This window comes from Dipodomys spectabilis, unplaced genomic scaffold (genome assembly GCF_019054845.1).
Source record: "Dipodomys spectabilis isolate Male_0828 unplaced genomic scaffold, ASM1905484v1 ptg000054l, whole genome shotgun sequence".
Classification (NCBI taxonomy): Eukaryota; Metazoa; Chordata; class Mammalia; order Rodentia; family Heteromyidae; genus Dipodomys; species Dipodomys spectabilis.
Window position 1 is genome coordinate 7,375,034 of NW_024870731.1, and position 72,089 is coordinate 7,447,122.

Genomic DNA, 72,089 nt, shown 5'->3' on the forward strand with positions numbered 1-72,089 from the left:
TCACCCCTTCTCCTTTCTTCCCCGCCCCCCCTCTTCTCCCACTCGTCATGTTTGCATTCTCTTGCCCTTGATTACTTTTAATGAAGATAAAGCATGGTCTCTTGTGGGGCTCCCCACTACCACCCCCCCCCCCCACTAACCAGAAATGCCCCATCCATCTTCCCTAAAGGAAATTAAGGCCCCTTTAGGAAGACATCATCCTGTGCTTTCTAGCTGTTAGACACCTTTGCAATGTTTTTTTTAAAGATCCATCGCTTTTTTTTTTTAATTGTGTGTTCTTGAGCGTCTCCTCAGATATTTTTAAAAGTGCAGAAAGAAATCCAAGGGTTCACCCTCTCACCATCTCAGTGTTCCCCCAGATTTTAAGCGCTTCTGAGTTTTTAATCCCTGAGTATTTGAACAGTACAGGTCTGAAGACGTGATCATGGGTCTGGATACTGGGAATCTTAAGTATTTGTCCTTATTCAGAACAATTTGGATGCTCCTTGTGCTTTGGGGTTTCATGTGTCCACAGATGAGGAAGATGGAGTGTTTTCATATATAACAACCTTGTTCTGTCTCCCCTAGGATGCAGTATATTTTCCCCAAAATCAGGTGTTGTGTTAAAGGTTTCCTGTATAAATATCCTTAAGTTAACTGCTGGGTATTACTAGGTGTTGTGCATATAATATAAATCATGTTATTTTACATTTTAGAAAAGTTTGGAAATGGGAATAGGAAGACTTGCAAGACATAGGTGACAGAATTAAATGTTTTCTTTCAGTAAAAGTGCATATAAACGGTTGTTTTGTGGTTTCTAAGCTGCAAGACATGATTATAAAGCTTACTTTTATATAGTGTGGGCTTATGGAGGGAATATCGTTGTTTTTGTGTTGTTGACAGTATTTGTAGCCAGACCACTTCGTCTGTATGGAAGGTGTGCCTTTCATTCATATATGTAGCTAATTTCTAAGGACTGTAGTTTCAACAGAGAAGTAATCAAGCTTAGGCAATTTATGAGTTGAAGATGTAAGTTTACAATATGTAAACTCTTTAAAATATAACGTACATTATGAAAATCTACTGCTTAATGTTTCAGTGAGTATGAGTTAAAAATTTTATCGATCTATTTACCTTATCTTTGAAACTGCCATAGGAGAGTAATTATAATCCTGGAGTTTGTCTTCCTTCTAGATTTCATAATTGGATCAGACAAGCTTTTTGGGAATCAATTTTAAAATACTAATTCAGAAAATGATAAAAAATTTTAATGTAGGAGGTTTTACTTTAAAGAATTTGTAATTTAAAGAAACAAGGTACCACATTTAAAAGTGGAATGTTTTTCATTAAAAAATTGAAATATATTTGGACTTTTGAAGCCAGACATGAAGCATACTGATATAAATGTCAGTATTCTATTAAGTGACTTTAGTGCTCATAAAAGATGTCATAGCTGTGGAGACTGATGGTCTCCATTTACAGAATAGGTAGAGACAGTAGTCAAATTTTCTATCACTGTGTTTCAGAGCAGTTTGTGCAGACTTATTTTTCTTTGGCATGATGGAAGAAAGCTCTCGGTTGAGAGTGGTAATCTGTGGTGCCTAAAGGCATTCAGTATTTTCTTCTGGTGATTCTATGACATACTAATACATCAAAGATTATTGTACCATATTTACAAAGCAGCATTTTGAATTTATCATTTTTGAAAAAGACAAGTACCAATCACTCAATGGCCAAGTTTTATTTTAAAAAGAATGCAGCCAGAAGCCAGTGGCTCATGCCTGTAATCCTACTCAGGAGACTATGATTTTAGGATTGCAACCTGAAGCTAGTCAGAACAAGAAACTCTATAAGACTCTTATCTTCAATTAACCAGCAAAATGCTAGAAGTGGAGCTGTCTCAAGTGGTAGAGTACTAATCTCAAGCAAAAAAAAGCAGAGAAATAGTACCCAGGCCCTGAGTTCAAGTGCTAAAAAATATATACATATGTGTGTGTATAAGTACAAAATAAGTGCATTAAAAAATGCTCTTAAAAGAGCATTACAAATGTAGGAGAGAATGTAGAAATGACCAATACTGGTCATACAAATACTGATTATTCTAGAAATGAAATTTACAATAAAAAGGACATGGTCTTTAGATGGATGATTGTCAAAAATAAGTGTAACAACACATCTGGTAAGGATAAGCCCTCGAGAAACATGTAGAAAAGTTGGGTAATACCTACCAATATTGCAAGTGAATCTCCCATGTGATCTAAGCATTGAACTTGTAGAGGTACTCAAGGTAGTATACACCAAGAAAGCATCTTGTTATCTGTGTTTTTGTTGGCCCACACATTCCCACATGCAATAGGAGAAATAGTAAGTGATTAGGAAGCTATAGCTTTCAATATGTGGAAGTTGTAAGGAACTCATTAACTATGTTGAGATACAAAGAGATCAAAACAAAATGCAGAATAACTATGGTTGGACAGTAGACTGTGAAACTGTCACACCAGCATAGTGAGAAGTAAAGTAGGTGCTGAGGATAGTGCTCCTCCACCACTCAGACACCAGCAAGTAGCAGACAGAAAAGCAGGACAGCAGGCATCTCCTGAAGACAGTTTGACACAATACAAAATCATCTTGCCAAGAACATGAAACCTGGATGTGGTTATGTGTTTGAACGAAACCGAGGGACATCAAATCCCAGACTATGGGAAAGTACAGAAGGGATGGCATGATTCCCATAGAAAGAGCTAGAAAATAACTGAGAGAAGGCACGTAATTTCAAAGATGCTTAAATGATATACCAACCAATTTCAAATATTGGGCCTTAAATAGATCCTGAATTTAGCAAACTGTACAGTACTTGTTAATAAACAGAGGAAAGTAAAATTGGATTGTTATAACAGGAAATCATATTTTAATTCTGATTGCAGTAAATACAGCATTGTTATATAGGGGTCTTTGTTGTGTTGTGTGTGTGTGTGTGTGTGTGTGTGTGTGTGTGTGTGTGTGTGTGTGTTGTGTCAGTTGTGGGGCCTGAACTCTGGGCCTGGGCGCTGTCCCTCAGCTCTTCAGCTCAAGGCTAGTGCTCTACCACTTGGGCCACAGCACCACTTCCACCCTTTTTTGCTTATCTGGTGCAGAGGAATTGAACCCAGGGCCTCATGCATGCAAGGCAAGCACTCTACTACTGAGCCACCTTCCCAGCTCTCTGTAGGTTTTTTATTTGCTTTCTTTTTGCAGTGCTGGAGCTTCATATGTGCTATATAAGTGCTCTACCACTAAGTTCAGTTCTAAAGTGTTTTTAAAAGTCTTTGTCATTTCTTGGAATACATTTCAAAGGAACTTTTTCATTTCAAGTGAACTCCAAGATATGGAAACAAGAGTTTTTATTTTGTTGTTTTCTGTTTGTTTTTTAATGTATTGTGTGAAGTTCTTTATTCACTTTTTTTTCCTTTGATTTATCCTCTGTCTCTGAGCCTCTTTGTGCTCTACTCCTTACGCCACAGTGCCACTTTCAGTTTTTGAGTGGTTAATTGGAGATAACAGTCTCACAGGGAGATTTCTGCCTGACCTGACTTTGAACCATGATCCTCAGATCTCAGCCTCCTGAGTAGCTTCACTGAGGTTTTTGATGTTGTTGTTTGTTTCTTGTTTTTTTTGTGCTAGTACTAGGGCTTCTAGACACTGTCCTTTACCTTTTATACTCAAAGCTGGAGCTCTAGCACTTAAGTCACAGTTCCACTTCCAACTTTTTGGTAGTTAATTGGAAATAAGAGTCTCACAGACTTTCCTTCCAAAGTTAGCATCAAACTGCAATCCTCAGATTTCAGCCTCCTTAGTAACTAGGATTACAGGGATGAGCCACTGATGCTTGCCTCTCAACGTTCTTGTATCCAGCCATTAGCAAAGTGGATCGCACCAATCCAAGGCTTCAAGTACTTGTCTCTTGAGTTGCTAAATAAACTGAAAGATACTTACAGCTGATATCAAAACAGCATGTATCGGCACAGCATGGTATTTACAATAGCAGCAGGAAACCTGGATTCATAAGTAGGGAGTGTTTATGATTATTAGAGTTCCAGGACAAAACATGGAATTCAACACCAACTTTATACTACCAAGCAGAGTCAACATGTAATAGATTGCCTTCTAGCAATAGAGTAATGGCTATATTGAACTTAGTGTCTCTTCCTGCCAGGCAAGTGTTCTACCAATTGACCGATGGACTAGTAGACCTTTTTATCATCGTTTGTTTTTCAAATGAAGTCAAACATTTTTCCCAGGTAGTCTCAAACTGTGATGATCTTGTCTCTGCCTCTAAAGTAGTTGGGATTGCTGGTATAAGCACCATATCCATGTCCCTAAAAGATGTCTTGAATGCAGATTAATACCCTAAGGGTTCCCTAACTAAGAAGTAACTGATTTTGCTCAGAAAGCCAATGCTGGAACTTGAGTGAGTGAGGGCATCTGTCCAAGTACTCAAGACATGCCCACATGTAAGGGATATTTGACTGCCAGTATCTTTCTGCCATGGCTTTGTTTTCTAGTATTCTGTGATAGATTAGTGACATAGAGCACAGCAGGTTCAAAGCAAAGAAAGAATGAGTACAAGGGCATCTTAGATGATACTCTTAGAATTATTTATGTGATCCTGTTAATTGCTTTTAACCAGAACCCTGTGACCCTGTCAGGGAATGCCTACAGACGCCCATACTCCAAGACTTTTCACTGGAAATGTGGAATTGTCACCAACTTACTTTGGCTTTTCAACCTTAAATGCCACTTTAGAAATCATCTGTCTGAGGCACCCCAGTGGGTGAGACAATGAATCACCGTGCACACAGTCCCAGTTCTCATCCCTTTCCTGGAATCCAGGGGGCACTCTGTATACTCAACTTTACTCATCATCCCCCTTCCTTAAACATGGAAAAGTTCACATTCTGTTAAAGAAATAAATCTGAGAGGAAAATTGAAAGAATTTTTCATGACTTCCTCGAGCTCCTTTATTTTGTTAATGATATTTTCTACCCAAGAAGGTGTTGTTCTCTTGGGTCTTAAGGAATGCATGCTGTCTAATACCACGAAGGAGGAAGAAGACACCAGTGTTAAATTGGCCCACTTGAGAAACTTCGTCATCAACATAGACAAGTCTCGTTAGGCTAACTCAGTGTTTTTTCATCACAATCCTGTTCTTTTGGACCCACAGTCAAACCTCTTTTCTCAGACCTTGAAATCCTCCAGGGCCTCTCTGCAGGAGAGAAGTCAGAGGTTCTCTGAGAAAGATGCAAGAGAAACAAACGCCGTGACTCTAAAGTGAAGACTCTGTTTCCATGCCCTGCCCCAGTGTAGACCGGAGGCATGACAGACTGAGTGACAGAACAGATCGCAGGAATGCATTCCATTATCTTTGGAATCACAGACCCGTAAAACATCTGGCTTCCGGGTGCATCACCAACATGTGGGCCAGCAACTCAAATCTGCTTCGTTCTGACGGAAAAGACAGTATGCTTTTATGTGTAAGTTAGAGGGAGGGGAATTTCAAGGAGTTTCTCTTATTTTCTAACGTGTCCTTTCTACGTTCTTATCATTCAGTTTCTTTCATTTACCAAATGAGATGCTTTCTTGTACAAAATGAGATTCGTTATTTATTTATTTATCTAATGATTTGTTTAGGTGCTGGCATGAAAAAAATAACTTTTAAATGTCTTTTGTTAATTGGTATTTAATATTATTGTTATGGATTGATTGATTTGCCATTGAGCTAGCTCATGTCTGTGATTCTGTAATTCTAGTCAACTTGTGAGGAGAAGATAGGAAGACGACAGTTCAAAACCAGTCTCAACAAACATGCTGGGCATGCTAATTGAGCCACATAGTCCTACATAATTTAAGTGGTGGAACTAGAAAGATTGAAATTCAAGGCTGGTCTAAGATAAAAGCATGAGACCTGATCTAACATACAAACTAAAGTATAAAAGACTTGAGGTGTGGCTCAAAGGATAAGAGTGCTTGCCTAGACAGCAGGTGGTCCTGAGTTCAAATCCTGGTACTGCCAAGAGAAAAAGAAGCGAATGAAAGTCCAAAAAGTAGATATTAAATACCTCATAATACTCAAGTCTTGAAAGTTAAAGATCAATGTGTGTTCCCTTTGAAACCTGTAGTGGAGAATCCTGGCAAGGGTTAGTCAGGGAGTTTTGAAACCTGATTGCTGAGAGGGATGGCATGTTAATAGAATAACTGAGACACAACAGGGTCTCCCTAACCCATATGCTCCACAGCTGTGCAAAGAGCCCAGGTGTGACCTTCCAAGGTCAGCATTCCCTTGTCCCATGTGTATAGAGACTTGGCAAGGCATAACCCAAGTTAATAGGCATGAACCCAGTTTTCCTGGACTGACCACTATGGCCACAGATAAGAGTTTGAGGATCTCAGGACCTCCAGTACAACACTTCTTCTTGAGCCTACTCTCCTAGAAGGTGCTATAATAAACCTGCTCCTGATTCAGTAGCTTTGTGCCACCTTTGAAGTCTTTCATGAAGAAGAGGTGTGTGGCCCTCCAGAACTGGTGGCCTGAATTTGGTGACACTTCCTTGCCTGTTTCAGCGTTCTGACATATTGTCAGCCATCTTTGCCTGCCCTTGGTCTCTGGTTGGTATCATTCCACTCTATCATCTTTTTTGTTGTTGTAAGTTGTGGGGCTTATACTCAGGGCCTGGTCACTGTCCCTGGGCTTTTTCACTCATGGCTACCTCACTACCACTTTGGGCCACAGCCCCATTTCTGGTTTTCTGGTAGTTAATTATAAGAGTCTCACAGACTTTCCTGCCAGGGCTGGCTTTGAATCATTAACTTCAGATCTCAGCCTCCTGAGTAGCTAGGATCACTCCACCATCTTCACTGCCTGTTCTAGGGGCTTGAACTCTGGTTCTGGGTTCGGTCCATGAGACCAATTTGTGCTCAAGACTAGCACTTGAGCCACAACACTACTTCTGGCTTTTTCTGAGTAGTTTATTAAAGACAAGAGTCACATGGACTTTCCTGCCTGGGCTGGCTTTGAATTGTGGACCTCAGATCTCAGCCTCCTAAGTAACTGGATTACAGGCATGAGCCACCACACAGGACTTGTCTCTGTCCTAATTTCTCCTTTTTATAAGCATACCAGTCTTATTGGGTTAGAACTCAAACTAATGACCTCGTTGCTACTAGATCAATTCTGTAAGACTAATACTTAGTATTGAGAGTTCACTATGATGTTCTAGGGGTTAGGAATTCAAGTTTCCTTTTGAGAGGCACAATTGAACTCAAAAAAAAAAAAAGGAATGGGTTGCAAAATCTGGGAACCATTGTGAAATTTTATTCACACACCAATTTTCAGGTGACTTGTTCAAAGAAGAAAAATACAAAATTCCTTGTCTAAATGGCAAAAAAAAAAAAAAGATCCATGAACCATTTTGACCATTTCTTCCTTGCCTCTCTTGCCAATATGGTCAATTTTAGTCTCAAAGAATTTTGTGATCTCTACAGGTTTGGGGAGAAGGAAGAGGCTCAAATAATTGATATTGTTCGAGATAAGGAGAATACATGAAAACGAATCATGTACCACTTAAGGACAGACTTTTATTAACTAGTCTGAAGAGAAGCATAGATCTTTTGAAATGTCACAAGATGGACATTGTAAAGTTTATAGAAAAATTAAACAATGGCATACAGTTGTGAGCTATATAAACACTTAATCTGGATTTTGTTGTTTGCTTAAACCACAAAAGAAATCAATTTTAAGCTAAATGTTTTGATCTGTGTAAATTTCCAGCTTCTTTGTATATTTGTTTCTTTATTTAGATCACTACTTAATGTTCTAAGAAAGTATAATGATGTGTAAAATGGCACTTTTATTCAAATTAATCCTGTGTGGATAATCTGTGGGATCTCTTCTAACATAGAAATTCCAAATAACATACATTTAAGACATTCACAATCAAACCCTTGTTCAGTTTTATGATTTTAACCACTATGTAAATTCATCTGCATGGATATATATATTCATTTGCACACACATGTGTATATAGACATATGCACATTATTTATGTATTGATATATAGACAAGTATTTTTCCTGCACCGCCTTACAGAACGTATTTCAGATCTTATTATCTGGCATCATTTAATTCCTGTTACTTACAATATTGGGTTTCTCCTTTTATGAAGTCTTCAATTCACAAATTTCTATCTCTCCTTCTCCCAGAGGAAATCCATCTACTCTTCATCGTAAGCAGTGACATGGGCTCAGACCACAAAGGAATGTTATTAGGAGCCAGGTGTCAGTGGCTCACACCTGTAATCTTAGCTACGAGATCTGAGGATCATGGTTCAAAGCCAGCCCATGCAAGAAAAGTCTGTGAGACTCTTATCTTTAATGAACCAATAGAAAACAGGAAGTGGTGCTGTGGCTCAAGTGCTAGAGCACTCGCCTTGAGCTGAAGCGTACAGGGACAGTGCCCAAGCTGAGTTCAAGCCCACAACCAACAACAACAAAAAAGGAATGTTATTAGGACAAACACTGCTTTCCTGAGTGAAATCAGCCCTCCATCTCTGGATTACATTTTTTCCACTACTATCTTCCCTAGGCACTTGGTTCCAGTAACACAGACTTGATATGGAATGCCTGGTATAACCCAGAGTGGTTACTCTTCTCTACATTTTATTAAAGCTCCTTTCTTTCTCTCATCTTTACTTGCATATTACGTATAAAGTGCTTACCCATCCCTTCTAATGGAATTTTTTTTCCACAGGGACCTCTCTAGTCTGAGTTAGGGTAAACACTTTTCTTTCAAGCCCTTCCAGTGCCCTGTGGATTCTAGCACCATAGCATCTACCACTGAAATAATAATTTGATTTTCAAACAGTCTGATAATATTTCTCCCTTCCTCAAATTGAAAAAGGGTAGTGAGTTGTACTTTCTTTTTTTTTTTTTTTTTGAATAAGCACCTGCCCACCAAAAATGCTCCATAAGGTTTACCATTGAAGAGAGAACTTAGAGGCATAAAAGTAACCACTCTAGCTGTTTGTCAATCATTATAAGGAGAAGAAGCTGGTCTAGAAAATGGTTCTTGGTTGAAGCCATGTTGTATAACTTTGTAAAGAATCAACGCATTAAAAGCCAGGTGCTGGTGGCTCATGCCTGTAATCCTAGCTATTCAGGAGGCTGAGATCTGAGGATCATGGTTCAAAGCCAGCCAGGGCAGGAAAGTCCATGAGACTCTTATCTCCAATAAAGCACTAGAAAACCAGAAGTAGTGCTATGGCTCAAGTGGTAGAGAACTTGCCTTGAGCTGAAGAGCGCAAGCACAGCACCTAAGCCCAGAGTTCAAGCCCCATGACCAACAACAACAACAAAAAAAAGAAGAATCAACGCATTTGTTGGGAGCCTTAATGGCCATATGCCATAAATACACTGTTCCAGAAGTAAAATTAGGGGCTAAAAGGATGGTTCATGAGGTAGAGCACTTGCCTAGCAAGTCTAAGGCCCAGTTTTGAAACTCTATTACTACACAAACTGGAAAAAAAAGAATTATGCTACTAATGGAACCTTAAAAGCACTTAATATGCATTAACTCAATTATTTTCAACCCTGACTGTACACAAGAGTGACCTGGGAGTGTTCTGAAAGTACAGGGCCAGGTCCCCAAACAAGGCAAAATCACTGCAGTGCTTACGTGGCTTCTGGGGGAGAGAAAGAGCCCTAGGAAACCCCCTGTAAGAGAATCCATTCATCTGGTTGACATGTTTTCACTGATGTTCCACAGAAGCTAAAATGTTTTCCATGTATGCACAATACAGCCAATAATTCACCAAAAGAGGCAGGGCTTTGCTCATTGTTCAGAAAGACATTGAGGCCCAAGCAGGATAATGGATTTTCTCCTGACATCTATGACACCAGGAAACTCCCAGATTTAAATTCAGGTTGATTAAAATCAGTGTTTCTTCCAGCACCTCCCACTGCCCCTGAGACCCACGTCATAGGTAACTGAACTTCTGACCTCACTCCACAACTGGGTCTGAATTTGGTTGCCTCTCGGGTTAACAAACCACAGGAGATGTGTGTGTGTGTGTGTGTGTGTGTGTCCAATAGAACAGAAGGCGAATAACAATAAGGGAAATACAAGCAGACAAAACTCAGCTACACAGAGTAGAAGAAAAGCCTCTCCAGCAACTAACTGGCTTTCATTATACCATCTGCTACTTCTTGCACCCAAAGAATAGCCAGCCTCTTTCACTTCTATTTTCTTCCTGTTCTACCTGTTTCTCTTAACCAGCCTGACAAGCATGGTAATAGATATTGTGAGTCTACTCCTAAGATTAAACTATACTACCACAAGAAAAAAAGAAAGAAAAAAGAGAACGAAGGCAGGCAGGAAGTCAGATAGGTAGGCAAGCAGGAAAGAAAGAGGAATGAAAAAAAAAGGGCATTGGTAGCCTAAACCTGTAACCTTAGCTACTAAGGAGACTGAGATTTGTAACATCTCAGTTCAAAGCCAGCCCAAACAAAAAAGTCCATGAGGATAATTAACCAGGCAAAAACGAGGCTGGAGGCATGGCTCAAGTACTAGAACAATAACCACCCAAGCAAGCCCAACCAAAATGAGAAGCCCTGAGTCCAAATCCCAGTTCTAGTTTAAAAAATAAAAAAGGAAAAAGAAGAATTTAACAGGTAAATATCATCTGTTGTCACACTGTCTTCTACATAAACATTCAAAATTTCATTAATTTGCATAAAATACTCATACACATGTTTCAGTTTTAGTCTGGATTTTATTCACTTAAGCCAACATCTCAAATTCCCTACTTAAAGATATACATTTTTTACTTTATTTTATCCTTCAATTACTTACAAATAAGCTAAACTACACTCACACTTTGAAATGTTCACAATTTTCTAAATAAAATAGCCTCTAACTGCACTCATCTTTCTAGATATTGTTTGTGAGTGACTGGAGAATTTGACAGATTTCTATGTTCTTAATACCATAAAGAAAATGTCTTCTTTTCTTGCACCAAATGGCCTCAAGCTTTTTCAGTTTCTTGCTTAGGTAGCACTCCACCAACTTCAATCATACCTTTGGCTTCTAAATACAACCCTCTAGATCTCAGCCTCCTAAGTAGCTAAGATTATAAGCATATGCCAATGGCCCTGGCCAAAAGATTTTGTTTTATTCAGTTCTGAGTAAACTGCTTATATTTTCTTGTTATCCAGTGATACTAAATTGTCTTATTTTTTGACTCATGATTATGCAAGCCACTGTTTTTCTATTGCTTCCTTTTCCACTAATTTGCCTATAATGTATCTTCATCTTAATATAAAACATTTTTTTTTCTTTTAAATCAGTCTCCATACTTTCTGCCCTACGTGTCTCAGGTTCTTTGCTCTCACCTCTCATGCCCCATGTAGTTCCTGACTGCAGACTTCTTCCTCCAGCTGGCCCCATGCTTTTCTCTGTATTTCCTTTTTGAATCCTCACATCCTCCTTCTGCCTTCCAGAATATTGAAAACTTTCATCTGTTATCAACGCAAACACCTCTAGCCTTTTCCAGCTATGGTCATGCCTTAAATTTATTTCAGTGAAAATCTTGGGAGCAAAGTCTTTATACACAGATAATCTTTATGTTATTCTGAAGTGAAGCATGATTTATTCTTGTGTGTTTGAAATAATAAATCTAACAAAAAAGTAACATTGGCTCCAAAGGATGTACACTAGTCCAAAATACCTTGAATGTGATCTCCATAAATTAAGGTTTGTAGGTAATTATTGTTGTCTACATTGGACCAGACTAACTATTCCATTGAAATAATGGGCCTTCTAAATTGTATTTCAACATGAAGAGCATGATTTATTTAGGAGCATGGTGCTTCCGCTGGAATCTTCTGGGAATTGTTGATGAGAATTCTTTTCCTTTGCCTGGAATATGTGATTCCTCCCACCATAAAACCAGACAGTTAAAATTATGTTTTCCTCCTTCTTCTGTTGCAGAACTGACTTTGCACTTTAAGTCAACTTTCCAAACTAGCTCTCTAGATCTTGCTAGATAATGGTATTATTTTGTAAAGGATTCTTAGCTTTAAAAGCTGCACACATAAAAAAGACAAACACCCTAAAGAAAATGTGCTGGTGCTGAAGACTTCTAATTACCTGCCAAAGAGATCTGGCTGCCTGCCATTCGTGGGGTGAGGATGGTAACTTGAGACAGAAATATAATGGATCAAGTGTCAGTTAAGCAGATCTCAGACATTCAATTGGAATAGACCATATTCTGTAGACCACAGCTTGCAATAGTTTAAGTCAGAAAGAATAAAGTTAATGCAAAGTTAAGACAGATATGACGTGGGTCGGCTAAATATGGAAAAGGGAGGACAAATTACACTGGAGGTATGGGATTAGCCTAGGCACACAACAACTTGATGGATGGACAAAAATCATGAGGTAGGAAGTCATGCCGTGGCTCAAAGGATAGAACACTCGCTTTGAGCTAAAGAGCTCAGGGACAGCGCCCCTGCCCAGAGTTCAAGGCCCACAAGTGACAAAAAAAAAATTCATGAGGTACTGTAGTGATTAATTATAATAATGTCAAAATAATAACAATAAGGTCAATGGACTATTACTCAGTCATAAAGAAAACTGCAATGATGTCTTGAAGAATATTACTGGAATTAGAGAACATCACATGAAGTAAAATAATTCACAGTGAAAGATAAATATTTGCATCTTCTTTCTCATAGGCAGCATCTAGATCTAAATAAAATGAATTACATGAGTAGACAATGGAGATAATTTGAGAGTGAAAAACTGTGGGAAGAGGGGATGGAAGAACACGACACAGTGGAAAGCACGTGATCAGAACACTTTATATGAATAGTGAAAATAGAATAGTGACATCTGTTAAAATTGCATAATTCAGTCAAGAGTAGGGAGGGTTAAGAAAGAGCAATAGATGGGGTGAATTTAATGAAACACCATTATGTCCATGTATGGAAATAACACAATGAAACCATTAATATACATTAATTGGAAAAAGAAATCACTCTGCACAGTACTAGAAGGATGAAATCAGTTCAGAGTAATATGCTTGGAACAAAGCCAGGCATGTACAGGATGCATTGCACTTTCAGAGACCACCATTGAGATCTATACAAGTGCAAAAACAAGCACCCTCCCCCCAATTACAGTATTTTCATGATGTATCTCCAGTGCTGATATCAGGATGATATATAGAACCATTAAAAACATCCTGTGTTCATCATGGACATATTGCCTAATAAGATAAAGAACTGAAAACAATGAATTGAAGATCACCTGGGAAGGTCAAGCATTTTAGAAAGGTTTTAAGTAAGAGGCTGAATGTGTCTCCTTTTTAAGAGAATGGCTTCAGCCAGCATTGACATGGTGGTACACATCTGTGAGATCAACTACTTGGGCAGGCAAAGAGGCAGGAGGATTTAGAGCTCAAGATTTGCCTGGGGAAAAAAAAGGTAACTGACATCATCGAAAAAACAAAAACAAGCTGGGCGCCAATGGCTCACGCCTGTAATCCTAGCTACTTAGGAGGCTGAAATCTGAGGATCATGGTTCAAAACCAGCCCAGGCAGGAAAGTCTGTGAGACTCTTATCTTCAATAAAGCACTAGAAAATTGGAAATGGCACTGTGGATCAAGCGGTAGAGAGCTCACCTTGAGCTAAAGAGCATAGGGACAGTGCCCAAGCCCAGAGTTCAAGCCCCAGGACTGACCAAAAAAAAAAAAAAATGACGCCAAACACAGCTATAATCCTATTTGGAAGACAGAGATCATGAGACAAAAGGTCATAAGACTCCATTGCAACCAGTTGCTGGGTGTATAGGTACACACCTGTCATCCCAGCTGTGTGGGGAAACAAATAATAGTATCATGTGCAGGCTGTCCAGGGTATAACGTTAGACCCTATATCAAGAATAATCCATGAAAATGGACTGAAGGCATGGATCAGGTAACAGAGAGCTAGCCATAGCCTTTAGAGATTTTCCCATTGGATTTGGGGTAGGAAGGGTGGATTAGGGTGGTACTAAGGTTTGAATTCATGACCTTGTGCTTGCTAGGAGACAGCACTCTAGCACTTGAGCCACAGCCCCACAATCCAACCAGTAGAAGTTGATAAATGACAAGAGACATGTAGAGGTTTCAGGAGACAGGTTTTGAGTCATTCTTATCTGAAGTGCAACAGGTGAAGAGTGTCTTCTCAGCTAGGTGGCTGTATGTGGAACAATAATGTTGATCAGTTCATGAATAAAGAGAAGAGAGAAATGTCTTATAGCCATGGGACAAGAAAAGAATAAGTTCATATCAGGTATAGGGATGGTATACTAACTTGTATGTGGTATCAGCTGGTTTCGTGAGGTAAGAAAGAGGTAAGGACTCAGAAATAAGGCTCAGGTAATGAGTTTAAAATATAGAACATCACCCCATTTGTTAGGAAATGGAAAGACTTGGAAAAACTTATAGTAAGTGAAGTAAGCCAAGCCCAAAGAAACATAGGTCCCATGATTTCCCTTATTTTCAATATCTAGTATATGTATGAGTCAAGCAGAAAAGGCCAGATAAGGTGATGTTAGGAAAATGAACCACCCTAAGATATGTATTTTAAATGTTTTTTTCTTTCATGCATTTGTTTCTAACGCAATTATAAGATTATTTCATTGTTGCTTTGTTTGTCCCTCCCCCACAGTATAACCCATGCTTTCACTGTATTTGATGTCGGTATAATTTGTGTAGCGGAAGGGGAAAAACAAGTCATTTAAATAAGGATACAGGTGGACCTGTTGCAACAATGAGAAGTACAAGTTATCATGTCAAAAACGAACTTTACAACTTGCGGGGGGGGGGGGGATTGGGTGGGGGGGAGGGAGGATGGGAAGGGATGGGAAGGGTAAACAAAGGAGGAGGCTACAATGCTTGATAAGAAACTTACTATCTTCCCCGTGTAATTGTAACCCCTCTGTACAGTATTTTCACAATAAAAAAGAGAAAAAAATAAAAATAAATAAATAAAATATAGAACATCATACACTTAAATTTTCAAGATGTCATTGAAGACAGCATAGTATACTTATTTTTTTAGTGAAAATAGAGAAGAAGGAGACAAATGTTCCTGCGTTAGCACTGTTGTCTCTGAAAGGGCAGGTGGGAAAGAAGTAACAAGGGCATACACGAAGTTAGAGCTGGGGGAAAAGTAGGAGAGAATGGGATTTTAGCCCCTAACAGGCCAAGGCTTTAGAAGAGAGGGATTGCCACACAAGATAATGTCTGTGCATCATTTGAAGCTGTGGCTGAAAGTAAATTCTCTTCTCTGTATGCTCAGTCTTAACATCTGTTTGATTGCAGAGCCTACATCCTACGATGGCAGGCACTGGGAAGAGATGCAAAAATCAAGTCCCTGGCCTCTGAGTGTGCATTGTATTGAGGAAGGCGGAGACATGTAATTACTACACACATGACATTAGAACAAGGGCTGTAAAGCAGGTGCATCATTAGAATCACAAGGGGAGGACTAATAAGTGTTGTGGGGGATGGGCAGGTTAGGGAAGGCTTATTAGTGGGAGAAGAGTTGTAAGTGAAGGGTACAGGGTTTTACTTCTTAAGTCTTCTCAATCGTTCCAATGAGATTCTTCTCGTGAGATTTTTATCTCACAGCTGAATGGACCTTTCTGATGCAATGCAATGACTGACTTCTTTTGAAAATCTTACCTGTATTCAAAAAGATCATGATAGTTTAACATTTAGTTTTTAGAATGTATAGTGCCTTTGGTCGAAGATCAGAGCTTTCTCATTTGTATTGGAGTGGCGACCGCCTCGACCCGCAAGGATGACGCGACAACAGGTTCTTCTTTCAGGCGGTTTATTCAGGACCTTTTACAACATCTTCTCTCTCGCTTCTTCTGCCCGCTTCTTCCCGCTTCTCCTTCCCTCTGCCCCCGAGCTCCAGTTATAAGCCTCCTGGATGGCCAATCCCGAAGCGCCACGTGGCATATACCGATAGGGCTGCAAACACGGAAGCAAACTAGGAGCCAAGTCATAGCCATATAAGCAGTTGTTTTTTACAGAGAGCACTAGTCACCGGGAAGACGGAAGGCGGGAGCCAGCGCCATCTTTGGTTGCGGCCGCGCCATGTGGCCGCGCCATTTTTGCGGCCACGCCATTTTTGCGGCCGCGCCATTTTTGCGACCACGCCATTTTTGCGACTGCGCCATTTTTGCGGCCGCGCCATTTTTACGGCTGCGCCGTCTTTGGTCGTGGTTCCCGCAGCTCTCCACACTTTTAGAATTAAAATCATGATGAAGCCAAGCTCCTATGACTCATCTCTCTAATCCCAGGTATCAGGAGGCTGAGAGCTGAGGATCTTGATTCAAAGCCTGCCTTGGAAAGAAAGACCTTGAGACTCTTATGTCTAATTAATCACCCAAAAGAGTCTGCACTAGCTAGCCTTGAGCAAAAATAAGGCACAGAGACCAGACTCTTAAGTCCAAACCCCATAACCAGTCTACATTTATGACATACACATAAACACACACACACAGAGAAGGAGAAGGAGCAGGAGGAGGAGGAGGAGGAGAGCGAGGAGCAGGAGGAGGAGGAAAAGAAAAGGAGAAATAACATGATGAATGGAGTGACCATGATCAAGATGGGATTGTATTCATAAACTGCTTTGTAAACCTAAAGTTAATTTTGAAAATTAAAAATAAATACTTAAAAATTAAAAGATATATCCATAGTATCACTGTATTAACTAATTTTCACTAGCATTTGTAACAAACTACTATACGTTTAGTGGCTTAGCAACACAAACACTAACGTAATTACCTTTGACACAATAATGATTTTATTTATTGCATTAGTTAATGAGCGTGGGATTGGGTACTGAGCATGTGGCCAGGCTAGAGATTGGGTAGTCTCCTGTTATACCTATGGGGAGTTTGCAGATCATACAAGAACCTGTGCTACATAGTGTCTTCTTTAAAACAGATATGGGTTAAAGAAATATAAAATTAGATGGCCTTCATCTTCTCCTGAAGGTAAAAAAAATACAGTCTGTGGACTGTAGAACTGATTGAAAAATGAGAGATCCAAGTATGTGGAGATTTTTGAATGTGGAACCCTTATGTGGAAATTATGGTCCATTTGCTAAACAAAATACAAACAAAAGGCCTGAAGGTTTGTTTAGATGCAAGAGTCTTAACCAGCATGCATAAGATAGTAAATCCTCAGGTTCAGTCCCTTCCTGTAACACACACAAACATAATAAGCACACACAGGAAAGAGAAAGAAAGAGACACAGAGAAAGAGAGACAGGGACAGTATATCAGTAGAATGAATGTTAATGGTATGACAGTGCAAATGCAATGAGCTATAGTGTGTGGATCTTACTCTCTAAGGAGACTGTTTTTCTTTGGTAAGTTTCCAGTTTTGTTTTGTTTTTTAATTTTATTTTATTTTATATGAGAACATACTGTACAGAGGGGTTACAATTACATGGGCAGGATAATGCATACATTTCTTACCAAGCATTGCAGCCTCCTCCTTTGTTTACCCTTCACCTCCCTTCCCAGCCTCCCCCCTCCAAGTTTCCAGTTTTTAAAGAGCCAAATTTAAAATTTTCCACATCATTTCAAATACATTATGTACATATTGATATACATATCACATCCTTCATAAGGCACTAGAAGAAAATCTGTTTTTGTATCTTTGATAGTTAATGGAGGCTATATAAATTTCTTGGTGTTTAACAATTTCCTCTTGTCAGTGTATCCTCTCTTAGTTCTATACTCAAACTCCTCTGTCTCTTTTGTAGTGGCTCACGCTTGTAATCTTAGCCTGTAATCCTCAGGAGGCTGAGATCTGAGGATCATGGCTCAAAGCTAGGAAGGACAGGAAAGCCTGTGAGATTCTTATCTCCAATAAACCACTCAGAAAACCACAAGAGGCTCTGTGGCTCAAGTGGTAGATTGAAGTTACCTTGAGCTGAAGAGCTGAGGGACAGAGCCCAGGCCCAGAGTTCAAGCCCCAAAATCAACCCCCCCAAAACTAAATAAAAATCTTCCTCTCCTATGTTACAAGATTACCTGTGATTAGAATTTGGTTCCAACCAGAAGTCTTAACATTTTCCAATTCTGGGGATTAGGGAATTAAAGCTCACTCTTCAGTCTATTTAGATCACTCTCTACACTACTTATCATATTTTGTGCCTGTGTCTATAGCATGTTATAGGAATATAAATCACTTGTTCAAAAATATAAACACTGAATGGACAAAACCATGGAGACATCAAAGACAATGAGTAAAGGAAGATATAGAAGAAGAAAAGCTAAAAACCATACCTGAAATAAAGAAAATTTTAGAGCACACAAAGAATAAATATTAAAGAAATTGACATAAGAACCCTCATAACCAAGTGAAATGAATGAAACAAAATCAGGTGCAGGCATCCCACGCCTGTAATCCCAGCTACTCAGGAAGCTGAGATCTGGAGGATTATGGCTTGAATCAAGCCCAGGAAAGCAGCCCTTGAGACACTGTCTCAAAAATAATCAACAGCAAGAGAGATAAAACCACTTGTGTCCATATCTTGGGGTTAATTTCGCTTAGCATCATCTTATATGATCATATGTACATAGCTTTTGACCATTTCTACTTGTTTTTAATGTACTTATAGTGTATTATGTGATTTTTTTTTGTTTATTTTGTATGTTGTTGGTATAACCTCTGTTTTCATTGTATGTGATTCCAGTGCCTTACGTTCTTCTAATTTGGGGAGGGGAAGGGAAGTAACAAAATGCTGAAATAAGGAGACAGGTTGACCCACTGTAATAAAGAGATGTACAAGATACAATGTTGAAAACAACTTTACAACTTGGTGAGGGAGGGAGGAGATGGGGAGGTGGAGAGGGAAAGGATGGTAGGGGAAAAACAAAGGAGGGGGTAACAATGCTCGATAGGAAATGTACACATTACCTTACTCATGTAACTGTAACCCCTCTGTACAGTATTTTTACAATAAAATATATATTAAAATAATAATCAATAGAAAGCAGAACTGGAAGTAAGACTCAAGTGGTAGAGGTCCATGGTGGTCACACCTATAATCCTAGCTACTCAGGAAACAGAGATCAGATTATTGCAGTTCAAAGCCAGCCCAGGCAGAAAAATACTTGAAACTCTTATATTCACTAAACTACTCAAAAAAACTGGAAGAGGAGTTGTGACTCAAGTGGTAGAGTGCTAGTCTTGAGTAGAAGAAATTCAGGGACAGTGTCCAGTCCCTGAGTTCAAGTCTCAAGAATGACACACACACTCAAAAAAATGTGAGGCCCTGAGTTCTTGGTACTAACACACACACACACACACACACACACACACACACAAAGCTACTGAAAACAAGACAATTTTGAAGGAGTAGGCAGGCACTCAAAGAACACCATCCACATTTATCTTCCTGGAGCAATCTACTAGAGGGTAAGCTTTAACCAAGAGATAGTGAGGGAAGCTTTGACAAACAGATTGCATTAGTCAGCCCTTGTTGCTGTAAGGAAATACCTGAGATAAGGCAGAGTAATAAGAGGAAATGTTCTATGTGATTTTTTTTGTTTCCTTTGTATGTTCTTCCCCCTATGGTATATCCCTTGTCATTGTACTTGATTTTTGGTACTCTATATCTTGTATATACATTTGTCTAATTTGGGGAGTAGAAGAGGAATAACAAAATACTGAAACAAGGTCTCAGGATGACCCATTGCAACAAGGATACCCACAAGACAGTATATTGGAAATGAACTTTACAACTTCATGCAGTGGGGGGGGAGGGGTAGTGAGGGAGGTGAGGGAAGGGATAGTGGAAAACAATAAGGGAAGGGGTAACAATGCTGGACAAGAAATGCACTCATTGCCTTACTCACGTAACTGTAACCCCTCTGTACAGCATCTTTACAATAAAATAAAGTTTAAAAAGGAAATGTTTATTTGGGCTTGTGTTTTCAATCAGGTTAATTAACCCTTTTGCTTTGGAGCCTGTGGCTAGTCAAGACATAGCATATTGAGAGTGCATTGTGGAAGAAGCTACTGACCTTATGGTGGCTAGGATACAAAGTGAAGAAGCAATGATCCCAAATCTGTATCTCCAGGAACCTAAGAACTTTCCACTAGGCTGAAGCTCTTAAAGGTTTCCTGGCCTCCAAACAATGCCACAGGCTGGAGACCACACCTTGAACAAATCAGTCTTTGGGGAACACTTATTAAAGTTACCATTCAGATATGGTTTCAATATAAAATTAAATCAAAAGATAGAAGAACAATGTGTATACATTATACATTGTTCTGAAATAAAAAGAATGCAACTATAAATGAGCTAAGGAAAGCAAAATAAACCATAAACGATTGAAACAGTTAAAAATGGCCAATCACATATAAGTCAGTAAGGAAGAAGAGAATAGGTTATTAAAATCACATGAGCAGATATAAACATAAAATCAATCTATAGCAAACATCAAATTTTCATCAATAACCGAAGTATTCCAAGCAAAGAAGACATAACAATACAGAAACACTAAGTATGATGTAATACAAATAGACGTTATGAAATAATACACAGCTCAGACCAAACATGTATCAGTCATACGTGTTGATAGAATATATTATTTGCAGTTGAAAGACAGACATTTTTAAATTGGCTTATAAAGAAACATCTGCTTCTATGTATTCATAAGAGGGTCACTTCTGTCATCCCAGCTACTTGGAAAGCAGAAATAAGAGAATCAAGAGAATCATGGTTTCAGTCCAGCCCAGGCCAAAAATAAATAAATAAATAGCAAAGCTTTTTTCTTAAAGTACACTTGGACATGGTAGATTAAACAGGACTAGCCAGGCACTGGTGGCTCATGCCTGTAATCCTAAACATTCAAGGGCCTGAGATCTGGGGATTGCATTTCAAAGCCAGCCCAAACAGGAAAGTGCAGGAGACTCTTATCTCCAATAAACAACCAGAAAACCAACCGAAAGTGGTGCTGTGGCTCAAGTGAATGTTGGCCTTGAGCTGAAGAGCTTAGGAATAGTGGCCAGGCCCAGAATTCAAGCCCTACAACTGACAAGAAACAAAAAAACAGGTCTCAAAAACATTCACATAGAGAGGTTAAAGGAGTAAACACTTAAAAGAGAATCAGAAAGACTCAATAGCTATGAGCATATGATCGTATAAAATGATGTGTATAGAAACTAACTTCAAGAAATGAAAATGAGAGATTGTTTATTTTACTTTTGTGTTTTGTTTTTCTTTTTCTGTTTTTCCCCTTTTGTCACTTCTTTTGACTTCTGTGCTTTCTGTCTTGTATGTAATTTTATTTGATTTGAGGAATATAACAGGAAACACAGAAATGGTGGCCCAAAGGATGAATTAATTTTACAGTGACACTCCCTAGACACTACCTTGAAAATGAACTATACAACTTGTGGGTAGCAAATTGGGAGGGAAAAAAAACTGAGGAAAATGAAAGACAAGATGACACTGTTCAAAAAGATAGGTACTCAGCACCTGACTTATATAACTATAACCCCTTTTCCATCATCTTTATGATAATTTTTTAAAAATAGAACAGGCTGGGCATTCTAATAGCACATACCTGTAATATCAGCTATGTGAGAGGTATAGGTAGGAGGATGTAGTTTGAAGTTGGTCCAGGCAAGAAGCATGGCATACCATCTGACAAGTAGGGAAATCCAAACCCATCTATGGAAATGAAAACTTTTTTCGGGGCAGGGAGGCTTGCCACAAGCCATGGTATTCACCTCCTGATAACTGGTCTAAGCATGTACCTGCAACCCCTCCCGACTTTCTTTAGTTTAAATTTGTCTTGGTTGGCTTATCAGCATTGTGATAATTGCTTTTTTCCCTCTTCTATGCCTTTGTCCCTTGTTTTTACCTCTTTTGAATGACTATACTTTATGTATTTCTCCCCATCTCTCTTTCCTTTTGATCATATAGGATTTGAACTCAGAGCTTGGCAAGCACACTACTGCTTATTCTATATACCCTTAACCCTTTCTACTCTAGATTTTCAAATGCCACCTACTTTGTCTTTTGAGTATTGTTAGTGTATACTTGTCTTAGACTTCAGCTCTTGCATTATGTATTTATGCAAAATCCATTTAGCCACGGGGAGCTTTTGAAATTCTCATTACTATTCCATGGGGGGAAATTATAAACTTGTTCCTGTTCAAACAAACTCTGAGAGAGTTGTCTGAGATCCTGTACATTTTAATTATTGAATCTGAACCTAACCATAATGTCTCTCTTCTCCTTTCTAACATCTGGTTGATTCAGACTAAATTGTCCCACAAATTGCCGTATTTCATTAATACTGTTATATCCTATGGCCTGTTTTGTTTTGCTTCTAGTGGTCTTTCTTTCTTTCTTTCTTTTTTTATATATAAAATAATATTTATTGAAGTGAACTCCAGGAAATGTAAACAAGAGGTTTTTGTCTTTGTTTTAAAAAAAAAAGAATAACATACCTGTTGAAAATCTAGTTGTAGGGGCTGGGAAGATGGCTCAGTGGTAGAGCGCTTGTCTTGCATGCCTGAGACCCTGGGTTCAATTCCTCAGCACCACATAAGCAAAAAGAAAAAAGCCGGAAGTGGCGCTGTGGCTCAAGTGGTAGAGCTCTAGCCTTGAGCTGAAGAGCTGAGGGACAGCACCCAGGCCCAGAGTTCAGGCCCTACAACCGGACCCAAAAACAAAACAAAAAAAAAGAAAATCTAGTTGTATGTACACACATTGGGCCAAGCCTCCATCAGGTGGCTCTCTAAAGCATATTCCCTCCAGCTTTAAACACATATATTATAAGGATGATTCCAATGTTCTTTCTTTCTAGTAACCAATGTGTGAGTCTAGATTACTTTGTTTAATTGGATCTTATCATGCTGCTTCATATTTACTTGATTTTTCCCAACTGGTTATTGTTAATCAATGCTATACATTCTTTTTTTATTGTGAAAATACTGTACAGAGGGGTTACAATTACATGGGCAAGATAATGAGTACATTTCTTATCAAGCATTGTAGCCTCCTCCTTTGTTTCCCCTTCCCATCCCTTCCCATCCTCCCCCTGCCCCACCACCCAATCCTCCCCGTTCCCCCTCCCCTTCTTTCTTTCTTTCTTTCTTCTTTCTTTCTTTCTTTTTTTGTTGGTCGTGAGGCCTGAACTCTGGGCCTGGGTGCTGTCCTTAAGCTCTTCAGCTCAAGGCAAGTGTCCTACCATAATATTATGTCTGGTTTTCTGGTGGTTAATTGGAGATAAGAGTCTCACAGACTTTCCTGTCCTGGCTGGCTTTGAACAGAGATCCCTAGATGTCAGCCTCTTGAGTAGATAGGATTATAGGTGTGAGCCACATGTGTCCAGCTGCTTCTATTGATTTTAAATGAATGTGTGATCAGTTTAGTTACAGCTACATTATCTGATGGTTTAATACCTATAGAATTTCCAACTAGCAAACTATGGATGGTAGAATCTAAAGAAAAATATGGGGTCTCAATGCTGACTAAAAATTGAAAACACTCATAGAAATGATAGAAGTTGAAAGAATCACATTAAAAGGTACAAGCTGTTTGGATTTTACAAGAAGATTTGGAAACAATTTTGCCCAAAGAGTTTATAGGAATTATGAACTCACCTAACTGAATAATTTATTCATGGAAGCATAAAGCAGCAGCAATAGAATGCAGATCTTGGAGTCTTTTTGACTTTGAGGTCTAAACAATGATAACATGCAATAAGGAAACAAGTGTTTTGTAAATATGAGTTTAATCAACCTGTCTTTATTTCACCTATGGACTAATTTCTGTATGTTGCATTAATGTAGTGCAAATTTAATATGTAATTTGGTAAATATTATGTCATATTTCTAAATCACTTAGATATTTTTAATGAAATTGATTAGAAAACTACTGCTAGCATGACCAAGACATTTTCAAAAGTGAGATTAAATAAATATGATATGAGTATGGCAAAAGTATACATACAACTAGACCAGAGAGGTAAATGACAAAACTGATCATAGTATACATAATACAGGAATGTTCTTGACAATGAACAGGGATTAAAAACACACATGCAAACTGAATCCATTGAGTGAGACGTGTTGTCCTCATGATTGACATGTCGAATTGAAACTCCTTAAAGATAGTAAGTAAATAAATAGTAAGTAAATACAAAGAATGAATCTTAAAATCTTCTGGTAACTTTTAAGAGCAATTTTGAATCAGTTGAGATTTTCATTTGTGCTAACCTGGGGCTTGAACTAAGGGCTTGGACACTGTCTCTGAGCAGTTTTTCTCAAGGCTAGTACTCTACCATGTAAGCCAAAGATTGACTTCTGGCTATTTTCCTCAAAACTCAACCTCCTAAGTTGCTAGGATGACAAGCCTTTGTCAAAGGCACCTGGCCGAAGAATTTTTTTTATCAAATAGTGAACTTTGATATAAAAAAATATGGTAACTTCTGCACCTTGGGCATTCCTCATAATTGAGCACACATTATTGTATTATTCTCCTAATTCCTACATACAATGAAGTCAAGATACATTTCTGGAACTAGATGTTATGGATAATATGTCTTGATGGTGAAAACTAAAGAAGAATTTTAGAAATATATTTGTTGGTTTCCATATAGTGTTTATTGATAGATATATAGATTCTGAGAGATTTTACCAAAGACTATGCTTACTCAATTTATAAAACAATGAAGTTAAACAATGGTTAAAACACTAAACCTAAACAAAACAGATATCCTTAGCTCTTAAATACTTTGATTTGAAAAATAGTCTTTGAAATCATTTTCTTGATTTTTATGAAGATTATCAGTGAAACTCATTAAATGCAAAACACATTTCGTTCATATATTTTCCAAATGCTATCTAGACTGCTTATCAATTTTATATTCCATCAAGAGGCTAACTGTAAATTTTAGCATGCTCAAGTCTATGAATTGCTACTGACCAAAGGAAATGAAAAGATCTTACCTGTCACATGCTCTGTAAACTTATGTATAATCTTGCTTAAAAAGAAATGTTACTTGCTTCCTTCAATATTGAAAATTTTGCAATGAATATGTATCACTTATTGATTTCCTCAAAGCATTTCAAGTCACGTAATGATACTTTCAAATATATTAAAATGTAAGAGAGAATTTCATGTTCCTATATTATGACTCTCATTGATGTCTGTCCTAGGAAAGATGTTAAAATATTTACCTATTATTAAATATTTCAGAACTTAAGGCAAGAAAAATGTTCTGTTCACACACCTTTACTAAAACTAATTTATTTCTTTGATTTCACAAAAAGTTTAAATTATATCTGTATATTAAACTTACTTTCTCAAACAGATGAAATTCAATTTGGGTCTAAAAGATTAAAAATGTTGGATATTTTAGATCTCAATACTCTACACTATGAATTTATATAAAAGGCCTGATAAGCAAATAACTCATACACTGAAATGAACACATACATTTCAGATTGTAGCCTTCTAGTAGCTTCATAGTCTTATTATTGTTTTAGTTTGGATTCTAAAGTGAACTTGTGATCCAGGGCAAATTTCCTACTAAGGAAGGTTCTAAAGATGTCTACCACTACCAGAGGAAGTTCTCTGTGATACACTCTATAATTAAAGACAAAGACATCATGCATGTCTACAAATATATTCCAAAATTAAAATCACTCATTTGTATAATACAATTTTAAAATATACAATAAATAATTTTCACTTTAGGAAACTGGTGGATAGCTCAGTGGCAAAAGACACGCTTAAAATTCACAAGGACTTGAACGTCATCTTTGACACCAAACAGACAAAACGATTACCCTTTTTCACTTCTTCAGGGAATAGAAAGAAGGGACTATACTCATGTTTGGAAAATTCTTATGAAGGAGAATTGGTATATTTCACATGCCAGTAATGTGTCAGGATGCAAATCAGAAATCATTTGCTACTTCTGAGCCTCCAAGATGTAATTCTATGAATCTATCAGAAAGAGGGACATTAAAAAATCATATTAAGTGAAGTAAGACAGACCCCAAAGAAACATAGGTTCCATAATGTCCCCCATTTGTAATAATTAGTATATGTCTAGGATAGTTCCAGCAGAGGTTCACCATAGCTCAATAGCTGTATGCATATGAACAGATAAAATGATGCTAATCAAAATGAACTACAAAATATGGAAACAAGAGGTTTGTTTTAAATTGTACTCTGTGAAGTTACTTCTTTTTTTCTTTCATTTTTTCCTTTGGTTTATTCCCTGTTGTCACTGTTTTTTATTTTGTCCCTGTGTCTTATATATATGTTTATCTGATTTGGGGAAAGAAGGGGGAATAACAAAATGGTGAGACCAAGGACAAAGGTGAACCAATGCGACAGCCATACTCATAAGACACTAGGTTGGAAATGAACTTTACTATTGGAGGGTAGGGGAGCCAGGGAGGGAAAATGGGAGAAAATGAGGCAGGGGTTAACACTGACAAGAAATGTACTCATTTTCTTACTTACATAACTAAACCCTCTGTACCTCATCTTTACAATAAAATAGAATATATATTTTTTAAAGAGAATACGATCAAATTATCAAAGACATGCTGGTGTAGACCAGAAGCCTCATCAGGGGTGAGGTTCAGAGTTTACGGTATCACCCAACCTGATGGTAAAAGAAGTCCTCTCTATAAATAGGCAGAAGCATTACAGTAGCTTTAAAATGACCCATCAGAACACATGAGACCATTCCATAGAAGGGATAGTAGAGGAAAAACAAAGGAGGAGGTAACAATGCTCAACAGGAAATGTACTTATTGCCTTCCTCATGTAACTGTAACCCCTCTGTACACTATTTTTACAATAAAAATATAAGTAAAGGAAAACTACAAGGAAGAAAACTTAAGTTACTTAGGTTACAGCCAGCACAGGGTAGAAGATAGATTGTTGTGAAGATGGGAACCACAAATATCGTATTTATAATCATATGATCCTATGGGACTAAGAAGAGGCTTAAACTTGGGCACATTTAAGTGTCTAAAACTATGCAATTAATCAAAATTTTTATACTATTCCGATCCTGTATGTAGACATGTTGGTTCTTTTAACCAAATTTCCTTTTACTCATTGGAAAGTTGTATCTTAGCTCTCCTGTTGAAGTCTCCTTGGTATGTGGTTTGATAAGAATGACCCTAGCCAGAGACCAATTGCTCATGTCTATAGTCTTAGCTACTCAGGAATCTCAGATCAAAGCCAGCCTAGACAGGCAAATCTGTAAGACAGTTACCTTCAATTATTAACAGGCAAGAGGCTAGAACTGGAGGTATGGCTCAAGTGGTACTGTGTCAGCCATGAGGGGAAAAAACAAAGAGAGTGTAAGACACTGAATTCAAGCCCCATTGCTAGAAAAAAGTATCCTTTTCTAGCCCTAGAGTTGATGTGCCAATCAGAACATTCTATGTCCAGTCCCAACTATTAGATACAGTTTACTTGGCTCTTATAAGGCAAATACAGGCTTATGGAATGTATTTACTAGAATTGTTAGGCAATGTCAGGCCTCTGTGACCTTCTTGTGAACTACCTGGGTGATTCTGATCGACACCAACATGTCTTTGATAATTTGATATTCTCTTTTTTTTTTTTTACAGTTGAATTGTATTGTCAAGGTGATGTGCAGAGGGGTTACAGTTACAAACATAAGGTAATGAGTACATTTCTTGTTAAACAGTGTTACTCCCTCCCTCGTTTTCTCCCACTTTCCCTCCTCCTAACTCCCCTCCCCGTACAAGCTGTAAGGTTCATTTCTAACATAGTGTCTTGCAAGTATCACTGTTGTGTGGGTTCACCCTTTGTACTTTGTCTCACCATTTTGTCAATCCCCTTCCTTTCCCCAAATCAGAGGCAGTAGGGCAAAGGTAGCACAGTAGGACCGAGCCAAGCAGTAAGGGAAGGAAGTGATGGAATGGAGCAAGAGATGGTGTGGATGAGGTGGTCTCACTCATAGTCAAACCATTGAAAAAAGATGGTGAATACAATTGCTAGACATTTGCCAACACATCTGTTTTGATTTCAACAGTTTAGATTTTACTCCAATGATATATGAAGTAGCCTTCATCTATATCCATGAGTCTTGTAGGACAGTCCTCTTCATCTTCTGATTAATAAAGGTTGTGGCCTGTAGGTTCTTATTTCTTTCAATTTTTTGCTATATTTCTAAGACTTGTGTTTATTTGGTAAGCACTCTACCACTGAGCCACCTTCCCAGCCCACTTGTGTTTATTTGGTTGTAAGATGATTAAATGTTTCTGGCCATAACGTCTTCAATATGAACTCCTTGGTATGTGTCTTTATCTACTTTGACCTCAAGCTCTATCTAATATTCTAATTCCTTTCCTTTTGTTTGCATTTTCCTATAATAACTTGGAACATCCTTTTTTGTATATTAAATTTGTTGAATCAAATTTTCATGAGACTCTCATAGACAGTGCACAAGACTGAGTTTCAAACTCACCATGGGATAAATGCTTGGAATCTCAGCACTTGGAAAACGTAGGAAATTTATGAGTTTGAGAACAGCCTGGGTTACAGAGCAAGATGGAAGCCACCTTTCACAATATAGAGACAGTACTTTAAAAACAAAAAAAATCCTTGGGGCTGGGAAGGTGGCGCAGTGGTAGAGCGCTTGCCTTGCATGCATGAGTTCCTGGGTTCGATTCCTCAGGACCACATAAGCAAAAAGAAAAAAACCGAAAGTGGCGCTGTGGCTCAACTGGTAGAGTGCTAGCCTTGAGCTGAAGAGCTGAGGGACAGCACCCAGGCCCAGAGTTCAGACCCCACAACTGGACCCCCCAAAAAAATCCACCAGAAAATAGTTAAGTTGTGTCATGTGATATAAGCTTGGAATGCATGTGGCTGTGTTTATATATTACATTTTTCTATTTCCAATAACTTCATTATCTTCTTATTGTCTTATTGTTGTTATTTTCTTCTTCTTTCTGATTTTTATTTGATCATGATTTAAGGTCTTTTTGAAATATTGTTGGATTCTGCTTGTTAACATTCCATTGAATATTTTTGCATGAATAATCAGACTCTGTGTCTATATATACATATATATAAATATATACATATATTATATATTATATTACTACCCCAAAATAATTAGAAAGCATTCCTTTCCTTCAACTTACCAGATGAGACTGTGAGACCTTTTTTTTTTTTTTACCATCAGGTAGAAATCTCCAATGAAACTATTTAAATTTGGAGGTTCCTGAAACTTATAACAAATTTAATTTCCTGAAGCGCTCTAGGGTGTTGTACATTATCTAGTTGATATTGTATGAGTTTTAATAGAGTTTGTTTATTGATAAATCTGTTCATTTTTTTCAAATTTATGAGTGTCAGGTTCATAATATTTTTATATTCTTTTTATATAGTCTACCATGATACTGCTTCATTTAATGCTATTAATTTATGTTCCTCTTACATTTTATCAATATTGTTAAAGGTTTCTCTACATTTGTTATTAAAAGTTAGGGAGTTGACTAGACATACTAACAATTAGATGTGTCTTACTCTATCTCTATTTCTTTTTCAGTTATATTGGTCAATTGTTACAAAGGGCCTGTAAGAAAGGCTTGGAACTTGCTTTGAACCTACCAGTGTATCAAATAGTCATACTTTTTTTTTTATTTTAGTACCCAAATAAGAATAGGAGAGTGAGTAGTGACCCCTTGAGACTGTTGAAGTTATTCATTGTCCTCAGAATCATGGATACATCAAGCAGTGCAAGAAGGTGAACCAACATTCCACATCTCTTCACCAAGTAAGTATGTACAGTTAGGTAGACAAGGAAATAATGTACTTGTTAAATTACTGGATCTTTTATGGATTTTGTTCATTATAAATAAGTTTAGTATTCATTTTGAGTACAACATAAAATATATTTTATAGGTTAGTAATCCTAGCTCTTCAGGAGGCTGAGATCTGAGGATCTTGGTTCAAAGCCAGCCCAGACAGGAAAATCCATCAGACTCTGATCTTCAATTAACCACCAAAAGCCAGAGGTAGAACTATAGCTAAGAGGGTGGATGCTAACTTTGACCAATAAAGCTCAAAGAGAGTGCCCAGACCCTGAATTCATACTCCAGGAACAACACAAATGTGTATACACACATATATACACATACATATGCACATATGTATGTGATTATATAGGTATATGTGTGTATTCTATTACATGAATGTTTTTCCAATGAAAATATAGGGTTTTTTTGTTGTTGGTGGTGGTGGTCGTGGGGCCTGAACTCTGGGCCTAGGCGCTGTCCCACAGCTCTTCAGCTCAAAGCTATCAGCTCTTCAGCTCAAGGCTAGCACCCTACCACTTGAGCCACAGCACCACTTGCATCCTTTTCTGCTTATGTGTTGCTGAGGAATCGAACTCAGTGCCTCATGCACATGAGACAAGCATTCTACCACTAAGCCAACTTCCCAGCCCCCAAATACAGTTTTTATTGTGTAAACTCTATATATTCTCTAAGTAATTTAAATGTGTGGCAATTTCAAGGTAGCTGGCCTAATTAAAGACTTGTAGTTCTGCTAATTGCCCATGATATCATCTACTTAAAAGACATTAAAGTCTCTACTAGACAATAGCAGCATAAGAAATATTAATACAAAAAATCAGCAACTTCCTGTATACTAATAACAAACTTGCCATAAAGGAATTGCATTTATAAAAGACTCAAAATTAAAATGAAATACCCAGGGACAAACCTGAATGGGGAAAGGGAAATGAAACATTTCTACAATGAAAATTATAAGAAGTTACTAGAAGATGAAACTGCCTACCATATTTGTGGGTTGTCAAAATTAATATTTTGAAAAATGGATATATTACAGAAAGCAATCTACAGGTTCAAGGTAATCCTCCTCAAAACTTTAGTGATGTTTTCGCAGAACTAGATAAAATAATCTTAGAATTCAAAGAGGTACAAGCCGATGTAAGCTAAAAGAAAAACACTAGTGATATTGCAACACCTGACTTTATACTACATAGTCTCCCAGCAAAACAGCATGGTACAAGAACAAAAACAGACACATATACCAGTGAAAAATCATAGAAAATACAGAAACAAACCATTGCAAACCAGGCAGACACACATGATTCCTGACAAAAGTTGCAAAAACATAGGCTGGAGAAAAGACAGGCTACTAAATAAATGTGCTAGGACAATTGGATATCTACCAGACTGAAACTTGATCCTACTAGAGTAAAATATAAGAAAGATCTGTGAACCCTCTAGCCTCTTAGTATTGACACTTTATTCATATAGAGCAATTTGTTCACATTTTAAGAGTTTTGCCCAATACAGGTGGCCGATACATGTAATTGTCACTACACAGTAGACAAAGAGTTGGATGATAACAGTGTACAAGTTAAAGGCTAAGGGCCTGAGTTCAAGGCCCAAGTACTAGGGAAAAATAAGTTAAAGGGCTTTTTATTTTCATATAAAGTCATTAAGTAATGTCTATTTTTTCTATTCGTTTTAGAGATTGTAGCTGTAAAATCTGTCTACAATTCTGCATGATGTGAAAAATGAAAGTAATTATGATTACTAATGATGATTTAATTGTATAGTTAAATGTTTATTTCTAAATTTTTCATGCAAATAAGTGCATAATTAGGAAAACAAGTTACTTGGCCAGTTAATCAGGTTTCGTTTTAGTCTTGTTGTTTGGGCTAAAATGTACTCCAGGATGTCATCTGTGATTTGGAATATTAAAAAAAATGCTTAAGGGTGAGCCTTTAGAAAGCAATGTCCCTACATTGCCAAGCATGGAGTGGGATGTGTTTGATGGAAAGAAAAGCTTGGAAAACCTGAAACATGAGAAGAAATCAGAAGGAGAGACGATTTGAGGCGTAGAAGCTGTGTGTTCAGAGTGGCTAGCCAATTGAATACAAGTACTCTCCAGATCTGGGCTTGAAGAGTCTCTATATGATCGTCCATTCTGTTTGTCTGTCATATTGCTGGTTGAGCCATTTTCAGAGAAAAGCATCATAATCAGATGGCAATCCTGTGTACTGTCAGAGAGGAGGCAAGCCACCTCTCCATACACATGCTGAAATCATGAAAAAAAAAAAAAGGTTAACCACTGAGATATGGGCATTTATCAGTGACAATATAAGCTCTACTCAAAAACCTATAGAGCAAGATCACTCTCACTCTAAAAAACTATGATAAAACTATGTTGTTACATATACCAGAATTCCCTGGTGTTTTCAGTTTCCGTGGATGTACTTTTGTGAAGCCAGATTGGTATCTGGCTGCAATAAAACAAATAGAATAAATTAAATTTGTAAGAAAAGATAGCTAGATAGGTAGGCAGGTAAGGCACTAGGCACTGTTTTATGAGTAATATTCACATTACAAAATGCTTAGCATAATGCAAGAAGTAAAATCAAGTTTTAGGAGGCTGAGGATATAATCATAATGCAAATACATGATGAAGTAAGTCATACATTAAAAATAAATTTCAATCGAGAAGCTATGAAGTTCACATTACATATGACTATAACACAATGCACTAAAAAAACATACTGAAAATCTAGAGGTCTCTGAAAGAAAAGGGTATTTTATAAAATAGTAGTTAATTTAAAATTCAGACCTGAGAGTTTGAAGAATGCAAGTGAAGTTAAAAGATAATGAATTGTACCACATATAATTTTATTAGCTAAGGTCAGTAAAACTAGTAAACGTACATGACTTATATAAGAGGGTTGCTGGGAAAGAGTAAAGGAAGGTCTGACATTGCTCAGGAAGAAATGTCCTCATTACCTGGCTTAGGAAATAGTAATCCCTCTGTACATCACCTTAGTGATAATTAAAATTAAAAATAAAACAGAAAGTAGAAATATTCATAAACAAAAACACTATTACATGCATTATGGGCCAACATTTTCTTAAAATGAAAATAGCCCATGCATTGCTTAAGGGAATCTGGAATGAAATCTGAGGTCGGTGTGTTCTTTTCGTGTTATAAGGCATTGTTTACATGACTAGCAAACATCCCACTTACTTAGAATGAGGAGGAGGAAGCAGACAGGAGTGTTTAAGCATTAGGCTCCCACCCCAGCCATACAAGGAGCCTCTTTCTACTTCACCTGGAAGTTCAGCTGGTGGAGGTACTGTTAGCTCTTCCACTCACGGAGGCCCCCTCAAGCTGGTGAGCCTTCTCTTGGTGCCCACCCACCCTAAGATGTGAACAGATGCCCAAATTCATGGCCTCCTTACAGCCCAAATCTCAGGAAGTAAAGAGAAGCCAGGCAGACTTAATGCCTCTTATTTTCAATGACAAAAGTTACTAAATAGAATTTAATATAGAGGTAGTGTCAATAGTTTTTTGGACAGCTTCTTTTTTTTTCCTTCCCAGATTGTCCCCACCCAGCACTATCTTCTCAGAATATCCTCTGTGCCTCTATTTCTTTACAACGGAATAAAAGTGGATGCGTTATATTTTCATAGATATTAGAGGATGCTATATACATGCAAATCAAACAAAGCAGTTAATCCAAGTAAGTTCAGCTGAGGTAAACGCTACACACTATTTGGCTTAACGAAAGGCAACTAAGATTAAAGTAAGCCTTCAACTCGTTTAAATCTCTCCCCTAAGAAAATACTGTGCTGATTGCAGTATTCTCAGGGTATTTGATAAAACATTGCTCCATCCATAGAAAAGCAGACATTTGTGAAAGTAATTGCCAGAGATTTTATAGTAATTCATAATCACTATCTGGAACCTTAATGTAAACTTACATGCACATTTTTGGTGAGCTGTGTAATCTTATATTCCAAAATGGGGGGAAAAAAGCCGCCTTTTCAATATCTGAGAATGGGTCCACTAACTGGAAACAAATAAATCTTATTGCAAATACAAGGACTTTTTATATTATAAACAAACTATAAATATTACTACTAAGGCATGGACTTTTTATATTAAAAATCAAACAAAGGAATTTTCCTATCTTATCTGCTTTTCTTTCTGACTGACTTTCACATACACATAGGTACAGGGACATTCTCTCTCTCTCTCTCTCTCTCTCTCTCTCTCTCTCTCTCTCTCTCTCTCTCTCTCTCTGTCTCTCTCACACACACACACACACACAGAGTACCTTAAACTCCCAATTAAGTGTGTTTTATCCTCTGGAACATTAATATTAGCTTCAGAAAAAGTATAGTCAACCCTTCTCCAAACAGAGTAGGTCTACATTTGTACTTTTTAAACTAGCTGCTAGAAGCTGCAACCCAAGCTTAATAAATTTATATTTCATTTTCAAATCATAGTCTCTAAAATCCCTTTGTATAAGACTCACATAGTTATTTACAGCTTCTGGTAAATGGAACACACACACACACACACACACACACACACACACACACACACACACACCAATTTCTCTTTAATAGAAAGACAACCCCAACAGATGTATATAGCATATTAAAATTTGTCATAGAAATGCAGTGCATGAGAAAATGAACCAGTGCCCATGCTTACCACACATTACACGGCCTACTCTCTGGCTTCACAGTGGGATGAGACAGAGAAATACAAGTAAGTTCATGAAGCAGTCATGTGACCTTCTTACCCGCCAAGCACTCTGGTCCAGAATAAGAAGCTATAAATTTCTTCCTCATTAAATACTTAGACATCTTCACAGAGAGATTTAATAGACAAGTCCTCTAAACCTTGTGTTTAAAAGTTAACCAGAGCTATCTCTCTAGAGTCCTCAGAACACATTTTCTGTCCAATATTTAACCACCTGTAAAACCTAAATTTTAATTTACAGAGAGGCAATTACAACTCATCTCCCAGTGTTTGGTTTGTATGTTCTTGCTTTTTGGTTACATTCTTATGCATTCTGCTAAACGTCCAAGGCCACACATGCCAGTTTTTAGAGATAGTTCTAGTTTCTAATAAGGCATATAAAATATAGTCAATTTGAAGTACATTTCTTCCCCAACTTGGTGAATAATGTGTTGGAATGTTTTCTTCAGAGCTTAGATTGAAGGGAACTTTCTTTCTCATATTTTTACAAGTTCTCCACCTCTATTCCTGCCTCTCTATCTCCAAGAAGACCACCGCCTCTCGTCACCTAGCCAGAGTAGATATCACAAGGCAAACATTTATAGTCCAGGAAATGCCCAGGAAAAAATGTGTTAATCAGAAGTCTAACCTCCAATTATCACTAGGACAAAAGCCCAAATTTTCAAACAATTCTTCCAAGAAGGGATTTGTTCTTCATTTTTGTAGGTACTCCTAACTCATAGCTATATGCTTTTCAGTGCAAACTATTTCTTTCCTGTGAGAAATACACCTGTATGAGTATTGCAGCATTGTTGTCATTAATTGCTTTACCACCCATTTTCTTCTCAGAGATGTCAGTGAGATCTGGGTCTGGGAACAGCCACAAATCCCTCAATATTTTTAAGCCTTGCCTGCAGGCTGATGGCAGTCTCTTAAGCTGCCCCTGATTCATTCTCCATCACTCACCAGAATACAGAGGGCTGCTGTGACCACTACAAAAGGATGGTCTTCTCCTGCAGAGATTGATCTCAGCTAGCCAAGATTTTACTTTCATTTCTAATAGCAGAGTTTAGAGTCTTATTTTTCCCCTCAATCGCAACAACCCTGTAAGTCGTATCTTTACACCCTTCTGTAGATCACTCCGATCCATCTTAATATAAAAATGCATTATTAATATCTACCTTTAATGTATTCATTTGCTCAACAGTTTGGGAAACAAACAAAAAGACCTTCATCTGGCTTATATATACCCTCTACTATTGCTTGTTTCTTCCATCTTGCCTACTCCTCCATATACCCACTTTGCTGTAGCTATATTGTATTTGTGCTAATACTAGGACTTGAACGAAGGTTCTAATACTCTCTCTTGGCTTTTTTCCCCTTAAAGCTATTGCTCTACCACTTGTGTCACACTTTTAAGCATGTTTTGTGTTTGTTGGTTGGCTTACTTTGTTTTTTTTTTTTTTTTTGCTGGCTAACTGAAGAGTCTCACAGACTTTTCTGCTGGGCTAGCTTTGAATCTTGATACTCAGATCTCAGCTTTTGGAATAGCTACGGCTGTGGATGTGAGCCTCCAGCACCTGGCTTCTTATTCTCTTATGTAGTTCCACTAAATAAAATGAGGAAGATCTTTGTCCCATTAATGTAGAAAGTTGCTTCAGGGAAGCACTGTGGTTTCACTCAGATAAATGTCACTCTGAGCTCTTCCATAATCTGCCCTAAGTTTAAATCCACGCTCTCTGTCCCTAGCTGCACTGCACATACCTTGTACACAATGATTTTGCTTTTCTGAGGAGGAGGCTATAAGGACATTGCATCTACCCCTTTTTCAAATCTTTTAATTCAAAGGAAATTTGAGAGGAGGCAGGGTTCTAAGAGTGAAGTACCTTTTTCAGCTATAATGATAGATGATGTGTGAAAATATGTCACAAAAAGAATAAAAGAATAGAATTTGGTTCATGTTTGCTTCTTCTACAGATGCTCATATCTCCTCTCTGTGTCTGTGTCTGTATATCTGTCTGTCTCTCTCTCTCTATGTCTCTGTCTCTCTGTCTCTCTCTCTCTCCCTCTGTCCTGGGGTTGGAACTAGCTTTGTGTTTGCTAGGCAGGTGCTCAACCACTTGAGCTATGCTCTCAGACCTGTTCAATTATTTTTTAGATATAGGCTCATACTTTCTTCCTGAGTCAGCCCTGAAACACCATACTTCCACCTTCACCTCCCAGATAGCTAGGATTAGAGACAAGAATAATCATGACAGACTGGTTCATTAAGATAGTATTCTGCTGTTTTTGCACAGATTAACTTCAAACAAAAATTCTCTCATTTCTGCCTCTAGGCACTTCTGATTACAAGCATGCTCCATAGCACACTTATTTCCTCTTTTAATGACATTGTAGTCAGAGAAGTTTGATTAATTTACAACAGTTTGAAGTATTAATTTCTTTATAGTAGTGTAGTATGGCTACTTAAATACACAAAGAATTAGTCATTTGGAATTGAAGATATCTAAACAGGATGGGTAAGAAGACTTGAAGAGAAAGATGTAAGTTAAGAATTGTTTTGTGCTCTAGAGGTTTAATGCTGGTTCTAAAACAATCATCCATTCCCTTCAAAGTACTGCACCAAACAGGTGCATTAAGAAAGTGAGAAGATGAAGAATACTAGCTATGAATGCCTCATGTATAACTTAACATTGGTAAAATTCAAGTCTTGTTAGATCAATGAAAACACTGTACCTCCACTTTCCTCGCTGCAGGATATTAAGGCACTTAGGCAAATATCTCTTTCAGAGTATAACTTCAGTGCATAATTTGGAAAGGAAATCCATCACCTAGTTCTTTTCTACTTTCTCTGGATTTTTTTTGGCATTTTCAAGCATAATGCTTTACTTAAAAACCCTTCAACACACATATTATAAGATTTCAGGAATTAAGGCCATATTCTGAGACTTCTACCTATTAAAAACAATCAAGCTTAAGTAACCAATTTAGGTAGCCTCAGAATAGGTAGCTACTGGGTTCGAGAATTCTCACTAGTATTGTTCTAGAGGATTCTGAAGAGTGACAGTGGGTGTTTTCTGCCACCATCATCCCCACCATTCTGTGAAAATGTCAGGTAGACAATCGACTAAAGAGACCCAATATAAAGTTAGAAACTTGCCCAAAACTCTAAAGTATTTTTTCTGATGCATTATTCTTAAGCTACAAATACATTTGTCGAAGACTCTGAAGTATTAGTATCAAAAGGTATGACATAAATTGGTGACACATAAGTGTATCTTAAAATGGAGGTCAAATTAAGGATGACATGTACTCAAAATGGTTTATATGTTTCATCTTTTTGGGAAAGGGGGAAAATGTGGTTCTGCTAGCACTTAGAGGAATTACTTGTTCTCAGGTCACAGATCAGCCAACAACCAGAATCAAAGCCTGAAAACTCTTCCATCAGAAACAAGCGCTCTGCAGGGTTGACTATGAAGGGAAGGAATGTGTGGGACAAGCCAGGTGGCAGTGGATCTTGCCTTTCATCCTAGCTGCTCAGGAAAATTACAGTTCCAAGCTAGCCTACACAGACAAGTCTACAAGTGTCTACTTCCAATTCACCAGCTAAAAGCCAGACTTGGGGAATGGTTCAAGTAGTAGAGAGCCAGCCAGGAGCTGAGAGAGTGTTAGTTGAAACCGTGGCATCACAAGATGGATGCAAAATCTGCTTGTGGTACCAGTTTCTCCATGGCTATTTCTATCCCTCAGACATCATGGAACCATACATAGAGCAGAGTTTGAGAAAGTTCACCATCACATTTCAAATCAATGGGGTGACTAGAAACTGACAAAAGACGAGACACACCAGTGCCGTATGCTATTTGATTCTTTCTAATAAAAAGTGAGAACCGTCTATCACCTCAGTAAAATTTAAAGACAATGTGGGATGCATGTTGTTGCTTTCTAATTTGAAAAAGATGAAGGTACATTTTAACTTGCCTGACATATGCATATAACGCACAGAATACCCTTGCCCCAATTCTCCTAGGTTCAGACTTTTCCTTTCTAGATTTTCTTAACCACTAGTTGGTTTGACAAGTTCAAACCCATGGAGTACTGGTACTATAAAACTTCTATCCATCAAAATCTCCTAACGCAGCTCTGATATTCTCACTAAAAAATCATGAGAGCAAATAAACAGCTCGTTTCTCTTCAAGCAAAGTGGCAACTGTGTGTACTTAAGGTGGAAATAGTTCTCTGTTAATTAACCTGTTAGGTGAAATATTCCGATTCTCAAAAACTCCCAGAGGATGAAGTACAGAGAAGCACTTCTTAGCCCTTAAGCTAAACCATCAGAACAGATTATATGAGAAACCTTTTGTATTATTCAACACAGTCTGTAGTACACAGGATAATGTACTACTTACAATGCTTCAACTGTGACACAGTGGAAAAATGACTTCTTTCCGAGAACATTTTCAGCCTTTGGAATGTCTTTGGTCTCTCAGAAAGTCAAAGGAAATCTACTATTGTTTGCTTGCCTGAGTTTATGCCCATTGTGTTTAAACAGAATAAGCTCATTTTCAAATTTCTTTCCATAGAATGCAAAACACTAGCTGAGCTAAAACATTGTGCTAATCTTAAAGAGAACTTTGGTGATTGCAGCAGAACTGGCTAGTGTTGTTATTATATTAAACCATGTCCACCATAACAGGTCTAAGTGTTTTAAACTTGTCTCATGGTGTTCTCTTCAATGAAGTCTGAAGCTACATAATCACTTACAGCTTTTTTCCCCCCTGTATTTGTTGAGTGTGGCTCTGTCCTTGAGCTTTTCTCCTCAAGGCTAGTGCTCTACCACTTGAGTGACAGCTCCACTTCCAGGTTTGTGTGGCTAACTGGAGTTAAAAGTCTTAGGGAATTTCCTGCCTGGGTTCGTTTTGAACAGTGATCCTGCTAGTATTCAAAGCATGACCCACTGGCTCCTGGCATCTTATAGCTCTTAAAAAGAACCATTGTCTCCTTCCTTCCTTCCTTCCTTCCTTCCTTCCTTCCTTCCTTCCTTCCTTCCTTCCTTCTTTCCTTCCTTCATTCCTTCCTTCCTTTCTTCCTTCCTTCCTCCATTCCTCCATTTTCTCCTCCTCCTTTCCCTTAGGCTGAACATTCTTGTCCTATTCCCCCTTTTTCTCCTCTTGCTCCCTTCTCCTACTCCCAGAATGCTATCATATCATGCAGAGGAACAGCACAGAGTCACCTTTTCTGTGCTAATTAATTTTGAATATTCACAATTACTAGACAAAACCAGTAGGAAAGAAAAGCAAAATAGTCACTTGCCTTGATATCCCTCCCTCTGCCTATCTGCCTTCTGTGTAATCTCCCTAATCCTTCTCCTGGAGCTCCTGGAACAAATACTCTGGGTTTGTGTTGACTGAGTAACTGACATAGGCAGGTGCATTAAGTTAGATTTTGTGGTTTTACCTCCAGCCCAACAGGTAATACAGAGAACAGGGTGTGTAATCGTGACATTGAACTAGGCCTCATTTACATTGTCCAAAAGTATTCTTTGAAATCATTTTAAAGATTCACTGTTGTCATTACCTGTGTGTCAATATGAGAAAAAATGAAGAACAGAAGGGACACATTGAGGATCTGGGAGAAAATTATTATGGAACAGGGCATTTTTTAATGATTCCCTTCCAAAGATCCTTAAGTATAATCTATCTTAAGCCCATTCTTTATTTCTTTCTTTTATTCCTTTTTGCTGCTGCTTCTTGTTCTTCTCATTTTTTTTCTTGTTGTTTCTATAGTTAACAAATTCTCTCTCTCTCTCTCTCTCTCTCTCTCTCTCTCACCATTCTAGTATTGCGATTCAGCTCAAGTCTCACATTTCCTAGGCAAGTACCATTTGAACAATGCCTCTAGCACATTCTTGGCTTGGGTATGTGTGTGTGTGTGTGTGAGTGTACGCACGCATGTGCGTGTAAATTTTCACTTTCTCCCTTTATTCCTTAATTACCTCTCACCCTAACACCACTGAACCTCCTGGTAGTTATTTTGATAAACAGTTTGTTGGTTTGGATTAATTTTGGGAGTGTCTGATTTTATGACCAGCCTGGATTGTTATTCTCCTGTATTTCCTTTTGTCACTAGGCTGAAAAGCAAGTGCCATTGTGCCCAGCCAGAGTGCTTTCTCCGTAGTTTGGGATAACAGGCTTACACCACCTCACCCATTCATTGTTGAGATGGGAGTATTATGTATTTCTATGCTCAGGCTGGCTTTGAATTACAGTCCCTTAATATCTGTTTCCCAAGTGGCTAGTATTATACTTTATGGATCCCTGACTGAATTTTAAAGCCTACTTGCACCTTTAATTTTGTATAGTTACTAATTTTAAAGTACAGAACTCAGGGTCTTCAATGGATTTAGCATTCAGTACCCGTTACTAGACACTGGAGAGTCCTGGATTCTGTGTAGCTCTATACATTGTCACTTAATGATGTCTTCTACAGGGAACTGAGCCTGATGCCTCAAGACACAGGGACTGAGAGCCTGAGGTATTTCAGATGCTCACAAATCCCTGCCATCAGGAAGGCTTACTGGATTCCACCCATAATGTAGTACTTTATGGAACTCGGAGGAAAGAAACTAGACCTACTCAGGATCCCATGATTTTTTCAACTCCCTGACTCCACAAAAGCAAGCAGAAAACTCAGAGCCAGTAACAGCTTTCTCCTTAGGGATCCAAAATCCCAAAATGTTTGGTAAACACATCTATCTTTATGTTGACTCATTTTTTTTTGTTTGAATGACAAGAAATGTTTGTTTACTTACAAACGAAGATATCTAAATACTTATACTCCCAGCCCAAAGCTGATGTTCAAACCTCAATAGCTCTCTCCTATTGCATCCATGTTTCCTTATTCACTAACTTCCCTTGTAAAACCTGCATTATTTTGTTGGAATTATTTAAAATTGTATCATTTTTGTTTTATATTATTATACCTGGTAAAAATCATACTACACAGCAATTGAGAGGATGGAATACTTTATCATTCACAAATATTTCCTTTCTAAATATTAGTCTATCCTCTGGTTTGATTCAAGGAATGCAGATTTGAGATGGTATAACTTACATTCAATTTTTTTATGCATGTACTGGTATTGGGAAATGCAAATGTTTTTAAGTTCTGAAACTAATGTCATTTAAAATTGTGAAAACAGGGCTGGGAAGGTGGCTCAGTGGTAGAGTGCTTGCCTTGCACAGCTGAGGCCCTGGGTTTTATTCCTCAGCACCACATAAGCTGAAAAAGCCAGAAGTGGAGCTCTGGTTCAAGTAGTAGAGAGCTAGCCTTGAGCTAAAGAGCTAAGGGACAGTGCCAGGCCCAGAGTTCAGGCCCTACAACAACCAAAACTAAATAAAACTAAATAAAAAATGTGAAGACAGAATGGGGAGCACTATGAGGAATTCCTACAAATGGGGTACAGGAGGCTTCTGGTGGTAATCTTGCCTGTTCCAGAAAGGAAGATGCAGAAGATCATACTTCAAGGCCCACCCAGACAGATAAGTTAAGACATTCTAACTCCAATTAAACATCAAAAAGCTGGACTGGAGACATGGCTCAAGTGGTAGACCACCGGCCAATCAATCAAGCAAGGATGAAGACCCCTGAATTCAAACCTTTGTACTTACTTCAAGTTACTTCGTCTCCCATTGTGGGTGATACTGCAAGCATAACGTGGTTCAGTGAGGAATTAGGATCACCAGAGCCTGCTAGGCTGGAGTTTTTGTGCCAGTTTTCACAAGTGTGGCAGTGTGAAAACACTATGTGAGTCACTACAGCAGGCCTGCTGGGGAGTAATGGCAGGGTTCACTGCAGGCACAGGTGATGTTGTGGCCACATGTCCTGACTGCATGATGTTGTCACGAGGACATCGTAGTGCCACCAAATGAGGCCAGACAGACAACCAAACAGGTTTGGGGCATATCCAGTGATATTCATGGATATCATAGCTCTGGGGAACCAATTCCCTTGCACCTCCTAAAAAATTGGATTTAAGGGGAGTCAGGAATCCTCATACTTCGGTTGAATGTTGACTTTTACATTTAATCTAAAGCTCTTTCTATGGCTATTTGCATTCTCTGCAAACTGTTTATTTAAATAGACCCTTTATTATACTTCTGATTCACACCCAAACCTATGGAACCCATCAACAAAAGAAAAGATGGACAAATCATTTAATTTTGATGAATTCATTTTAAATTGTATTTATTAATAAAGATGGGGGCTTTATTTGAAATAAGGAAAGATAGTGGTAGTGCAATGAATAATGCAATAAGTACCACTTGTGAGGAAACAGCTTTTCATCTTTCAGGATCTAGGACTTCTGAAACATGGTCCAGCTCTTTGCTGAGTCAAGCTAGTTTTCAAGCAAGAGAAGATGACTAAAGAGTCATTAATGAGTCTCCACTGGAACATCCTACTAAAGCAATCAAGCTGTAGGTAGAGAAGACTTGTGTTAAGAGAAAGTAAAATAAACTTTCAGTCTTATTAGAAAGCTGGACCTGTCTCTTGAGTCCTGTTACAGAGTTTGATCTTCTACATTTAAAATTTCTGCCTTTGGCAGCCTGTAGGTGCTTCAGAGTTGGAAAGTGAGCGTTTGGTGGATTTTTTAAATCTCAAGTGTCCTGTATTTGATGAGTCACCGTTTGCCATTGTGGCAGAGGTTGCAGGAATGGCTTGGTTCAGGGATGAATTAGGGTCACGAGAGCCGGTTTGTCTGGAGATTTTCTTGCCAGTTTTCTTCCGTCTGGTAGTATTAAGAACACTGTGTGAGTCGTTACCAGAGGTGTGCTGGGGAGTAATGGCAGGGTTCACTGCAGGCACAGGCATGGACATGGCCATATGTCCTGTTTGCATGTTGGTGTCATTAGGTGGTTGAATTGTAGGCACAGTTAGGTCAATAATTGGTGTTTGCAGAGGTACTGGTTGGCTCAGCGACAAACTGTCAGGTTGTCCATTGAAGACCCCGACTGTCGGGTCTGGAAGGGCACCAGCACTAGATGGATAGCCAGTGTGTGGGCCTGGCCCCGGCATGTGCTGGGATTGTATAAATTGACTGTGGGAGTCTTGGATGCTGGAAATAATGCCACCGTGTGGCACATGGGCAGGAGCAGAATGGTACTGGTTCACTACAGAGAGGTTTGTCAAGACGGTTGGAGATGGAAAGATCGAAGCCTCTGACGGATGCGTGATATCCATCATGTTATCGTCATCGTCCATGGACGGTTTTAGTGGTGGGGAAGAGCCACTTCTGTGAACAATGACAACTGCTTGGTCCATGTTGGGAAGGACCGGAGGAGCAGAAGTTATCGGAATAGAGGGATTGTACATTTGATGTACAACAGGGATCACATTGACGGAGTCATTAGGTGGTTGCATTGTAGGCACAGTTAGGTCAACAACTGGTGCTTGTAAGGGGACTGGTTGGCTCAGAGAGAAATTATTGTCAGGTTGCCCACTGAAAACCCCAAGAGTGGGGTGTGGAAGGGCACCAGCACTAGATGCATGGCCAGTATTTGGACTTGGCCCCTTCATGTGCTGGGATTGCATAAACTGATTGTAGGAGTCCTGATTGCTAGAAATAGTGTCACTCTGTAGCACATGGGCAGGAGCAGGATGGGCCTGGTTCACTACAGACAGGTTGTTTGTCAGGATGGGAGGAGATGGAAAGATCGAAGCCTCTGATGGATGCGTTATATCCATCATGTTATCGTCATCGTCCATGGATGGTTTTAGTGGTGGGGAAGCGCCACTTCTGTGAACAATGACAACTGCTTGGTCCATGTTGGGAAGGACCGGAGGAACAGAAGATACCAGAATAGAGGGATTGTACATTTGATGTACAACAGGGATCACATTGACAGAGTCATTAGGTGGTTGCATTATAGGCACAGTTAGGTCAACAACTGGTGCTTGTAAGGGGACTGGCTGGCTCAGAGAGAAATTGTCGGATTGCCCACTGAAAACCCCTAGTGTGGGGTCTGGAAGGGCACTAGCACTAGGTGGATAGCCAGTATTTGTTGCAGGAGTGGCCTGGTTCAGGAATGAATTAGTGTCACGAGTGCCTGTGCGTCTGGAGATTTTCTTGCCAGGAGTTTTCTGTCTGGCAGTGTTGCAAACCCCAGAAGAGTCACTACAAGAGGTGTGCTGGGGAGTGATATCAACGTTCACTGCGGGCACAGGCATTGGCATGGCCATCTGTCCTGCTTGCAGGTTGGTGTCACTAGTCACAGTTAGGTCAATAATTGGTGCTTGCAAAGGTACTGGTTGGCTAAGAGACAAACTGTCAGGTTGTCCATTGAAGACCCCGACGGTGGGGTGTGGAAGGGCCCCAGCACTAGATGCATGGCCAGTGTGTGGGCTTGGCCCCGGCATGTGCTGAGACGGTATAAACTGATAGTGGGAGTTCTGCATGCTAGAAATAACGTCACTGTGTGGCACATAGGCAGAAGCGGGATGGGCCTGGTTCACAGCAGAGAGGTGGTGTGTCAAGATGGGAGGAGATGGAAAGATCGAAGCCTCTGAAGGATGTGTTATATCCTTCATATGATGATTGTCCATGGATAATTTCATTGGTGGGGAAGAGACATTTCCATGCATAAGGACAGCTGCTTGGTCCTTGTTGGGATGGACCAGAGGAGCAGAAGATATTGGAAGAGAAGGATTGTGCACTTGATGCACAAGAGGGATCACATTGACAGAGTCATTAGGTGGTTGCATTGTAGGCACGGTTAGGTCAATAACTGGTGTTTGTAAGGGCACTGGTTGGCTCTGAGAGAAATTGTCGGATTGCCCACTGAAAACTCCAAGTGTGGGGTCTGGAAGGGCACTAGCACTAGGTGGATAGCCAGTATTTGTTGCAGGAGTGGCCTGGTTCAGGGATGAATTAGTGTCATGAGAGCCTGTGCGTCTGGAGATTTTCTTGCCAGGAGTTTTCTGTCTGGCAGTGTTGCAAACACCGTAAGAATCACTACAAGAGGTGTGCTGGGGTGTATTATCAGCATTCACTGCAGGCACAGGCATGGACATGGCCATATGTCCTGTTTGTATGTTGGTGTCATTAGGTGGTTGCATTGTAGGCACAGATAAGTCAATAATTGGTGTTTGCAATGGTACTGGTTGGCTCTGAGACAAACTGTCAGATTGTCCATTGAAGACCCCAGTGGTGGGGTATGGAAGGGCACCAGCACTAGATGCATGGCCAGTGTGTGGCCTTGGCCCCGGCATGTGCTGGGATTGTATAAACTGATTGTAGGAGTTTTGTGGGTTAGAAATAATGTCACTGTGTGGCACATGGGCAGGAGCAGGATGGGCCTGGTTCACTACAGAGAAGTTGTTTGTCAAGATCGGAGGAGATGGAAACATAAATGCCTCTGAAGGAGGTGTTGTATCCATCATGTTATCGTCGTCCATGGATAATTTCATTGGTGGGGAAGAGCCACTTCCGTGAGTAAGGACAACTGCTTGGTCCATGTTGGGAAGGACCAGAGGAGCAGAAGATAGCGGAAGAGAAGGATTGTGCATCTGCTGCACAAGGGGGATCACATTGACGGAGTCATTAGGTGGTGGCATTGTAGGCGTGGTTAGGTCAATAACTGGTGTTTGTAAGGGGACTGGTTGGCTGAGAGAGTAATTATTATCAGGTAGTCCACTGAAAACCCCAAGTGTGGGGTGTGGAAGGGCACTAGCACTAGATGCATGGCCAGTATTTGGGCTGGGTCCCTGCATGTGCTGAGACTGTATAAACCGATTGTGGGGGTCTTGCTTGCTGGAAATAGAGTCACTGTGTGACATTGTGTGCTGTGGTTGCACAACAGAGATGGCATTGTTGGAATAGTGATCATTTTGAGGGACCAAGGTTTGGGAAGAACAGGACCCCCTGGTAGGAGGTAGGTTGGTGGGGGCTGGCCCCATCCCAAGTTGCCCCTGGTACAGACTGCAGGGGATTTGGGGAACTGGATAGGTATAGGGTGTTGCAGGGGCAGTGGGGTCTGGGCCCACGGTGACATGGCCCTGAGGCGGACTGCAGAGCGCCTGGGGTACTGGTGGGCTGGTGGGCACTGGCCCATTCGGCAAGTGTCCTGGTTGCAGGCCACAGGGGGCCTGAGGTATTGGTTGTGGGGGAGGTATAGGTGGGCCGCTGGGTACGGGCCCATTCATAAAGTTTCCCTGTTGCAGGCTATTGGGAGCCTGCGGCAATGCACAGGAGTCAGTGGTGGAGACTTGGGGAGATGAGTAAATGACGGCTGCAGATGGTGGTGTGGTATCCATCTGAACAATATCGTCATCTGTGGCCGGCTGCAGGCTCACATGACAGGATAGGCTGGGGGGCGGCTGCAGCCATATCAGTGGTGGTAGTGTTCATGGGAAGTGGGACTACAGGGAGGGTGGGGAAGGGAAGAGGACGGGAATCAGGAGAAGCAGCAGTGTTAGATTCCTTTGTGCAGGGGAGAATGGAATGATCAGGAAGAGGAAGTTTGGAGGAGAGAGAAGTGGTAGGGTTTGCGGCTCTCATTAAAGGGGCATGGTTTCCATTTGTATCATTTAGAACCCCCAGTTGAGAGGCTGGGGTACCAAAAGGAAGAGAGTCTGCAGGAGGAGCCAAAGAGGAAATGAGGATTTTAGGTGCCAGACCCTCGTTAGAGTTTGATGAGGATGCTGGCACAATGTTGGCCCCAGCAGCCTGCTCTTCCACATTAGCGGTGCTGAGAAGAGCTGGGTTGTTTAAAGTGCAGGCAGGCAGGGTCACGAAGACATAAGTCTCTACAACAGGTGGAGGAACAGAAGAGGCAGTGTTGATGTCACTGCCATCTGTCACTTCTGTTCTCCCTGAGCATTTTGTCTTACAGATTTTCCTATGAGTAGACTGAGTGGTGTTACAAATGTCCACGTCTTTCTGCATGTCCATGCATGGAAGTTTAGGAGGAGGGGGAAGCTCACTGCGACCCCACTGTACGGGCACTGGCACAATCTCTGGCAAAGGCAGAGCTGATGGCAATGCTGCTTTCCTTTTGGATGCTCTGTGAGCTGCCAGATTTGGGGTAGCAGGGCTAGCTGGTGGTCTAGCTGTGGGTGTTTCAACTGCCACCCCCTTCACTGACTCCAGGGAGTCCCGTGGTGGACGAGCTTTGGGCTTTACACCCACTGCCCCCTTGGCTGACTCCTGAGAGTCTGGTAGATGAGCTCTGGGCTTTTCACTGTCCACCATCTTCGGCGACGCTTGGGAGTCTTGTGTTGGATAAGCTTTGAGCTTTCTACCTACTACCCCCTTCGCTGACTCCCGGGAGTCTGGTGGTGGACGAGCTTTGGGCTTTTCACTGTCTACCCCCTTCGCTGACTGCTGGGAGTCTGGTGGTGGACTTGCGGTGGGCTTTTTGCCCTCCACCACCTTACCTGACTCCTGGGAACGTGAGCCGTTCGGGGGTTGGTTTTCACCCAGATTGTCCGCGGTGGTGTTTTGCGAGCTGGGAATGTCACGGCCATGAGATTGGGTACCTAGAGGAGACACAAGCACCTTTTCGTTCCTTTCCACACTGGGAAGAGTTCCCTGCTAGGGAGTAAGGCAGCATCCATTGAGAGTAAGTCTCTCCTGACGGTCACAGGACGGCATGGTGCCGTTGCTCCGTTGCTAGGTCGTCCCCTCCCACTGGCCTGTCCCTGATGGTCTCCCTGAAGTTTGAACTCACCCTCTTGGCCTTCGAACTCGTCGCTGTTGGAGTCGGGAAGAGGGACGTCCCACGGCATCCTGGGCACCACAAGATGATTGCGCGGTCTGGGTGTTGCAATTCGGGCTGTGGACTCGAGCTGACCCGAAGGGGTGCTTGGGCTGCTGGGGGTTTCCAACCCCGAGTCTCCAGCTGGCAGCGGAGGCGCAGGTCTTTTTGGCCATCGCTCTGGAGACGCCGGAGGGCCCTGCCCCGGGGTGGTGTCCGAGGCCTCCGGCTCAGGGCACCTCCTCTTGGGGGCCCTGGGTGGACCGGCTGGTGGCGGCGCCGGCCTGGGACCCGTCCTGACCTTCCTACAGATGGGACAGCGTGCAGGCTCGGGTCCTGCGCTGCGACCCCACCTCGGGAAGGTGAGGCTGGGCAGCTCATCATACAATTTACTGAGAACGTTTGCCATGACGGGCAAATATGTGCGAATTATCAGCTATGAGAGGGAGAAGGGGCGGCAGCGATCCTTCTCCTCGGGTCGCTGAGGACGCACTGCCCAGCCTGGCCTCTGTGACATCACCTGCGCATTCCACAGACCAAGTGCGCCGCACGCGGAAGGCCCGCGGCAGGCTCCAAGTTCCGTTTGAACCCCACATTCTTCTGATGGTCACTGCAGATGCTAGTGGCCCAGGCAGCCCCTGGACCCAGCATGAATGGGAGAAGCTCTCCATTCATCCACCTTCTTGCAATCCTAGTATCTGAGTTACTGTCTATTTCCATAGTCCATCCAGGACCCTCTTCCACATTTCTTATCTACGGTGAGCACAAGCACTGGTCCACAGGCATCATCTCCTCACATCAGGCTCCAGGGCACCAAATGTCAGCACAGCTTCATGCCCCTCTCTCTTGGACTTGAGTCTTGCACACTAAATGCATTTCGTGTAGGTGGAGGAATTCAACGGTGTGGTGGACTTCCTGTGGGCTTTTTGCCCCCCACCACCTTACATGATCCCTGGGAGTTTGATCAGTCTGGGAGTTGGTTTTCACCCAACCTGTCCTTGGCACAGCTTTGGGAGCTGGGGATCTCACAGGGTAACTGCAGGAGACACCAGTATCTTTCAACATTGGGAAGATTTCCCTGCTGGGAAGTAGGGGAGCATCCACTGGAAGTGAAGGCTCTCCTCATGGATAGATTGTATACGATCTCTTTGGATGTGTGCTAAAGAAATTCAGCAGCCTGTTATTCCATATAAATACCAAGCTAGTTTTCTGGTCTTTATGGAAGGTGTGGACAAATCACACAACTCATTGGTTTGCTAGCAAAGAATGGAACCTAATTTGCACTTTATGAGACACCAGTTGGGTGTACTGTTCAAGAACATTAGGGTCAAGTTAATATAAGTTTAGATTTCCTTATGCCCAAGACCAGAGTTCTCCTACTGGAGGTATGGACAAGGGATATATACATAGGATGATTGAAAGAGTTATAATACAATATCACTTGTAATATAAGGTAGTGATAAACAGATGAGAAAACATACATTCATCTTTTGGGACTCAGGCTGCTCATAGATGGCATCCCACAAGTGTTAATTAAATTATTATCGATTTTATTATTGTATGCTAGTCAATCTGCTAAGAATTTTACGTACGTTACTTAACCCATTCCTCAGTAATTTCAATAGGTTTGCGCAACTGGAGTTGTAATTTTACAAAGATGAAAGACGAGGCGCATATATTTTTCTAGGGAAATGAGGAAGGTACTTCTGAGCTAGCTTCTTATATATAGCCACTGTGTATCCAAAGCCAGGGCTGGCAGATCTTAGAGCTAGATTCTAGTTTGTGAACAAGAGAAATAGTTAGAAAACATGGTTCTGTTTTATGCCAGACTGCCTAGGAAACTTCAAGTCCTTGAACTTTTTATTATTGGTTTACACATTTCCCTAACCATAAGGATTGTCTTTATTTCCATTGCGTTTAATACTTTACGTGAATACTTTTCTGTACCCACCCCAATGTCTTCCTTCCCTGTTTGCACCATAAGAAATTTATTAAAGTATGTGAGAAAAATATACAAGGCAAATATATGTTACCCCAAGCAAAAAAAAAAAAACAGATTTTAAAACTCTTCACTCTATGCCTCTCTTCTGTTTAACTAATTATTTATAATAACCAAGTTATCGAGTCAGTCCGTATGCCTATCAACAAATGAATGGATAAAGAAAAGACAGTCTATATAATGTAGTTTTATTCAGCCATAAAATAGAACAAAACTATGTTTTCTGCAGAAAAATGAACAGATCTTGAATGTTTTCTCTCATATATGGAATTGGATTTTAAAATAAAAAAGGTGTATCAAGTGCCAGTGGTTTATACCTCTAATCCTAGCTACTTAGGAAGTTGAGATCTGAAGATTGTAGTTCGAAACCAGCCAGAACAGGAAAGCCTGTGAGACCCTTATCTCCAATGAACTACTGAGAAAGGAAAATGGAGCTGTGGCTCATGTGGTAGATTACTAGTCTTGAGCAGAACAGCTCAAGGATACTGGCTAGGCCTTGAATTACAGCTCCAGGACCGGCACACGTACACATGAATGAGCAATCATGTGAACACACACACAGATATTACAAAAGTGTGAGAGGTTATCTTAAGGAATAAAAGTGCCATAAAGAAACTTGCTGTATTATATAATTTATAATAATAATAAGTAATCAAAATCAAAATGAATGCATCTGACATAGTATTTTAAAATTTTTAATAAATACAGATCTACTTAGAGATCAAAGCTGTTAATTTACGATAAAAAAGAATGATAATTATCAAACAGAAAGATACTGAACCTAGGAAGTTCTTAAGTGACTATATGATAAGACCCTTACTTATCACCAGATAATGAGGCATCCAGATCCAATTGTCACTCTTCCTCAGAGAGGTCATGAGAGCTATGTCTGGGCAGTTTAGGGCATCATTTGATCACAATACACAGGACTCTTTTGCAGGGAGCAGAAACTTAAGCGAAGTTATGCGCCTGTTGCAAATTTGTATCTTAGCAACATGCACATTTTAAATAAATAAATGATTCTCCAAATAAGTTTATTCACCGAGGAGAGATTTCAGGTTCTTGTCTGTCGGTCTAAATAGCACTTGATGTTCTGTTCCTTCTGTGTGGAATCTAAAAACCACGCAAACTTTCTTCCCCCATTGTTAAATTATTCTCACAAGTGGAAAATGCTTTGCTTTCCGGCAATGGTGAAACAGTGCTTTTCAAATTTCTCCAGGGTTATTAGAGAAACAATGTCAGGGATGAGAGTTTGATTTAAAGGGATGAATGTTTGTCAGACAGCATTTCTGAATCCCCTGCTAGAACACTGAATTGGCCAAGGAGATGTTTTAATTTCATTTCCAGTCGTGTCCTAACTCGAGTGTTTCTATTAAGGATCTTGGAGTTAAGTGGGACAGGGATGTTGGCAGACAGAAGGAAAGGGAAAATTATGATACAAGACAGAACATTCAATAAATTTTATGTACATAATTACATGAGAAATTGTTTTGTTGAACCAATGAAATCAGGCAAAGTTCCAAGAAGCCTCTGTGGAATGTTGAATGTCTATTTTCACTCACATCTACCCATACTTCACTTCTGTTTTCCATGCTCTGTGACAAGATTCACAAGCTATAGACTTTATTTTTATACAAATACCTCTTCTGCATGGAGGTATTTCTCATTATCTGTAGACCAGAATCCCGAGTTTGAGCAACTCTTTCCTAAGTAGGGTAGCTCATTTTCATCGTGGCAATGTTCAACTTCCCAAAATGTCTCTTATAGAAGCTTTCCTTGACTTCTTCCATTCTACCTAGAAGTCAGGTAGCTCTTCTTCTATAACCTGTTACAACTCTCCACAGCCCCAAAGTTACATGTTTGCATGTCCATTTACCGTCTAACTATGAACTTCTTAAGCCAGAACATATGTTTTATTTAGACTTTAATAAAACCCTATTGATTGAGATAATGTTGTGTTGAGAAGTGTTCTTTGATGGATAGATGGCTGCTCTCTGGGTGATAGAAGAGTTAGACATGAGGGAAATAATCTCATCTGTAAGGTGCACAAGGTACATATTCACTACTTAAGGAGATAGGTAAGTAGAAAAAGCAACTGATTTTGAGGCAAAAAAAATTGGGCTTAGATAGGTATTGTACTACTTATTGGTTGTTTAGTCTTGCTTTGATTGTTTATCTTAGATCATTACAAACATGGTTAAGTTTCATTAAGCTTATATCCAAGGATTTTTGATATGGTTTGGTCACTTATAAAAATGTATAAAATGGCATCTATTATTTCTACTATGCATTGATCTATGCATCTTAAAACATTTTCCTTTTTCTGAATAAAAAATATGTTAAAGACCTCTACACACACAAACATGTATAGGCATTTCGACCTCAGCACAAACTTTCACACAGGTAGTTGATTTATCACACAGGTAGTTGATTTATCACACACGTGTGTGCAATATTCCCACAAGACAAACACAAAATAATCAATACAAAATGCCCATTGTCCTTAAAAATACCAATTCTGACCAATTTTTGCTTGTTTTTGATAGGACATAGAAAGGGTTCCTAATAGTATTAAATAATTACAATGCTTTATATGATTTGTTATGTACCAGATGCTGTGTAAAATATTTTGTTTATATTAAGTTTATTTGCTATAAGTTTACAATATATAGGACTAGCATTTGCGTTATTTAACAGAGGGAAAAACTTACGCACAATCTAATTATAAACTGTTTCGAGGGCAGGCAGCTAGGGAATAGCACAACTTGGTAAGTTCATTTCAGCAGCAATGACATAAGAATATCCTCATGAAACAGGTGGTTAGACAGTATATTCCAAATTTCATAAGCTAGATATCATGGAAAGGAAGTGTAACTTCTAGAAGCATACTTTCAAGGTCTTGTTTTGTTTGTATAAAATGATATTTTGAAGTCCTTTTATAAGGAAATGTCCTTATTTACAACTAGGGTCTTTTCAGGGATAATTTGTTTTAATTATAGTGGGCTCCCACAGATGTAGGATGGATTCTAAATTTCATGTGATGGATGTCCTCATAAGAGGAGACAGGGAAGACATACAGAGGGAAGATACTTGAACACTATACGAATGGGTCTCTGCTTTGCAGCACCCATGTTCATGGTTTTCTTTAGAAGCCCAGGAAATCAGAGTGCCTGGGTTAGCAATGGAAGCGAGTTAACATGTACTCCATTCTCTTTGTAAGCCTGGAGAACTATGTCTTAACAGCTAATGTGCTGTTTTTAGCAACTGTGCCCCTTGCTTTTCCTGCCATCCACCCAGGAGGAATCTAGAGATGATAAAAACTGTGGCCAAAGAGAGCTTCATTTTCTCCTTCTCCATGTAGCACATTTCTCCCACTAGTTCTCCCTCTGTGGCTAATAAATCACAAAGTTGCAGAAAGCATGTTTACTTAGTCTCTCACAACATAAAGCAAGCCACCTATAAAATTATCTGACACTCTTGAAAATAGCTTCAATTAATGAATAAAACATGATAAACTGATAACTGGCTTTGGAATGTGCAATTTTTACTAGGACAAAAATTCAAGAATGTTCTCATTGTTTTCTCCATCATCAGACCTTAACTGACATTAGCTTCAGCATAACAATTCCCAGTCTATGTTTAGAAAATCCATGGACAATTTCCTAGGACTTGGCTAGAAATTATCCTCAATGCCTGGATGATACACTTGGAAAAATGTGAGGATGTGTGTTATTCAAAATGCCAAATCTAGCTTTGACAGGAGCTCCTAGCTTGGAGTACTCAACAGAAATTTATGAGCTGTTCTATTTTTTGTTTTATTTTTTATTGTTAAGCAAAACGACATGGAAGAGACTTTTGCTCTTAGATAATTAATGATTTCAAAACAATTAATGATAATATCAAGTCATTTGGGTCCATCTGCCCCAAGAGATGAAAAAGATAGATAGTATGCTATGGGTAATTCTAACTTTTAAATGCTGTTCTTAAATAGGGAGATGAATGAGGTATTTAAAAAATCAATAAGCATAAAAATTCATTATATATATATATATATATATATATACATACATACATATATACCACATTTTCTTGATCCACTCATCTACTGAGGAACATCTGGGTTGGTTCCATATCTTAGCTATGGTAAATAATGCTGCGATAAATATAGTTGTGTTGGTAGCTTTAGTATAGCCTTGTTTGTGATCATTTGGGTAAATGTCCAAAAGTGGGATTGCTGGGGGAGCTCTATGTGGAGTCTTTTGAGGAACCTCTATACTGATTTCCAGAGTGGTTGGACAAGTTTACACTCCCACCAACAGTGCAGTAGGGTTCCATTTTGGCCACATCCCTTCCAGCATCTGTCATTATTAGATTTTTTTATTGTGAAAATACTGTACAGAGAGATTACAATTGCATGGGCAAGACAATGAATACATTTCTTATCAAGTACTGTTGCCTCCTCCTTTGTTTCCCCTTCCCATCCCATCCCATCTCTGCTACCCTCCCCTCCGGCCAAAGTTGTAAAGTTCATTTTTCGACATAACGATTTGTACACCTCATTGTTGCAATGGGCCCACCTGTATTCCTATTTAAATTATTTGTTTTTGCCTTTCCCCTCCACAGTGAAAGCAGGGGTTATACCATGGGGGAGGGACATACAAAGCAACAAAGAAATATGCTATAAATATGTTAGAAACAATGACATGAAAGCAAAAACATTTGAATACTTATCTTGGGGTTCATTTCCCTAACATCACCTTATCTGACCTTTTCTGATTGTCTCAGACCTATACTAGTTATTGCAAATAAGAGAAACCATGGGACTTATGTTTCTTTGGGCCTGACTTACTTCACTTAATATAATTTTTTCCAAGTCTTTCCATTTCCTAACAAATGGGGCAATGTCATTCTTGATTATGGCCATTCTAACTGGGGTGAGGTGGAATCTCAATGTTGTTTTGATTTGCACTTCTTTTATGGCTAGATAAGTTGAGCATTTCTTCATGTGTCTATTGGCCATTCTTATTTCCTCCTTAGAGAAGACTCTCTTTAAGTCTTTAGCCCACTTGTTGATGGGGCGGTTGTTGAGATTTGTTTATAGAAGATTTAATTTTTTGAAGTCTAGGTATATTTTAGATATGATACTCTTGTCCATTGTATGGCTAGTGAAGATCTTCTCCCAATCCGTAGGCTTTCTATTGATCTTGCTAGCTATGTCCTTTGTCATGTAGAAGCTCTGTAGTTTCATGAAATCCCATTTATCCAACCTTTCTTTGATTTGTTGTGTTTCTGGGTCTTTATTAAGAAAATTTTGACCTGTGCCAAGGAGCCCTAGAGTTTCTCCTATTCCTTCCTCTAATGTTTTCAGGGTGTCTGCTTTTACTTTGAGGTGTTTGATCCATTTGGAGTTGATTCTGGTGCAGGGTGATATATAAGAATCTAATTTTAGTTTTCTGTAAATATTTAACCAAAATTTCCAGAGCTGAAAAGCTCAAAAGCCAAGTATATATGACCATATAAGTTGTTGCTAAGTGAAATGAACCCCAAGATATGGACACAAGAGATCTGTCTTAATTGAAATTGTTTTAAATGTACAATGTGATTTTATTTTTTGTCATTAATTCTTTTGTATATTCTTTCCCCTATGGCATATCCCCTGTTGTCACTGTACTTGATTTTGCTACCCTGCATCTTGTATATACATATGTCTAATCTGCGGAGGGGAAGGGAAATAACAAAATGCTGAAACAAGGACACAGGATGACCCATTGCAATAAGGATACCCACAGGACACTATATGGGAAACAAACTTTATAACTTTGGGTGGGGGGTGGGGAATGGGGTAGGGTTGGAGGAGTGTGGGAGGTGGGGATGGGAAAGGAAGGGAGGGGTAGCAATGATCCACAACTAATGTACTCATTGTCTTACTCATGTAACTGTAACCCCTCTATACAGCATCTTTACAATAAAATAAAAAATAAAAAAATCAGTAAGTTATTTTTACTTGTACCTTTTCTAACGGATAATCTGGCATGTTCCAAATATTTGAGGGAAGTATAAATCCCCTCAAAATGGAAACACATTGAACAAGTTTACGTTTAGAACCATTATTTCTGAAATTGTCTTCATATTTGACTTAAAGAGTAAAGAAGGTGGACTTGTAACTATGAAATATGCTTGATATTTTCCCCTAAATCTAAGTTTTGATACAAGCAGAAGTTAAGACCTCCTGTCTGGAAGCCCCAACCACGAAACAGTAGGGTTCCTTTCTAGAATAGATTCCCCCTTACCCAAGAGAATGTTTGCTGGATGTCACTCTATGAAATACTCACCCACATACACACATCACCAGCACCATAATTCCCACACATGGTCCACTCATGAATTTGTTATAGGCCATATTTAGGTGAAATAAACCTCTACTGGAGTTAATGTTTGGAAAACATTTGTAGTTATGAAAATGCCCTTAAGTATGAGAATCCAAGGTATTACTGGATAGACCTCCGCTGTAAAAGAGACATGGAGAGGATTCTGAAAGTCAGCAGGCAGAAGATTATGTGATGAGCAAGAAGTGATTTGTCGCTCTGTTATTTGCAAACCAAAGGATTATGGGGCCAGGCTGAAAGCTGTAAATATATGCTTTGCCCAGAGCATGTAATTTCAGCTGGACTATAGCAGAGTAGATACCTAGAGGAGAATACAGTGTGAGAGATCTCTCCCCAGGAGATGTTGGAAATTCTCACCTAAAATTTTTGATTATTTGGAGTCAGGGACCGGTGGCCCATGCTTGTAATGCTAACTACTCAGGAAGCTGAGATCTGAGGATCCTGGTTTGAAGCCAGAAAACTAGCCCTGAGACTCTTATCTCTGATTAACCACTCAAAAGCCAGAAGTGGTCCTGTGGCTCAAGTAGTGGGTAGAGTCATAGCCTTGAGCATAAAGAGGCTTAGGGACAGTGCCTAGGCCCTGAATTCAAGACCCACAACTGACAAAAAAATTGGAAGCTAATTTATTAAGCTCTATGGAATAATAAAGTACCATCTTTAAGCTCCTGCTGACACAGCAATTTTATTACTGTATTGGCCAACCAGGAGGTTTCATTGTGGGGTGCATTGAAAGATGAGAAATCCTGTCTTCACATAGGGAGAAAAATGGCCAAGGGACAGGTATTGCTCAGATCTGAGTTAAAACAGTTTTTTTTTTGCCTTTTTCATGCAAACTATGTTACAATATTGTTCTAAAGAGCCTTAAGAGTTTAATGGAAAAGGAAGATATTCCCCAGACTGAGTATATTACTTACGATGCATGTATGTAAGAGAGGATATAAGCATTTTCATTTCATGAGTTTAGTAAAGAATAAAGAGCAAAGTATTAATTTCCAAACTCAGAGAGAGGGGAGGTAATATTTGAGGAGTTAGAGCCATGGAAGCAACGAGGGACTTCAATCACACAAAAATGTCACAATTATCTTTAATTTATTGAAACTGAATTTTAAAAAATCTGGATAAAGAACTTAATCAAACTCTTGGTAAAGACTTTGTTTACAGCTACAAGGTTCACTTTGTACAGGACTACTGACAAGGCAAAAATCTGCTGTCTTTTTCATTCCTGAGTCAATAAAATTGGTAGCAATTTTGTTTTATACTGGAGAATTATTAACCACTAGGGAATTTTGTCGTGATATCCTGGCGAAACAATGGACAGATGATAGGATGTTATTACAGGATTTCAAAAAGAAGACTGGCCTGATGCCAGTGGCCCACACCTGCTCAAGAGGCTGAGATCTGAAGATTGCATTTCAAAGTCAGCTGGGGCGGGAAAGTCTGTGAGACTCCTATCTTCCATTAGTGGAGATAAGAGATACAGCCAGAAGTGAAACTATCTTTGGCTCAAGTGGTGGAGCACTGCTCTTAAAACACACCAGACCCTGAGTTCAAACTCCCCCCCCCCCCAATGAAATAAATAAATAAAAACAAAGAAAACTTGATATAAAACAATTTATGCAAATTTTTGACTATCATTACTATTTCTTTAATTTACTACTCTGCCAGCATAGGAGGGGATAGTTCTTAGGATCTATAATTCAATTAACTTTGAGAACGGCATACATATTCATCATTCAATTATCTTTGTGTGAAAAAATAAGCCTAGTCCTGTTTCAAGGGTCAAGCTCCTTGCAGTCACCAGAACCTCTAATAGAAGTTGATGGAGCATACTTTGACAAAATGTAGACCACAATATTGTACACATTGAATTCCTGGCTGTTCAAGGGGTATCAATGTGTAGCCTGTGCCTTTTAGCTCCTGGTGCTGAACTTAGGACAAACAAACCAGAATCCTTTATCTGTGTAACTAGCTAGAGGCAGCTCAATGTCTTTGACTCTAGCTTTTGTTTGAAAAACTCAACAGAAGTCTGCCTACTGTACTTCTTTCTAATAGACTTTTCAAAGGTGAAGCATTATTGTTATCAGCTAAAACTTGAACTTTATAAAACCTTTGGCCAACCAGCTGATATTGAGCAGAGTCCTGATATTATTTTCCGAGTCAAGATAACATAAAGGAGAAAAATCACCCAGATATTTTTCTCATCTTTTTTGTAGTTTCAGCATGTAAAGAAAAACCACAGCCTAATTAATTATTTAAGCTAAGTATAGACAGTGAACATTTTAAATAATAATTGCTGTTGGCTTTGGTTAAATAGGAAAATTTATTTCTGGAGTGTCTCTTCTGGTTTCTGTATGAAACTCCTCAGTAACTAGCAAGGTTTCTCTCAGGAGGTGAAATGCATCGTTAATATGGCAGGTCTCTATTGCCCACTTACTTGTTCAGAGAATTATCAGAGCTCCCAGTGAAAGATTGATAGGTTGATATATCATCCTCCTATGGCGTACAAGGTTGCTACTTCCTGGAATGGATTTATGGCTTACCAGAATGATGAATGGTGATGGCAGCAGGCAAGTCCTACACAGGGGAAACCACCTCTGTGCTACTGATTAGAAGTTCATACAGTTAATACAGGTCATGAGCATAAAAATATTTCCCTGCAAGAGTCATCAACATTCACATTCAAAAGAACTGAGGAATACTTTCAGTCTGTCCTTTTTCCCTTTTCAGTGATGGAAACTCATCTTTCCAGTATGGCTGGGTTGAATTTACAAATGGCTGAACACATCTGAATTTTAAACTGTTCATTACTATAAATGATCAAGTTGAGCACCATGACGTCTGATCAAGTTTAATAAGAACACAGAGGGCTGGGAAGGTGGCTCAGTGGTAGAGCGCTTGCCTTGCATGCACGAGGCCCTGGGTTCGATTCCTCAGCACCACATAAGCAGAAAAAAAAAGCCAGAAGTGGCGCTGTGGCTCAAGTGGTAGAGTGCTAGCCTTGAGCTGACGGGCTGAGGGACAGCGCTCAGGCTCAGAGTTCAGGCCCCACGACTGGACCAAAAAATAAAAAAATGAGAACATAGAGAATGGCACCTAATTTTTCCATGAGTAAGAGATCAACTCAGAAGGCATTTTTCTAGAGTGAGACTTAAGTAACTTGTGAGCAAACAAGTATAATTTCTCCTATAAGTAATTATATAGTAGTGACCAATTCTAAGGTATATGTCTCTATATATGCATTAACCACAAAATATGAATATATATAATTTTTAAGAATTTTTTTAAAAATATAAGTGCCCTTAACTTTTATATCTGTCATTTATTGCAAGGCTTTGGTAAACCATTTTCTTTTCAATATATTGGTTTCACACACACACACACACACACACATTTACATATACCACATAAATGCTCTTGACTCTCTAGAAAGAGGTCTGTTGAATAATAGTTGTTCTTGTTTTCCTGGGCTTGTAGGGTGAGTGCTTTCTAAGAGGGTGGACATAATGGTAATTGCAGCAAGATCTTCACACAGTTTTCCTTGTCCTCACACCAAGTATTTCTCTTCCTAAAATGGATTTCCTTCAGGCTCATGGCTTTCTTGAAAACAATGAGTAACACAATCCTACCCCTTCTCTGAACAGAACAGTAGTTAGTTCTAGGCATCATTCGCTTTTTACTTTTTTTCCAATCTGATTTCTTCAGAAAGGTTGAAACATGGCATGGGCAGAAAGACAAAGATATTTACAGTTTAGTAATATGTGAAAGTTAATCCACGTGAACTAGGTATTAGATTTGTGCTTTATAAATTCATCTGGACACATCCATAATATGCTTTGATATTATCTTTACAATATTATTGTCTTGTAATTCTTAATCCTTACCTTTATGATTTCTCCTCTTGATTTCCAATTGAGTTTAAATTCCATAAGGGAGGAAGGTGATACTTAGGCTTGAACTCAACATCTCATGTTCTGCTGTGGCTTTTCCCTTAAGGATGTTGTGCTACCATTTGAACCACACCTCTCTTTCCAGGTTAACAGGACCAGTGATTTGTGTGTGTGTGTGTGTGTGTGTGTGTGTGTGTGTGTGTTTGTGTGTGTGTTATGTTTTGATTTTGTCAGTCGTGGGGCTTGAACTCTTGGCCTGGGTGCTATCTCTGAGCTCTTCAGCTCAAGTCACACGCTCTGCCACGTGAGCCACCGTGCTACTTCCAGGTTTCTGGTGGTTAATTGGAAATAAGAGTCTTACAGACTTTCCTGCCCAGGCTGGCTTTGAACTGTGATCCTCAGATCTCGGCCTCCTGAGTAGCTAGGATTACAGGCATGAGCCACTGGCTCCCGGCTAATATTGTCTTCTTAAATAGGTCCTTGGTAACAGATTTAGATCCCTGATGATAACAGAATTGAAATATTGCAACTGTTCAGAGAACCCTAAGAGAAGGTAAAAATAGCAATCCTTTCAAATGAGCCAATGGCAATACAACTTGCCAAAAGCCAACTGTGTTTGCTTATAGGACTAAAACAGCAACCCTTCAAAGCTCAGAATGAGTTAGAGGTACAATCTGTCATGAGTAATCACCTGTTTTCTCAAAGGAGAAATACAGAACCTCCCCACAACGGTTCCCCATGTGTCTGGATAATCTGGGAAAAAATGCTCTCTCCAGAGGCGTTCGCCTCTTGCAATGCATTTATATTTGTCTCAAATTGAAATAAAAGATGTTCACCTATCATTTGCCTTTATGACCCATGGGAAGGGATAAAGAAACATGGAGTCTGACCACCTTTGGGAATTTTCCTAACACCACTTCTGACCTTTTTGAATTAGTAATCTTTATTCATGAACAAAGATCCCAAGGGGAAAGTGTATTGCCTTATAGTAGTCTAAATAATAAATGGGTGGTGTGGGTAAAACAATTCACAGTAAATCATTGTATGTTCTATGGTTAGGCTTCATCCTTTATTAGGTAGTGAATAAAAGACAACCAATGCTTAGAACTTCAATTTAAGAGACCATTTAAACAAAAACGGTTCCATAGCGAAGTGAGGCAGAAGGGATCCAGGTATTTCTGAGTATTCTCATATGGCTGATGGAGAAAATATGGCTGATTTTTGTTTGTTCCCAGCAAATCATGATTTAGTAACACATTGTGACCAGGGCTCTGTGTGTCCCACAGGCCCTGACTTCTGGTGGACTGGCTCAATCACTTTAATGAAAATGGTGAAGAACAGCAAAAGTACATTGCAATAAGATTACATCAATTAACACCTAAGTTCTCCAACAGAGAGGCCAATATCAGCTGGGGAAAATTGTTGGATAAGGATTCAGGATGACTGAAATAAAAGGTCAAAATATTTGACAGAGTAGGAGAAGGACATTAAAGTCCAATATCATCAGAAGCTAGTCAAATGGGATACATACAGAGCTCAAAGGAACAAACTCATAGGCAAACTAGATATCTACCTACCTAGCTGAATTAGCAAGGGCTAGAGGAAAGAAACATTTTTCTAAACCAAAAGAATAAAGATATTGCTAAATAAAAACTAGTTATTTTCCAAATAAAATTGTCATGCTAACCAATATATTTAACCACAGTCATGGCTTAAAATTCTTTTTTACCAGAAGAATGATAAAATGTATTTTCTTATCTTCTCTATTCTTTCTTTATCCTTCTTTTCATTTATTCCTTTGCTTTTTCCCCTCTCCTTTCTCTCTTTTTCTTTTGTTTAGGTTGATTGGTTAACAAATGATAGATAAAGCCAACTGCTTGAAGGATACATTGTTGTGATGAATTTCTATCACTAGATAGTAAAGTATTCCAGAGACCATGTTTCCTATTGAGCACCAAGCACGCTATGGGTGTTTTGTAAATATAAAATAAAAAATGCTGAATACCTATCTCTCAAAGGGTTTCATCTTGATTCCTTATGTCTCTCTCAGTGTTATTACAGTTTAGACAAGAGAAGTTTCAGGAAGGCCATACCCCACCGTCCCCTATATGTTTAAATAGTCTTTGCAAAACCTTTTCAAAAATATTTTTTTCTTTAAACCTAAATCAGTTAGGATTGGTTTATGCACATTTTGTCCCTGCTTTAAGTTTGAGCGTCATTGTTCTAATTAATGCAACAGATTAGCTGCATCAAATCCCACCATATAGATAGGTACCTATTAGTTTTTTATGGGGGGGAAAAAAGCAAAGAGCCTTTATCACAAATTTAAGGCAAAACTATTTTACGCCATCCGTTACCAACTTAATGATAACATGGAACACTGAATGGTTATATAATTGTTTTATATAGATTTTTCTTTTTATAAGTTATTCTCTTAGTCTTTCTAACATATATACAATATACATATATTTATAGATACCCCTGATAAATCTTGTTTTAAAGGTAAAACATCAACTCCTTTTAGCTTTATAGTGAATTTCAAAGGCAGTCAGTATTACCTTAACACTCCACTGGAGAAATGATGTCCTAGTGAATCTAACCACTAACTTTTTTTTAACGCTGTGATCACTGGTGTGCAAGTAACTCAGATTCATTTATTTTGTTCTTAATAGTTAAATATATATTAGTTGCTTATATCATGTCAGTAGGAAGTATTAAAGAAAGAATCAAAACAATAAGGTCACAACAATTGCTAATGTTTAAGTCTAGAATCATACTTCAAACAGAAACCTTTGAGACAATCCTACTGGTATGATATAAAGTGAATACTGAAGGATTGCAAAGTTCGTGTTTTTTATTAGCTATGTACTAACATGAAAGATCTTTTCTTTTCCTTCTCATCTCAGATTGATTGTTCCTTGTCTTTGAACCAGCATAGTCATACTGATTTCTGTCTACCAAACCTATGTCGGTTTCCAAATGCAAGTTCATTATAAGCACTTCTATGTTTCCAGGAATACTTGCTTGAGGTGGGAAACTAGTATATGGTAAGAAATTAATTACCTTTCTTCTTGTCTCCCACCCCTGACATAGTCCCGTTCTAACAAGCTAGATGTGAAGGGAGAAGGCTGATTAGAGACATCTCCATGACACTGTACAGTGTCTATTTAATTTTTCTTATTACTGATTACTGGTATGAAATAGATCATTCTAACTTTTGCAATTCTTTAAAACCTAATGGCATAGAGTGAGACACAGCACTATTTGTTTTACAAGACATCTACTGTATCTACTTTTGTTGGGATAAATACCCAGTAATTGCTGTCATAGCCAGAGGACCAGCACGGTACTACTATTCACAGTGTTGCTTTTGTTTTTGTTTGTGTTTTTTTATTTGTTCTTGTTTTTTAGCTTTTTCATATTATTTTAATCTACAGAGTACATTACTATATACACACTGGAACCAGTTAATGCCCTTAGACAATTATAGTTGTTTCATAAAGCAGAAAAGACAATGCAGGGGAAAATCAGTGCCCAAAAGCACAGTCACAAAGGCTTCGAAAGTTCTAGATACCACTACAAGTCAATGCTGGAGATCACGTCTAAAACAATCAGTGATTCAAGAGGAATGCTTTAATTTGGAGAAAATACCACTCCCTCCCTCCCACCCTTGAGTAGCCCCTCCCTTTTTTAAATAATCTTTTCAATTCACTATCAAAAGTCCTGGCTCTTCAGATATGCGTTAAACTATAAATAAACACTGCATAGTTCTCTTTTGTTTTGTTTTTTGTGAAAAATTATTGCAGTACAACGACTCCAGTTTGGAATTCAGTAAGGAGCAAACAGTACTGGAGTATGGGCGGTCCGAATGGGTCCTGGCGCTGGTCGCAGAAGTGCAGGAGGCAGGGCAGAGGTCTGGAACAGAGAGGCTACAGGAGCAGTTCGAAGACTGAAGTGAGAATTCACTGCCACAGCAGCAGCAGCTGCTGTGGCAGCGAGGGGGTTGGGAAGAATTCGGGGAGCCAATGGCTTTGAAGGTTCTTTTGAAAACACTAATTTTACCTGTAAGGAAAAGCTAAAAGAAGGATGAGAATAAGAGTTTGGGAATCTGTAGTCATTAGTCAAAATGATAAGTAGGCTTAGGAATACAACGGAGTGATAGACTGATGGTTCGTGTTTGTAACCTTAGTTATTCAGGAGGCTGAGATTAGAGGATCATGGCTAGAGACCCAGCCTGGGCAGAAAAATGCAAAAGATTCTTCTTCAGTTAACCCCAGAAAGCTGGAAGTGGAGGTGTAGCTAAAGTGGTAGAAGGTCAGCCTTGAGTAACTTAATTAATTGAGAGCACTAGGCTCTTAGGTCAAGCTCCACTACTGGCGTACTCATGTGCACGCGTGTGCACGCATGCACACAAAGCAGTGAACAGCTACAATCATAAAGTCAAACTGCTGAACTGACAATAAAGAAAATAAAAAGCCTTGAACAACATTTTTCCCTTTGGAAGAGCGGGAGAGCTGAAAATGGCCAACCAGCAATGCTAAAGAATCTTCTAGAGAAGGACCTGGGAATCTTATTTAAGTTGAAAATTATACTTGCTGAGGAAAGTATTCATCTTTTTTTTTTTTAAGTAGTTTCTTATGCCTATAATCCTAACTACTCAGGAGGACTGTGTTTCAAAGACAGCCCAATCAGGAAAGTACTTGAGACTCTTATCGCCAATTAATCACCAAAAGGCTGGAACTGGAACTGTGTCTCAAGTGGTAGAGCAATAGCCTTGAGCATAGAAAGTTCATGGGGCAATATTCATGCCCTGAATTCAAGCCCAAGGACAGGCACCAAAATAAAATAAAATAAATGACCAAGAAAAGATGATCAAATGAAATATAAAATATAGAGAAAATTTGTGCCACCCTTGACACATTTGTTAACCATCACAGAGCAGACCCTGGTTAAAAAAAGAGGTTCATTGTTGTTTTCAATCGTTACTGAGCAGGCACCACAGACAAGGCAATTTCCTCCTGTCTAAAATCCAAGGGAAATACCAAATAGTAACAAAAAACTTCTTCAACAAAGAGTAAACACTTCTCCAAATATTGACACTTTCCCCTTTGTCTCTATGCAAATACTCACCACCTCTTCTCCATCCTGCTTTATTATAACAAACAATAATTCCAGGTTAGGAAGTCAAGAAGATACTTCTCCCTGGGGAGAATATTTCCACTTCTACAAGCACTAACATGGCCACAGTCCAGAGGGAGATTCTAAAGACTAACTGGATTTTGAGTGCTCTACTCACTTACAAACTTCAGCCACTTCTATGCTGGTTAAGACAGGACTACAGTGCTGAAAAACCAGCTCCACACAGAACTCACCTTCTCCTCTGCAGCTAAATATATTGTTATTTTTTTAAAAAAGTGGTTCCATCTGCATAAAAATAGAGAATACTGACACGAGCATCTTCTAATTAATGACTACAGCTTTCTTATAGCTATATTTTCACGTGTCCATGTACACAACAGCACCAACTATGAAAAGATCTATTTGAGAAAGACAGATTTCAAAATGCACAATCCGGCATCCTCAGTTTTCACTGAGGACCGAGTCTGATAGAAATGATAGTCCCTTTAACCAGTCATACGTTATAGTTACATGGTTGGAAGGTTTCCTCAATTCTCCCTGATTCCCTCCCAAATAACCCTAGTCATCTCTACACAAGGACACTGTATCATCTACAAGGCATACTTTGGAGTAATGAAAGAGGGCATTTTGCAGGATATATTTGTCCAGGCCTTCTATAGTTCCCTTGGATGAAGGATTAAGTAAAACAAAGTCATCCTCTTGAGCCTGTATTTTGAACATCAATGCTTTGTCTTGAAACTCTTAAAAAGACTTTTATTGACCTTCTACCTTGATTATCATCATCACTCATATCAAGACCAGATTTCATAAGGCGACTCCCTTAGAGAATTGAAAGAAGCTGATCTTTTCTCCCTTGGCTGTACTCAATGATGGATCTGGACGCAAATACATAAGACACTAAGCTGTGGCTAAAATGGGGCAAAGGCTTGACATAAATCATTGGGCCAATGGTGGTATCGAGATCTCACTGAAATCAATTTGTGATTTCTTAGGTACATTTACTCCACTTATTGACTGACATTCTCTCCTCCCCACCCCTTTCCAAAAAGTATATTCTCACAGACTGTGGACATTACAGAAAGCATGTTATCTATTGGGAAAGAAAGATGTCACTCACCCCCAGTGGATGTGCTGCCTTAGGAAGCTTGTTGTAGGGACTATACTTGGGTTTCGGGGGCTTTCCAGCCGCTCTGTCTTTGTGCCTTCGACTGCTAATGTGCTATTAAATGCAATTATACAGTGACAGCGTAAAAAAGGGTATCTACAAAAGCTCTCACAAATATTGTTTTAACCTGGAGAAAGATAATCATTATTTCATGCACATTTCAGAAAGACAAATTTTTTAAAAAGGCACACACTTGTGCCCTTGGATTCTGATGGCCAGAGCATAACTATTCATTTTTAAATATTTTTAACAAATAGAAGGATCTTCCACCACCCCCCCCCCAGCTTTTTGCCTTCTCCCTGAACACATATCCTTTTTTAGAAAAGTGTTCACAAAGGAAAGGCATGTCTAAAGGAATTTTATGTGCAAATAAACAAAGATGCCCAGGAAGGCATGAATTTATTTCCATACCAATATTTATCCTCACATTTGTACAGCCAAATGTCAGCCCTTCAAATTCTAAAGATAAATAACCAAGGTGCATAAAATCAGCAAAATCCTGTACACACACATATATAAAACACAACACAATACGAAGGCTGGGCCTTCCGCTGGAAATATACCACTGACATGTTTAGAAGGCTATTCTGTATAGAAATGAATGCAATGTGATTAGTCATCCCTTTTAGCAGCTGGTTGCAGGATTTAGAACTACAGCACAATACCATGTAATAAACTACACACAAAAAGAGAGTAGCACAGCACAAAATTAGTTGCAGCATGGAAATAGCAAAACACATAGAAACGGAACATGGTAAGTTGACCTTTAATGAGACTTAACACATTTGAATGGGAAATATGATAGAGGAAAGATTGGATAACTGTCTCCTCCTACTCCATACACACCAGAATAGTGCAAACTCCCTGCCAAGAACTTTCAAGAGATCCTAGAAGCCACTGCATTTCCCAGCAAATTAATATACACAAAAAAGGACAGTGGATAGAAGACAAAGGGGTGCAATAAAAAAAAATTGTCTTCCCTCAAAAAAAAAAAAAAGAAATAAACATAGTCGTGCTGGTAGCTTTAGTGTGGTCTTGTTTGTAAACATTTGGGTAAATGCCCAAAAGTGGGATTGCTGGGTCATATGGGAGCTCTAACTGGAGTCTTTTGAGGAACCTCCATAGTACTTTCCAAAGTGGTTGAACAAGTTTACACTCCCAGCAACAATGAAGTAAGGTTCCCTTCTGTCCACATCCCCTCCAGCATCTATTGTTATTAGATTTCTTGATTATAGCCATTCTAACTGGGGTGAGGTGGAATCTCAATGTTGTTTTGATTTGCATTTCTTTTATGGCTAGGGAGGTTGAGCATTTCTTCAGGTGTCTATTAGCCATCCTTCTTTCCTCTTCAGAGAAGTTTTTCTTTAAGTCTTTAGACCACTTGTTTATTGGACAGTTGTTTCTTTGAGGATTTGTTGTTTGGGGATTTATTTTTGGAGTTGCAGGTATATTTTAGATATGAGACCCTTGTCCATTGTATGGCTAGTGAAGATCTTCTCCCAATCCATGGGCTTTCTATTGATCTTGCTGGCTATGTCCTTTGCCATGAAGAAGCTCTGCAACTTCATGCAGTCCCATTTGTCCAGCCTTTCTTTGATTTGTTGTGTTTCTGGGTCTCTATTAAGAAAATTTCGGCCTGTGCCAAGGAGACCTAGGGTTTCTCCTAATCCGTTCTGTAATGTTTTCAGAGTGTCTGCTTTGTCTCTGAGGTCTTTGATCCATTTGGAGTTGATTCTGGTGCAGGGTGATATATAAGGATCTAGCTTTAGTTTTCTACAAGTTGTTAACCAATTTTGCCAGCACCATTGACTGAAGAGGCTGTCTTTCTTCCACTCTATGTTTTAGCTCCCTTATCGAAGATTAGATGGCACTATTTACTATAGCTAAGATATGGAACCAACCCAGATGCCCCTCAGTAGATGAATGGATCAAGAAAATGTGGTATATATACACAATGGAATTCTATGTCTCCATTAGAAAGAATACATTGCCCCATTTGTTAGGAAATGGAAAGGCTTGGAAAAATTTGTATTAAGTGAAGTAAGCCAGGCCAAAGAAACATAGGTCCCATGGTTTCCCTTACTTGCAATATCTAGTATATGTCTGAGTCAAGCAGAAAAGGTCAGATAAGGTGATGTTAGGAAAATGAACCCTAAGATATGTATTCAAATATTTTTTTCTTTCATGTGATTATTTCTAACACATTTATAAGATTATTTCTTTGTTGCTTTGTATGTCCCTCCCCCACAGTATAACCCCTGCTTTTACTGTATTTGATGTTGGTATAATTTGTGGAGGGGAAGGGGAAAAACAAATCCTTTAAATAAGGATACAGGTGGACCCATTGCAACAATGAAATGTAGAAGTCATTATGTGGAAAAGGAAGTTTACAACTTTGGTGTGGGTGGGTGGGGGGGGAACCAGGGCGGATGGGTGGGGGGGTGGAGGGGGGAGGGTGGGAAGGGATGGGAAGGGGAAACAAAGGAGGAGGCTACAATGCTTGATCAGAAATATACTCATTATCTTGCCCATGTAATTGTAACCCCTCTGTGTACAGTATTTTCACAATAAAAATAAAATAAAATAAAAGAAGACAAGGGGGTGAGTAGGCATATGGGTGGATGGAGGGATGGATGGAAGGATGGAGAAGAATTACAGAAGGGAAAGGAAGAAAGATTGTATCCTGCTTGTGGGGGGAGGGGGCAGGGCTGCTTTGCTTACATTCCCATCATCTGCCCTGCCTACCTGTTTCAGTTGGGTTTCTGAGTTGACATGCACATGACAGATTTCACAGTGGAAAGTCTTGTTTTGCAGCCCGTGTTTCCTTTGTTGACAGGTCCTTTGCCTTTTACTCCTGCCCCAGGAAAGGCTTTGATAGTCCCACTTCCATTCCTGGCTTCTAGCATAGTTTTGTGCTTAGTACCTGCCAGGAATAGTTGGGGACACGGGGAAAGAGAAATAAAAAGAATGACAGGGGAAGTGTTAGCTAGTAGATAAGTTAAGGAACCATATAATATCCAAATGTGAACCTTTGGGACTAAGGCTGAAGCATGGCCATGATGTCTAGACTGTAACAACGTGTTCCTGTCACCTTGTATAATCCTATTGAACTTTTCACTTTTGTAAAATGCTGCTCCACATCACAAGCAAACAGCATCATCCTAGCAACTGAACTTGAGAGCCCTCTGAGAGGAAATTAAATGGGTGTGACTGAGTTTCATTTCCTCTTGATGCTATAATAAGCCATAAATGAAGCTGATGAGGAAGAGTGAGTTAGTTGCTGAAGGCAGAGTTGGAAGTGATGTGTAACAAATGTAATCAATTTAAACATGGTGTGTTTACAAAGGTGGCACTAATTAAATATCCACTTTTTAAACAGAATCTAAACAACCTCGCTTGACTATGTGTTTTAGGTTCAAAATGGAAGAGCAAGATTAATAATTTTAAAAAAAACTTGATGGTTCTGTAAAGGTCAAAGTAAGAAAATGAAAGGTAAGCTCAAAGTGTAGGAAGATAACCTGTAAATAAATGCTTATCTTCACTAAAGCATTAACCTCTCTGGGCTCTCACACATAGGTACTGTAACTCCACTTGGCAATCATCAACATTATTTTTTTCAGATCACAGTAGTTCCATCATGATGGCCATTTTCCCTCAAGAGCATTGCTTGGGGCTGGGAAGGTGGCTCAGTGGTAGAGCGCTTGCCTTGCATGCATGAAGCCCTGGGTTCGATTCCTCACACCACATAAGCAAAAAGAAAAAAGCCGGAAGTGGCGCTGTGGCTCAAGTGGGAGAGCGCTAGCCTTGAGGTGAAGTGCTGAGGGACAGTGCCCAGGCCCTGAGGGACAGAGCCCAGGCCCAGAGTTCAGGCCCCATGACCGGACCCCGCCCAAAAAATAGCATTGCTTAAATTTTGCTTTATTTCTAGTTATTACGTGTTCCTTCTTCATCCCTCTTGGAGATGTGTTTTAATTTAGGAATTTCTTTTATTATCACATGTAGCCTTTGTGGTATTTGTTTAAATTAATTTCTACTTCCTACTTGTATTTATTAGGTTTTTGATCAGTTCTGCAAACATAAAAAGAGATTCTTAACTTCTGAGTCATACATCTATCTGCCTCAGAGCATTACTGAACATTAATGAGTAAAACATGTTTGGAACATTCTAGATCAGTGTAGATCCCCTCCTATCGAATAAGATAGTTCATAGCTACACATTTTATCTTATTCAGGATAATCATGACTTTAACCAATCAATATAAAACATATACACTTTACAACGTAGGTTGTTTGCTTTGAATATCAATGTTCTTAATGCATAACTATTATAATACTCATATGTCAACCTAAAGAAGTCAGCGTGGTGTTAGTATTGGAGGAACTGCAGCACTGCACTGAGGGACGAAGCAATTCAAGGTAGTGCTGTTGGTGCCCTCCTCTTCTTTGCCCGGCCTCCGTGCAATAAACATAGGAATTTTCTACTTTGCAGATGGCACACATGTTCTAGGATGCCAGATACAGATACGTAGAAGGTGTTCTGCACCTCTTTCTTGCAACAGATAATTTTATTTCAAAAATTCCCCTCCTGTATTCAAAATGAAATGCACTTCAGGGGCAAATTTAGATTTCCAGTGCACCTGAGAAACCAAGAGCATGTCATCCTGACTTTCAGAAGGGACTCCTGGTTCACTTTTGGTTCAACTCATTTGTGATTTGGAGCCAGGGCTTGGTACATAGCTTACATGCACACACACACACACACACACACACACACACACACACACACACACACACACACACATCTCAAGGTTGGTAGGGGACTTCAACAAGTGGCTTTGCTTCTATGGTTACTATTAATCATCAGTACAGCTGAACTTTGTACAGTATAACCTCATGCACTTAGTGGCAGAGTACTCATCATAATTAAATAGCTATTAGACAGTTTATATTTTTAATGTTTTAAGAAGCTCTAACGGTAACTACTTTTATTTATCCCAAATAAAGCTCAAATTCAATTTAAAAAATCTTGTTTTAACTGAAAACGTTGGGGATAAATGTACATGGAGAATATATACAAGATGAAGATTGAAACTCATTTTTATTGCAATACC

General features: G+C 39.2%; 1 protein-coding gene and 1 long non-coding RNA gene across 5 annotated transcripts in view; one reads left to right on the forward strand and one right to left on the reverse strand.

Annotated features, from left to right (window-relative positions):
* Window positions 1-4,270: 4,270 nt before the first annotated feature.
* Window positions 4,271-41,334, forward strand: LOC122108051. Of its 4 annotated transcripts, none has more exons than XR_006147457.1 (4): window positions 4,271-5,489; window positions 27,712-27,764; window positions 29,761-29,888; window positions 41,138-41,334. It is a non-coding gene; the product is annotated as an uncharacterized LOC122108051 (long non-coding RNA). The 4 variants fall into 4 exon arrangements; XR_006147458.1 differs by lacking the exon at window positions 41,138-41,334 and adding an exon at window positions 38,046-38,105; XR_006147455.1 differs by lacking the exon at window positions 41,138-41,334 and adding an exon at window positions 33,497-33,964.
* A 23,142-nt stretch (window positions 41,335-64,476) lies between these two features.
* Window positions 64,477-72,089, reverse strand: part of LOC122107910 (zinc finger protein 385D-like) — an 11,491-nt gene continuing 3,878 nt past the window's right edge. Inside the window, 4 exon segments of the mRNA XM_042679778.1 lie at window positions 64,477-64,736; window positions 66,931-67,032; window positions 69,724-69,791; window positions 69,794-69,901. Of these exon segments, the coding sequence (XP_042535712.1) occupies window positions 64,503-64,736; window positions 66,931-67,032; window positions 69,724-69,791; window positions 69,794-69,901 (512 nt within the window). The 3' untranslated portion in view covers window positions 64,477-64,502.